A 72089-nucleotide genomic window follows, 5' to 3' on the forward strand; every position below is an offset into this window, starting at 1 on the left:
ATTATGGTATACATTTTTTTATAAAACTAATCAAATGTTAATATTAATAATAATAAGAAGAATTTTGAAGTCAGAATTATAAATTAAGTATTAGGGTAATAATTAATCTATATATATATATGTATGTATATATATATATATATATATATATATATATATATATATATATATATATATATATATATATATATATATATATATATATATATAGTGAAAGGTTCCCGTGCATTTGTTGCTTCCCGTGCGGATGTGCGGTGGATTAATGTGCGTGAGATTTGTACTCAATGTGCGTGAGTGTTGTGTTTAGTGTGCCTGAGATTTGTACTTAATGTGCGTGAATGTGTAAAATACAGCAGAAAATATTGATGTCAGCTTCTTCCCCATCCCAGTAGCCATTTGCCCCCTCCCTGATGATGATGATGCGGAGGCGAGCTATGGTGGTTAAAAATTATGGGAATAATACAACAGAAATTCACACTTAGCTGCTGTGCAAATTTTACTGTGCGTGCGTCATTTATATAAACATTCAACTGTACTGAAGGTAGCTGATAATCCAAAATCCATGGACAAATTGAAGGAAGAAGTAACAAGAAGCTTGGGCGTTAATGTGCGTGAGTTTCTATTCTGCTTCCTTCTGAGCTCGTAATTCTGAAATACGCACGCACATTAAGCACAAATCTCACGCACATTAAACACAATACTCAGACACATTAAGAATTACTCACGCATATTAACATGACGCACATTAAGTACAAATCTCAGGCACATTGAGTACAAATCTCACACACATTAAGTATAAACCTCACGCACATTAATCCACCACACATCCGCACGGGTAGTGAAAGGTCTTCCCGTGCGGATGTGCGGTGGATTAATGTGTGTGAGATTTGTACTCAATGTGCGTGAGTGTTGTGCTTATATGCCTGAGATTTGTACTTAATGTGCGTGAATGTGTAAAATGCAACAGAAAATATTGATGTCAGCTTCTTCCCCATCCCCAGTAGTCATTTGCCCCCTCCCTGATGATGATGATGCGGAAGCGAGCTATGGTGGTTAAAAATTATGTGAATAATACAACAGAAATCCACACTTAGCTGCTGTGCAAATTTTACTGTGCGTGCGTCATTTATATAAACATTCAACTACACTGAAGGTAGCTGATAATCCAGAATCCATGGCCAAATTGAAGGAAGAAGTAACAAGAAGCTTGGGCGTTAATGTGCGTGAGTTTCTGTTCTGCTTCCTTCTGAGCTCGTAATTCTGAAATACGCACGCACATTAAGCACAAATCTCATGCACATATATATATATATATATATATATATATATATATATATATATATATATATATATATATATATATATATATATATATATATATATATATATATATATATATATATATAAAGGAAGCCGTAGTTCAGCCAATCAGATTTCAGCAATTTACAATACACTGGAACGATGTCGTTTCCTCTTCTTTTTTTTCTTTTTTTTTTCTTTCAAATTGATAATTCAAATTTTGCTTCTCCCGCCTGATCTGATTGAAATGAGAGACGTGTGATTTTAGTCCTAGGTTTTAGGCTATTGGATATTATCTACTACCTACTACAGAGTTAGTAGTCTAATTTGTTTAGGTAGCGTGTAGAAAAACCTAAATAGGTATGGGAGTGTTTAAAAGTACAATTATTGAAATATTTTATACACTTCTCAGCTTACTTCTACGCTTATAAATACATTCACATTCTAAGCTTGGATATGCAAACACAAAGCTCTGCAAAATAGATTACAAGTAGGAATATCAGAATTTGAAGATTAAGGTACTGAGGTGAGTTTTCTGGAGTGCAGTGTGGTAATGTCTGGGCAGTTTATTTTTGGGATGCAGCTTCATCCTCAGCAGAGCACCAAGGCTATAAGATTGCGTTGTGTGCGATCTTATCTTGTGACTGAAATCAAAGATGAACAATTAATTAGAAGTCAGGAATGCCTATTTCATGACCAAGAGGTTTGTAAATTATAGCTTAGCATGCTCTGTAGTGTTATTTCTTACCCATTTTACCTGACTGATATCTCACCTTGATATTTTTGGGTGTGTTTTAAATATAGGGTGTCTCCATCCATGTCCACATACCTAAGGATATTGTTCCAAAGTATAAAAACATATTCAAGGAGGGTAAAGTGTATGCCATTAGAAGCTTTCTATGCATCACTAATTTCTTCAAATATAAAACAAGCAGTCACCGTTACCTGATCAAATTCAAACATGATGCTCTGGTGAAGGAGTACAAGCGTGTTAATTTCCCAAAAACAATGTTTCGCTTCAAAAGTTTTGAAGCCATACTTTCAAAACAAGGAATTGATGAGAAAGTGTTGATAGGTTAGTGTTAAAACTATTTGTTTCTAAATGCAGTCACTATTAAAAAAAAATGCAGTCAGTTTACAACAAGAAAAGAGATGTTAATCTTTATTTAACTAATATACTAATATGATGCTGTTTTGAAATACAGATGTGATTGGTCGTATTGTGGAGATATATTCACCACTGGAGAAGACAATAGCTGGGAAAAAGAGTAGGCTTATTGACTTTGTGCTTGAAGACTCTTGGTATGATTCTTTACTCTATTTTTAATCCCTAAGTTTGACTAATGTTGATTTTATAATTTTATCTTAACCATTTTCTGCTGTTTTTAAAATCTTTTGTAGTAAGAAGCAAATTAAGTGTACACTGTGGGACGAGCATGTGGATCAAGTAACTCCTTACTTCCACTCAGCTGCTAATGATCCAGTCATTGTTTTGATTCAATTGTGCCGACCTAAATTCATGGACAGTGAGTGCTATGTATTTATTTTGTTAATTTACATCTATGTTTCTACTCAGTTTTATCAATGTTTGTATTGACTAAAATCATTTTTGCAGATGGTGAAATACGTATCTGCAGCTCCTTTGGTGCTACTCAGCTTTTTTTCTCACACTCTTGCAAAGAGTTTCGTGAGTTAAGGAGCAGGTCAGATTCTTTAACCTCTTTTTACTGTTATTCTAAAGAAATATAAATTTTCTGTACTAACATACATTTTCCTGATTTCTGTTAGTAGCTATAACAGTGATCATACACCTTTACGGTGTATAGATTCTGAATCAAGGCTATCTGATACTTATCTTAGGCGTGTTGTGCGTGCTAATGATGTGTTGATTACTTCTATTCAAGATATATACTCCAAAAACCAAGTAATATATTCTGCAATGTCATTAGCTAAGTTACTTATTTACTAAGGTTCAAGACCATTTACGTTAGTTCACCTTTACCTTTTTTCGCTAAGTTACTTATTTACCTAATTATTACTTGCGGCTAGGGGAGTATTGGGTGGCAGGACGAATTGTGGATGTAGAGAGTTTAAGTGACTGGTATTACATCTCTTGCAAGAGTAATTCTTGCAGGAGAAAGGTTGCTGCTAATGGTGGTATGATGTACTGTGGTGGCTGTAAAAGTTCCTGGCATGAGGGAGTTGTGAGATATAGGGTGATTATACGTGTGGCTGATCAAAGTGGGGATGCTCCTATGCTTCTATGGGATCGTGAGTGTGCAGAGTTGGTAGGTGTTTCAGCTGGTGATTTAAAAGCTAAGTATCCAAAGGTAGGTATCAACACTTAGACAACATAGATGGGTATTGAGGATAGTAGTTTAAATATTCATGTGTTTTTCCTTTAAATCTTTGTAGGGGAATATGTGTATTCCACCTGAGCTAGGTTGTTTGCGGGACATGTCTATGTTGTTACGTGTTGCTATGAAGAAGGAGCAGATAGAGAGTTACTATTCTGCTTTCACAGTCCTAAGGATTTGCAGGGATGAAGCAGTGCTTACCCAGCACTGTTCAGGTCTTTCAGTTGCCAGTTTAGAACCAGAAAATTGTTCTGTTCATGAAAGTGGTTTTCAGGATGGGGATGCAGATGGTGATGTAGGTTCAGAGGTATTTCTGTAAATTATGTTTTGGTTAATTTTTAAAAAATGGTTTTATTTATTGTCCCTAATCATATTTCGTTTAGGAATTCTATGGTAGTGATGATGAAGACTGTGTTGTGGTGGAGGATGGGTCTCAAGGTTTATCTATGGACAAATTTGCTGGCTTGGATGAGATTGAAGATGGTTTAGGTGTTGGTGCTGATGATGTTCCTCTCAAGAGGTCTTTGTTTAAAGACTTTGAGAATGTTGGTACATCAAAGAAGGCTAAGGAAGTGGTGGTGAAGAATGAAAAGTAGTCAGTTCTACTGGACAAGTTTTTGCTGGTTTTGGTTTTTGGTTTTTGTTGGTTAGGGCTAAAAATGTGCATAGGCTGCAATTTACTGCTACCAAGTAGATCCATTCTACTTTCCTGATTTGCTCTTAGTTTTGTGAAAGCTGCATTAGCAGCATAGCCTAATGTACTTAGCTTTAGCAGTAGCAGTTAATGTTTCTTAGTAGTGTACTAAGCCTTCTAATGTGTAATATGCTACTTATGATTATAAAGTCATATTTGCAATTAATCTATTAATCTAGACAGAGCAAAACATTCTCATACATATTGGAGGTATACATAAAAGTTTACAAGTAGACAGTTTGGCACAGTACAAACCAGATTGATAAGAGCTGGAAAAAAAGGGAACTTAAACTCTATGTAATGTAATTACTATATATTCTAATGTGAAGAAAGTTAGAAAGGAATGTCATAGGTTTCTACATTTAAAAAAAAAATAAAAAAAATGGCATCAGATTCCTGTATCATCACTTGCCACTATTTTTAAGTGTTAGTATTTGGTCAAATATAGGAATACATGAATTATCAACTTATGATGCCCAGGTAAAATTTCCAGTTAACTTACACAAAACAAAACATTCACATACATATTGAATCTATATATAAAAGTTTACAAGTACACAGTTTTGGCCACCTCAAAAAAAGTTAAAAAAAACATGTAACATTTTAAAGACCAAATTGATATATATATGTTAAATACTAAAAGCAATTAAGGGAAATATTACCATTTGAGCAGAGTGTTGGCTGTGTGTGTTTGAATGTTCTGTGAGTATCCACAATTTGAAAGTCCAGTGCTATGGATTATTGACCAATCAAATGGCTACATCACTGTAAACAAATAATACAAAGCCCATATTAGTCATGCCAGTGAAAGTTAAGTAATTAAAGAAACCATAAACCAAATTCCTCTTGGCTATGAATTCTTGGAATTTTTAAAAAATGTGTTCAGATATATTTATTTATGAAGTGCTGCTTCATAGCATGTTTATTAAAAACAAAGTTTATTTCAATGTACATGAAAAAAAAAAAAAAAAAAAAAAAAAAAAAAAAAAGCAAAAAGTATTAAGAACATGGGCATAATTACTATTTTTTCGAATCAAACAGTTTTCCAGAAATTTTTAATTTCTTCATGTTTAAAAATTATGCATGTATACTAAATGGCTGAAATTTGAAGCTAGGTTTTCGCAGATATTAAATAAAGTATGAAAAAAAGTGGAAAGTTATTAGAAGTGCGTTTTATCATACGGATATTGTAGATCTATGGTAGATCGGTGCTGCTTCTTGCTTTGTGTGGTATGAATTTCGCCTTTGGTGTTTAGTACAGGAGAAGTCGACGGCTTGTAGATTAGTGTTTTTGGTTTTTGTAAATCTGTCTGAATTTTCAACTGAGTAGTTTAAAGGCTGAAATTTCGTGTTTATGGAAGCTAGTATTGTAGAAGATGAGAGTTGGGGAACGCAGATCGCGAAGCTTGGCCTATGTTGTACACCGTAAGTTTACATCTGAAACTAGAGTAATAGATGTTAAGTTTTTTGGCCATTTAATCACTGGGTTATCGTCGGCCATAACGATTTCATGGTGAAAAAGGAAAGCTTTGTTGATAATGGTGATGAGGAGTTAGATCTGGAACTGGAGTTTCTAGAATGAGAGTTTGTGATAGAGAGAAGGGAAGAAAGAAGCAGACAACGTCGAATGGTCTTCCAGATCTAAGCTATTAGTTTTTTTTTATTTTTAAATAATAATAATTGGTTGGGCTTTGTATTAATTTTTGGACTTCATTTTAATCTGAGAAATGAATTTAGCAATGACCCTTTCTTAGTATATTTAAATGATGTTAGTGTGCAATTACATTTTGATTTATTTTTAATGTGTACATGACAAAATTATGTTTAGTGTTGCTGTTAATGGAATATATTGTATTTGAAATTTTTTTTATTATATTGAAATGTATTTCTTATTTAATATTTGTAATAAATTGATGTGTGTTTTCTTGATTGAATTTGTATATATGATTTTGTGTGTTTTATTGAATTCTAAAATCAAATTTTTTAAAGCTTTCCGTCTAAAATTATTTATATTAATCATATGTATGTGTAATTAATAGTAAACAAACACACGTCAATTCATATTAATGTAATCATATGTGTATGTATGTATATATATATATATATATATATATATATATATATATATATATATATATATATATATATATATAGGCGGGTTCAGGTGCGGCAGTGTCTTACGGTGCGGTTATTTCTTACGGTGCGGCAACACCAATAGTTCACCAAATATGAACCATCAACGTTAGGAAATACACCACACAAAACAGAGTAAACAGAGCCCTGCATCACCAAACACACACCATTAGGCGTGAGTAAAAACACCATACACTGTTCGGAAATACACCATTGGGGGTGGTGAGTTATATGGTGTGTTTTTTTGAGTCTGTGGTGTATTTTGTGATGTTTTATTACATTTCAATGGGGTGTGTTTTTATTACACTGTTGGTGCATATTGTTAACACTGTTGGTGTATTCTGGAATTTGACCGCACCGTAAGACCCCGCCGCATATGAGCGCTCTTCTATATATATATATATATATATATATATATATATATATATATATATATATATATATATATATATATATATATATATATATATATATATATATATATATGATTACATTATAATATAAATACATATTAATATATTTATTTGTTTATATATTTCTTTATTTATTTTCATACCGTGCAACGCACGGGTGGAGTACTAGTTAAACATAATACTCAGGCACATTAAGTACAAAACTCACGCATATTAACATGACGCACATTAAGTACAAATCTCAGGCACATTGAGTACAAATCTCACGCACATTAAGTATAAGCCTCACGCACATTAATCCACCGCACATCCGCACGGGAAGCAACAAATGCACCTGATCCCTTCCATATATATATATATATATATATATATAAACAAAATCATCCCTTTTCAAAAAAAATCATCCTATTTCATTTTCCCGCCCAAACTTTTGTAGTAAAGCTTATTTGGTAAGTAAATGTCAAATGAAAATTAAATAAAATCTATTAATTGGTAATATTGCATAATTGGTGATATTATGTATGGTATTATATTCTATAATATAATTGATAATATTATTGTTCAAGTATAATAAAAATCCTATGTAATAATGTAATAATAATAAAATAAAATTAAAATTAAAATAATAATAATAATAACAACAGCAACAACAACAACAACAATAATAATCCAAATAAAACTATATATAAAATAAAATTTAAATTTAAAAAAAAAATAATAGGAAGAAGACAAAGGTGGCTCCCCTTTGTAAATGATGTGGGATTATTTTGATCCTACATTGAAAATGTTTGGAAAGAAGAGCTATTAAGCTCCTTTATATAAGTGGAGCATTTACAAACATATAATTGCTTGCCCATCCATGTGGGCAAGTATTGAGAAGTCCAAAGACTTTTTTTATTTTTTTCTATTTTAGTACTATTGACCTGACAAATTATGCTGTGGATCTGTGTCCACCTTGCAAGGTAGACACGGTTGAAAAATTGTTCATAATTATGAATATACAGTTCAAAAATTATGAACATATAGTTCTATAATTATGAACATATAGTTATGTAATTATGAATATAGAGATTCAATAATTGTGAATATGAAGTTAAAAAATTATGCATTTATCTTTATAATTATGAACATATAGTTCAGTAACTATGAACATAGAGTTCTGTAATTATGAATATAGAGTTCAACACTTATGAATATGAAGTTCAAAAATTATGAATATATAGCTTTATAATAATGAACATATAGTTCAATAATTATAAACATAGAACTGTGTCTACCTTGCAAGGTGGACACGGTTCCACATCATAACTATTCGATTGACCATGTTGCATGTAAACTTTCTCAACATATTGAAGCTCAACGTGTCAACAGGCTCTTATTTAAGAAACCTTATCTTAATGGCTTCTTATTTTAGTTTTTTTTTTTAAAAAAATTTAATTTATTAGGGGGTTTGAGAAAGAATAACCCAAAATGTATATGAGTTGTTTTAGTTTGTAGCAGTTTGGAGCAAATTGCTAAGTCATTAAATAATATTTTTGCTATTTTGATTAAATATAAAATGTTAAACAGACGAATTTCTTTAAATTTTGGTGAATTTGTGAAATAATCAAATTACAACAACAACAACAACAACAACAACAACAACAACAATAATAATAATAATAATAATAATAATAATAATAATAATAATAATAATAATAATAATAATAACAACAACAACAATCCAAACAAAACTATATACAAAATAAAATTAAAATTAACAAAAAAAAAAAGAAGACAAAGGCGAGCCACCGGCTCCCTTTGTAAATCATGTGGGATCATTTTAATCCCACATTGAAAATGTTTGAAAAGAGAGAGCTCCTCTATATAAGAGGAGCAATGATCCTCTTATAAACATAATTGTTTTCCCATCAATGTGGGCAAGTATTGAGAAGTCAAAAGGTTCTTATTTAAGAAGCTTTAACTTTGTCTTCTTATTTTAGTTTTTATTTATTTATTTGTTATTGGTTTATTATTAGTGGTAGTTGTGGAAGATTAACCCAAAATGTATGTGTTGTATTAGTTTTTAGCAGTTTGGAGCAAATTGTTGGGTTATTATGTAATATATTTTCGTATTTTGATTAAAGTTAAAATGTTAAAATGACGAATTTATTAAAATTTTGGCGAATTTATCAATAATCAAATGACAAATAATAATAATAATAATAATAATAATAATAATAATAATAATAATAATAATAATAATAATAATAATAATAATAATAATAATAATATTATTATTATTATTATTATTATTATTATTATTATTATTATTATTATTATTATTATTAATAATCCAAACAAAATGATATACAAAATAAAATTAAAATTAACAATAATAATATTAGTCACTGGCTCCCTTTGTAAATGATGTTGGATCATTGATGTTGGATCATTTTGATCTCACATTGAAAATGTTTGGAAAGAGGAGCTCTTGAGCTCCTCTATATAAGCTCCTCTTGCAAACATAATTGTTTGACCATCAATATGCAGTGGGAAGTATTGAGAAGTCCGAAGGCTCCTATTTTAATTTTGAGTACTATTGACACGACAAATTATGCTGTGAAACCGTGTTCACCTTGCATGGTAGACACTGTTCTAAAATTGTTCATAATTATGAATATATAGTTCTATAATTATGAACATAGTGTTGTGAACATAATTATGGACATATATTTATGTAATTATGAATATAGAGATTCAATAATTGTGAATATGAAGTTCAAAAATTATGAATATATAGTTTTATAATTATGAACATATAGTTCAGTAATTATAAACATACAGTTTGTAATTGTGAATATAGAGTTCAATAATTATGAATATGAAGTTCAAATATTATGAATATATAGCTTTATAATTATGAAGATATAGTTCAGTAATTATTAACATAAAATTGCAAGGTGGACACGGTTCCACAGCATAACTATTCGATTGACCCTGTTACATATAATATATAATTCATATAAACTGGCTTCTTATTTTAGTTTTTTTTTTATTTATTAGGGGGTTTGGAAAGATTAACCCAAAATGTATATGTATTGTTTTAGTTTTTAGCAGTTTAGAGCAAATTGCTAAGTTATTAAATAATATTTTTGGTGTTTTCATTAAATATAAAATGTTAAACATGCAAATTTCTTAAAATTTTGTCAAATTTGCCAAATAATCAAATTACACCACCACCACCACCACCACCACCAACAACAACAACAACAACAACAACAACAACAACAACAACAACAATAACAACAACAACAACAACAATAATAATAATAATAATAATAATAATAATAATAATATTAATATTAATAATAATCCAAACAAAACTATATACAAAATAAAATTGAAATTAACAAAAAAAAAAAAAAATTAAGACAAAGGTCAGCCACGGGCTCCCTTTGTAAATGATATGTGATTATTTTGATCCCACATTGAAAATGTTTGAAAAGATGAGCTCTTGAGCTCCTCTATATAAGAGGTACAAACATAATTGTTTGCCCATCAATGTTGCAAGTATTGAGAAGTCAAAAGGTTCTTATTTAAGAAAATTAGCTTTGTCTTCTTATTTTAATTTTTATTTATTTATTTATTTATTCATTATTTATTATTTATTATTTATTTATTATTAGTTGCGGTGGGGAAAGATTAACCCAAAATGTATGTGTTGTTTTAGTTTTCAATAGTTTAGAGGAAATTATTAAATAATATTTTTGGTGTTTTGATTAAAGATAAATTGTTAAAATGACGAATTTGTTAAAATTTTGGTGAATTTGTTAATCTCAATTTTTTTTAAAATCGTCAATAATAATAATAATAATAATAATAATAATAATAATAATAATAATAATAATAATAATAATAATAATAATAATAATAATAATAATAATAATAATAATAATAATAATAATAATAATAATAATAATCCAAACAAAACGATATACAAAATAAAATTAAAATTAGAAAAAAATAAGAAGAATGATGTGGGATCATTTTGATCTCACATTGAAAATGTTTGGAAAGAGGAGCTCTTGAAAATGTTTACAAACATAATTGCTTGCCCATTAATGTAGGCAAGTAGTGAGAAGTCCAAAGTTTTTTTTTGTTTTTGTTTTTTTGTTTTTTTGTTTTTTGTTTAGAAGTAAAGGAAAATTAAAAATGGAAAGGAAATATTTCAATAATAATATTTTACATCATCAAATAGTGAAGACATATTTTTAAAAAAATAGTAAATGTAAATTAAAAATGAAACGGAAATATTTCATTAATAATATTCTACATCATCAAATTAAAATGTAACGGAAATTAGGTAAAAATATCACTACATCTATATTCTAATTGACTGAAAATATAAAAAATAATTGACTGAAAATGAATCTAAATATTACTAATTGACTGAAAATATAAAAGGAAATGAATATTAATAATTGACCGCAAATAAAAAAATGATCCATAATTGACTAAAATAAAAAATAAAAATAAAAAAGTAAATGGTCAGATCATTGCATTTTAATTAAAAATGGAATGAAAATTAAAAATTGGAGGAAAATATTTCAATAATAATATTTTACATTATCAATAGTAAATGCATATTTTAAAGAATAGTAAAGGTAAATTAAAAATGGAACGGAAATATTTCAATAATAATATCTACATCATCAATTAAAAATGGAACGAAAATTAGGTAAAAATATCACTGCATTTGATATTCTAATTGACTAATTGACTGAAAATAAAAAAGAATAATTGGATGAAAATGAATCTGATATCACTAATTGACTGAAAATATAAAAGGATAAATAATTGAGTAATATTCTACCATTATATATTTTAACCCAAGTAACACGTCCTGATGGATTGAAGGTGTTAGCTCTAGACGAAGATGAACAAGATTGTGTTGTCACTACCAATGTCGTCTACAAAGAGGTTTCAATAATGCGTAAATATAATTGGAGATATTAAGTTTTTTTTTTTAAAATGAAAAATTTGCTATATATCTAGACAAAAAAATATCTTCCATACAAATGAATAAGGATACCAATTCATTTCTATAACTGAGTTGTTAGAGAACGAGCACATTTGCCTAATTTATAAAAATACTAAATAATGATAAATAAAATCTTCAAAGTTATAGCACCGTATGCGTACATCTAGACATGAGCCATTAATTTGAGCAATTATTTGCACAAATTCAAGTAATGATAACATCAAAATATATAAACAATATCTTTAATTGCACTATATAATATTAGATGTTCTAATTTAAATAATTATATATCGATTCTGTTATAAATATTTCATTATGGCCATTAATCTTGAGTCTCTTCATTTGCCTTCTACTTATTACATTGTTTATGATTAAGGATATGAAAGGTTGTATGGATTCCTATAAATTGATAGTGAAGGCTAATGAAATTATAAGGTTGTGCCCTACATTTGGTGTTCTTCTTCTTCTCCTTTCTCTTTTACTTCTCTACTCTATACATGCATACATATACACGCATATCTCCAAGCTATTGCCGTGCAATCATCACACGAGAATTGAGCTAGTTGATAGGCCAAATTACAACACGTTATCAGCACGAATCTCTATTGTAATCTCCGGTGAACGGTATGCCTGGATCTGTTACAATACATGTTTTTATATTAGGCTAGCATATTCATAGGATTCATATAATACATGGTTTATATTGCACATGTTCATATGATTCGTATATATGCTTGCTAATTCTTGAATATGGATTTATGATTTTATTTTGATTTTTTGAATCGGAAGAAAGCATGTGATATATATGTTTGTGTAAATAAAAGTGACTTTTCGTATGAAGATGCAATGTATGTATACATATTATTTTCATTTCGCATACTTTGTATGTTATATACCCTATGTTGTAGTGCATAATTATGTTTCTATGGTATGTTATTTGCATGTGATTAGCAATTCGTTTTTGTGCCTAATTAGGCAATGAATGAATGGTTTTTAATTAAGATTGTTAAAGTTTATTTTTTGTGGAAGTTTAAGAGTGAGTAAGACTTTAAAGCTTAATTGATGACTTGGGAGCATCAATTCGGTGTATTGGAGAGTGAAGCACCACTCGTTGCCTGTAGCACGAGTTGATGCTAAAAACACGAGTCGATGCTTGCTGCATCAATTCGATGTTTGCCGCACCGATTCTTGCCTTGTTGCTTGTAGCACGAGTCGATGCTTGCTGCATCAATTTGGTGTTTGCCTCATCGATTCGTGTTGCACCATTTCGGTTTTTGTGTATATTCGAAAGATCAATTTGTTTTCAGATTTTATCTTTTGACTTCATCTCGGAAAGTTCGTTTTGCATCTAGAAGATGTTAAATTCCTTATTTTGCTATGAACATGTGATATTATGAATGTATATGAGAACATATGATATATGTTTTGTAGATTACCCCTTCCATTGCCAAATGTGAATTTATTGAGCTCACCTATGAATGAAGCAATTATTTAGCTTGTGCTCTTGATATTGAAATATATTCGGAATCTAAAGAATTGAGCCAAGTTTTTTTTTGTTGCTAAGTCACAGAGCACCGATGTCCAGAAGGCACAAGCTCTCATTTTCATACGTCACCACTTGAACCACGACCTTAAAAAAAATGAGTATCTGATTGAAAAAGAACCCCTTGAATTAATGGAAGTCCCTGAAGGACTATTCCGACCAGAAGTCATCAAATGTTCTTCCTCTGACACATTTTGACTAGTTTAATCTCATGTTTAATTTTGAGATTATAATGTAAGTCAGTGATTAATTATAATTCAGCTATGCACAAAATAGTCTCGCAAGTGAAACTCTAACCAAGAAGTTTCAGAGAAATATTTAATTGAAAAGACATTGCAACTTTTCATGCGAGTAATTTGTACTCCAGCAGTAGTACAAGACAACAAATTATGAGAAGCATCCTAAGCTGATTTTAGCACTTCTTGTGGTTAAGAAACATAACTAGTTGTTGATGAAGAATCAAAATGCATGTCTGGTCGATTTTGCACAGGTGCCTGAAGCACATAATGTTACCTAATTGAGTAACTTTATAAGGGGTTGCAGTCGAGATTATAACTGGTATGGTATGAGTTTCGAGCTCAGAATAAGAAATAAAGTGATCAAGATATTCAAGGAAGACCAAACTTATCGAGGCAAAATCTTAGCCAGAAGCAGATTTGCTAACAATGTGGGTCTGAAGGGCATTGATCCCTACGTGCCGCACACCAAAGCATTTGGTCGTCGAAGAATGCGTCTCATCTTGATGATTCTAGCTAATTTGCCTGAAGCAAATACAGCGATAAATGTTGATAATGTAATGACGATGAGGTATTGATGAAGAAATGATTGGTGTCATGATAATATTTTGAACAATGTATGAAAATATATTCATGGCTGAAAAAGTTAGTCCATGCCAGAAGCATGAAGCATCCAAGAAGTTAGCTCATCCTTGAAGCATCCGAGAAGTTAGTTTATGCCTGAAGCACCCGAAAAGTAAATTCATGACCGCAATATTCGAAAAGTTAAGTTATTTTTGGACACAAATTATTATGAGGGCAATGTGATTTTACTTTGCTGATTTTACTACTCGGATTAACTATCTGAAATGTACTATTCGGGAAGTTTACTTCTCAGAGTTACATCTCTTAATTTGCATGCGTATTTAGTCAATTTTGTTCTCATACATGCAACATGACTTTAGTATGCAATTGACTGGTTGTTAATTCAAAATTGAATTATTATTTTTTCCATAAATCCTATATCAATCCCGAAAGGATTTCTATTATCCAAATTATGATAATCATCTTTTGACTAAATTTATGATGTCAACATGACAAAATCCTCTCCAAATATGGCTTAGTACAATTCTGTGTTGTTTATGGAGTGGTATACTCCTTTATAAAAATGATCTTTGACTTATTGTCATACATGATATGATTGATTTAGATATTATTTGTTTGAAAGCTAAAAGCGAATTATATCATATCAGTTTGCCCGAAGCAAACGAGAGAATGGATCATACATATCAATTTGCCTGAAGCAAACGAAGGACTAAATTATTTCATATTAGTTTGCCTGAAGCAAATGATAGAATGAATTATATCATGTGAATTTGCACGAAGCAATTCCCAAACCAGTGAGTGAACTAATGTAAAGTTGAGGATAAGGATTTTTGGGAGATCTTGAAGATATATTTTATTTGACAAGATTCACAGCTTCCCTATGATTGTTGTATACCCTTGTAATATCAATTGATATGTATGTTTTCATATCTGATTATATATTTTTTTTCTTGTTGGGGACATCAGTTTTATATGCTATTGTGGTTATCACAATCTGACCTACTGCATATCATAATTATTTCCCCTAGAACCTAGTACGTGGTATAAAACCAAACATTTCCCATCTGCGTTTTATTCACAATGTGCAGTCTTTTTCCTATATCACCACCATAGCGTACCTTTGTGGGCATGTATATGTTGATTATAAACCTCCGTGTGTTATTTAAATTCTTAGAGCCCATGATAAGGGATCAATATATAATTAGGTATGCTGACTGCACACTTTATGAAGATCATTTCATGGCATTAGGGGGAGATAAGATTTCAAATTTTATAGAATGCCGAGAAATTCTATGAATGATTGATCTTCAATATTTAAATCCACGTACTAGGTAGACTGAACTAGAAGTTTAGAAGAAGTAAACTGAACTAGAAGTTTAGTAGATAATTAATCTGCCAATATATATACTCATAAAAAGAGTGACTAGGTCCTACATATTTTTCCCCAACTTGGACCATATATATCTACCAATGCTCCTTGACGCCAGAAGCGTGGAGACATGTTGGTATAATCCGCGGAAAGCTAAATCTAGTAGAAAATTTCGTCACTCTTGGAATCGCTTAAAGAAGTATGTCCTGCAGATATTCGTCCAGAAGACATTCGTCCGGAAGGCGAAAAACCCCAGTAAAATTATAGGTGCACCCAAAATCATAATACTGGGGATGCGGAACGACCAGATAAAAATATCTTTGGGAAATGTCTAGAGTCTGGCTGAATTAGAAATTGCCATTATTTTATATATATGAGAGAAATTTATGAAAAATGTTATAGTTGTCGACAATAGAATTGCCTTTACAAATTGCTCTCGTTATATGAGAATCTGGATCCAGAGCTAGGCACCAGTTGTGCCTTGATATTTTTTATGTATAATGGAGCAATTAAGGCATGTACAGCTCAGCTCGCTAAAACTGTATTCTCTTTATAACACGTACACCATTTAATGTTAACCCTGTAGGTTACAAATGGGTGTTAAAAAAGAGAAATACAAATAATCTGGTGGTATGATATAAAGCGAGACTGGTAGCTTAAGGGTTTACGCAGAGACCCTGAATTGATTTTGATCAAATATTCTCTCCCACAACATATGGCATTACGTTCCGCAAATTAACATTATTGGCAGTGAATTATGAATTTAGATATGCAGTTGATGAGTGTCATGACCGCAAACTTACTGGTCATTAGACGCTAATATTTATTTGTAAATCCCTGATGGATTCAACACTTTTGAAATTAGGAAAGTGAAAATGGCAACGCGTATCATTAAACTACTAAAGTCTTTGTATGACTTGAATATTATTAACTGAGTGTTTTCCTCTCGAAGAAGGAATATGCAAATATGTACCATTATGTGTTCGTTAAAGAATTGCTAATGGAGTTATTTGTTTATTATCTCAGTCTGTAATGATGATTTAAATGTTATTGAAACACATAGAGAGCTTGGTGATATCAGCTCATGCCAAAGGACGGAGTTTTGAAATAAAAGACTTGGGAAACCCAAGTATTGTCTCGACCTTAAGATCGAGCTTCTCTTTGAAGAAGTTTTATACACCAGTCAGCCTACTTGAAAAATATCTTGAAGATGTTTTATATAGACAGGTATTATTTACTTATCACACAAACGAATGTCTAATAATCTCTTGAAGTAGATAAAGGACCATTTAGACTCGAAGATGATAATAAGGATATTGAGGGACTAGAAGTCCATTACTTCATTCCTATTGGAGCACTATTATTGAACTAGAAGTTCCATAATTGCATCAGGCCTGATATTGAATTTGCGATGAAATTGCTAGCAACATTTAGTGTTCCCCTACAATGAAAATTGGAATGGTATTTAACATATCCTCCAGCACCTTCGAGGTACAAAGATTTTGACATTTATGTGAGAAACCCATATGTGGTTTTGATGGGCTACTTGGGCATTGGCTCTTTTATTTGATCTCTATGATGCCAAGTCTAAAACTGGTTATGTTATATTTTTACCCCCAATGTCCCATATGAGGACAAATAAGATTGTGTTGCACAAGCAAGTAATAGTTTTGTTAAGGTGAACCTTACAAAACATGTTGCACCTAAATCCTTCTACACACATGAACTCTAGAAGAGTTGTAAAATTCTTATTGAGAATGTTTTCCCCATTGAACAATCTTGCAGATATGTTCACTAAGTCTCTGCCTACATCCATTTTTGAGTAATATGTTCATAAAATTGGGATGCGTGGGCTTAGAAGATTGTTATCTTCAGGGGGAGCAACAACGCCTAGCTGTGCTAGAATGGACAATCTAGAGGACTTTTGATATCCTGAATATTATGCTACGAAAGCATATGGTTGTACTCTTTTTCCCTTAGCTAAGTTTTTCCCACAGGGTTTTCTTAAGCTAAGGTTTTTAATGAGGCAACCGATGTTGGTGCACTTGAGTGGATAGTCCTGAAAACTCTTGAAATCTTGAAGATTATGCCCAGAAGGCTTATGTTTGTACTCTTTTCCTTGGCTAAGTTTTTTCCCACTGGGTTTTCTTAGGCTAAGGTTTTTAATGAGGCAACCGGTGCAACACATGGATCAACATACTTCGTGTACTCTTTTCCTCGTCTAGGTTTTTCCCACTGGGTTTTTCTAGCGAGGTTTTTAACGAGGCATGAGTGTGGTAAGATAATGGCCAAGGGGGAGTGTTATAAATATTTCATTATGGCCATTAATCTTGAGTCTCTTCATTTGCCTTCTACTTATTACATTGTTTATGATTAAGGATATGAAAGGTTGTATGGATTCCTATAAATTGATAGTGAAGGCTAATGAAATTATAAGGTTGTGCCCTACATTTGGTGTTCTTCTTCTTCTCCTTTCTCTTTTACTTCTCTACTCTATACATGCATACATATACACGCATATCTCCAAGCTATTGCCGTGCAATCATCACACGAGAATTGAGCTAGTTGATAGGCCAAATTACAACAATATATTTTTAATATATTACAACAAATTCATTCCGTGTATCGCACGGGTGCAAATACTAGTAGATAAATGTAACAAAATAATTTTTATAAGAATAATTTTCAAAAATTCTTTTGGCAACATACGAAAATATTTTAAGGGTGAACTAAATAATATTTTCTCAAAATTATATTTTTGCTTAAAATTACCGGGTATCACACTCCGGGCCATACGGATACTCCTCAACCGGTACCACCGAGTCTCTCGCACCACGACAAAACCTGTAGGCATGTCCGAGCATCCCACAGAAAAAACAGTAAGTATGCAGCCGCTCATACTTGAAAGAAACCCAACAGGTCGTTTTATCACGCTTCACAAATTTCATTCTGCGTTTCAGAGGTTTATCCACAGACAATGTAACCCTAATTCGATAAAACGTTTTCCATGGCGCATTCTGAAAACGGTCATCCCTCTTCACAAACACCCCCAGGTAATTTCCAATTTGTTCCTGAATCAACTCAGACGTATATCCGGTAGGCAAGTCATGAAATTGGATCCACATATCAACGGTATCCAGCTTAACATTCACGGGGAGAACCCCATCGGCAGGAGCGGAGGCAAAGGTATGCCAAGGGGGGCCTTGACCCCCCCCCCCCCCCCCCCCCAATTTTATTTTTTTTTAAATATTAAATATAATATTAAATTTTTTAAAAAAGAATATTATATAGAATATTAAAATTTTGTTGTTCTTTTCAAATATTTGGCCCCCCTCCCACTTAAATTAATCCTACAAGCTAAGTTATAAACTTCTCATCTTCTCAACATCTCCCGTTGTCTCTCATTTCAAATTATGTAGTCACTATATATATTGTGACTCACATTCAAATTATTAAACCTCATTTAACCTACCTACTAGTTTCTCTCTCTAGAACCATATATATATGCGATATATACGCTATAACAAGATAATTTGTCATTAAAATCTATGCATATTTTTCAAGTTAATTTCTGTTTCTGTTTTTGTTTTTGTTTTTGTTTTTGTTTTTGTTTCTAACTACATGTTTGGTTAATTTTTGTTTCATATTCTATTGTTTATTTTAAATAGTGATTTTGTTTTATTCTAAATAATGGATATGAAGGTGCATTTGTTTGCTTAATTATGCAGATTTGTGGTTACATGATAAATGTTGTATTTAATTTAACATGCATAATAATGTAAAAATTGTGTAGTATATGTATTTAAGGAAACAATTGTTATTATGTTATGTTGTGAAGATGGTAGTTTTCAAGAAATAATCAATAGTCTTTTTAAAACATTATGCATGAATGGTTTCATTTTTCAACTGTACAAAGCAATGTGCATTGAAAAACATATTACAAAATAATTTAATATAGATTCAATTATAAATTATTTATTGTAAACTTTATTAAATTTGTAATGTAATGATTATTTTGAAATATGTTAACTGGATATCAATGTTGATTTAGTATTTCAACCGTAGTTGGACCCCCGCACTATTCAATCATGGCTCCGCCCCTGCCCATCGAGCACTTCTTTGCAAACAAAAGTACTATTATCAAACGACCATGGCCCCTCATCAATGACTCTTTGCACATCCGTTATATGATGAAAACAAATAGAAACAACCCGGTTGTATCTCAGAAGCCTGAACTCCACTTACCGGTTGCCAAACGGATGCCATAACTTGACTCATAAACTCAAGCTTAACAAGCTTCCTCGTCAAGAAACGACCAACCACCCCCCACGACTCCTCCTCCACCGCGTCGTCCTACCCCCCGCCATTCTCCTCCTCCTGGGGCACGAACGCCGCCTCCACCTCCTCCAACACAAGGTCGGCCCATCTGGCCGTGATCCCTGCCACCGTCGCCGCACTAGTCGATGACGAAGCCATGCTCTCAGACGTACAGTAGCCTCGCAGCGTAGCCCTTCTCTGCTTGTTCGTGTAGTTGCTCGTGAACGCCGGTAAACTGCCGGAGAGAGACGTCAATTGAGCCGACCGAAACCCTAGAAAAAACCTAGGTAGAGAGAAAACTTACTCCGTACTAGTTAGTAAAATTTTATAAGACTTATTTTCATCTGATTCACACCAATAATTTATGTATTAAGAATGTTTTGTATTGAAAAATTAGACCGAAATTAAACAAATAAATTTATAATAGTATAAGTTAAAAGAGTTAATTCCATTTTCTGTCTTAGATTTATATGTGGCAATTCACATCTAGTCCTTTTTTTTATTAAAATATTCTCTTTTGGTCCTAGTATTATTGTGACATGACCAATTTTGGTTCTCTAACAACAAAATCGTTAAAATTTCATTAAATTGAAGGACATTTTGATCTTTTTAATACAAAGTGCGTTGACCCGTTATATGTTTTATGTTTTTTGAAATAATTCATAATTAAAGAGCGAAATACCCTTGTATTTAACAAAATTTCAACGTTTTTTTTATAAAGGACCAAAATTGGTCATGTCATAATAATACTAGGACCAAAAAATGATGTTCAGATAAAAAAAAAATGACTACAAGTGGATTGTTACCTATAAATTTAGGACAAAAAGTGAAATTAACTCTAAGTTAAAATTAGCTAATTGATTAAATAATTCAACATTCTAAACAAACTGTAACAAAAATAAACATGCGTTACTATAGTAGCAGAGTATATAGTAGTGGAGTTTACTCAATTCACACCTTCAAATATTAATTGTAAATAGGCATCTCTTGTCATCCAAACAAATTAACTAATTGATTAAATAATTCAACACCGCATTCAAACCATAGACAAAATGAAACATGACATGCATAATGTAGTGTAGAATATTATATAATAGTAAAATTTATCCAACTCATATCATCAAATAGTTACTACAAATTTCTCATATCAAAAAATTAACTAATTAATTAAATAATTCAATACTGCATTCAAACCGTAGCCAAAACGACACAAGTCATATATAACTGCGGTCAAGTATGCATGGCCCTCAAAGTCACACTCAATGTTAGAAACTTAGAATGCTCACCACCTTAGTCTTCGTCAACTACCACCTTGCCGCACGTTCAATTTGTGGTGGGTGTTTCGAGATTTCGGTTCGATTTTTCGGTTTCAGTTTCGATTTTAGTATTTTGATATTTAAAAAAATGATATCATTCGGTTTAACATTATAGTTTGGTTCGATTTTGGTTTGGTTTGAAAAAATTTGGTTTCGGTTCGATAATCCGTTCGGTTTAAGAACCCCAAATTTTAATACAAAGTATTTCTTAATTTTACAAACACACTACCAAACAATACTTATTCACATAGTCCAAATTCAAATTCTAAACATTATATAACAAAATAGTAATCCAAAGTTCAAATACACTACTAAGTACTAATTACCAAACATCAGTTTTTTTTTTTTTTTTTTTTTTTTGCACAACCAACTCTTCAGTTGTCTCACTTAGAATGTTTTATTGACAAGATGAAAAATCATCTATATGTATAGTTAATATTTGGAGAACAAGTGTCAAGTATTGTATAGTTAATTTTTGGACACAATCCATTATTGCTAGTGCACTGGAATATTATTTTCCAGTGAACTGGAAATATATTCCGGTACTAGAAAATAATTCCAGTGCACTAGAAATCAAAATTAGAATGATGTTAAAGCACATAAATTTTATAGAAGCATGAAACTAAGGAAAATACTGAATATTGTAAGAATAATCGAAGTTAGATATAATTATGAGGTAAAGAACAATTGCGGCAAACAACAAAAGTGCAAAGTAGAGAACAAGCCATAAAGAAATTAGACAAAAGTGCAAAGTAGAGAACAAGCCATAAAGAAATTAGATAAAAAATTTAAGAGAGATTCCAGTGAAAATAGGAACTGAATGGCAGAGCAAGCATAATGGACTTGGATATTACTTTTTTTTATTATTTTTAGGGAAAAGTGCATTTTTCGTCCCTAAGTTATAGGGTAATTGTAGGATTCGTCCCTAAGTGTTGTAAATACCCACTTTTCATCCCTAAGTTATAAGCTATGATGCAATTTTCGTCCTTTTTCTAACAGAGGTGTTAAGTGACTGTTTAATGTAAGGGTAATTCTGTCCAAACACATTTAGGCTCATTATTAATTTAATATTTCCCTAATTATACTCTTTCTCTAATTATACTCTTGTACTCTTGCGTAGACTGGGTCATTTCTTTTATCATTTTTTCATATTTTAAACATGCAAAATTTATGATGTTAAAAATTGTTTTTGAGATGCTCCGGCTTGTAAGTACACAAAAATTTTAAAACAACACTCAAGACTTTCTATAAATATAATATTGATTTCTTTCAATATATTGAAATGTTGGTAGTTTTCAACACAAAAGACTTTCAAAATTAAAGTGATTCACAAAAATCATTCCAGAACTTACCTATTAACTACTTAGCTTTTATTAAATATTGGTTGCATTACAAAAAATAAAAATAAAAAATTCAAGATCTAAGCAGCATTCAAAAAGCCTTCTAAACCTACATACTAATTGATGCTATAAAGCATCATCTTCATCAAGAAAGACCAAACAACATAAATGAACATCAATACTTTGTTAAGTGACATTCTATATAATAATAACAATAACAACAACATTTATTTAAATATAGAATGTCACTTAACATCAAATAAAAATTTTTGTCAATTACTTTGTTACCAAATTTGTTCATAATTAACTTATTTTCATTTTACTGGTTACCTGAATATTTCAAAACTTGAAAGATAAAGACAAAAATCAAGACGAATTAAATAATCAATATTAATTTTTATCAATTTCAAAACTAATCATTTAAACTAGCAAATGTACATCTTAAAAATGTAAATAAATAATTAAAACACACAATAAATCACTAATTAATTAATCAACATATATAACTAAAAAAAAATCAAAGCATATATCTCAAATTTGGAGATTTTTTTAGATTAAAATGTATACTTGATGCCATTCGTTATTAAAATCTTGATAAAAGAAGTAAGATAATAAAGAAAAATGATCACTTTAATTATTTGATTTATTTCTTTTTGTTTAATGAATTTGAACTTTAATATATATTTTGAGTTCATTTAATATAAACATAATATATATATATATATATATATATATATATATATATATATATATATATATATATATATATATATATATATATATATATATATAAATTAGAAGGGGGGTCAAAGTGTATTTTATCCCTACTATATCAATATATACATACATATTTACTAAAAAATTTAAGGTAAGGGTAGGGGTAGGGGTGAGGGTGGGGGGGGTCATGGCCCCCCTACCCCCTAATGTACCTCCGTCCCTGCCCATATATAATAGTTGTATGTATATATGTATATATAATACAAGTTTTAGTATTAGTATAAAGAAACAGATAAATGTTAACAAGAAGTGAGATAAATTAGTTGGCAGAGCTTGTGTTTAGTTATAGTGAAGGTCTAGAGTTTGAATCCTTTGTTAGCATTATCACAATTTTACAATTTTATTTTGGCTGGAACACAATCACATTGTTAATAACTTTTTTAATATTTAATAAAATACACACACACACACACACACACACATATATATATATATATATATATATATATATATATATATATATATATATATATATATATATATATATATATATAAAACATTCTTTTATATTAAAATGAGATGTGTAATTTATAATGTGTTCTTTATTCAAATTATTTTATCAAATTAATGATGTTTCATAGTTTGTTATGAATATTTTTAGTAAAATTTCTGTATTTTAGTTTTCTCGCATATCCAACAATATTTATAGTTATATTTCTTGGGTAATTTTTTATTTTTTTTTAAATTATCTCTCTTGTTTTAATATTTCTCTTCACTTGAAAAAATTGATGGATCCGTCCCTAGGTTTTCGCTCCCTCTTAACAAAATTTCTGACTCCGTCCCTGACTCCCTGTATATAGGTACCGCGATAGTTACTTCGACGACCAGATTACAGATCCGATTACAGGAGGAACCTATCGAGTTTGTGGTAAACAAACTGGCAGCAAACAAGATATTTTCAATGCGACAGCACAAAAACTACTAAATGAGCTTCTACTTGCAACGCCCAGAATTAATGGCTTTTACGCTGCAGCTAAGCTGCCGGAGGAACCTCCTGGTCCTGGTGGTGCTACCACCTATGCGGTGGCACAATGTGCTGAAACCGTGAGCGAAAGCAGCTGTCAAGATTGTTTGTCATTAGCTTACAATAACATAAAGGGTTGTTTACCTAATTCTGCGGATGGAAGAGCTGTGGATGCAGGATGTTTCTTGAGATATTCAGACACCCCTTTTTTTGCTGATAACCAGACAACTGACATAGCACCCTTCCTAGGAAGAGGTACGAACGTACTAGAATATGAAATGAAAGTTTTAATAATGTTGGAATTGAAGCATCATCTAACTGGTTGCATCTTCTCCAGGGAGTAGTTCAGGGAAGAAGAAACCTATTATTCTTGCGGCGGGTGTAGTTGGTAGTGTAGGAATCATTTTGGTATTAGCAGCCCTTTTCATATTGTATCGACAATCAGGAAAGCAAAATGCTTGGAGAAAAGGTGAATTGAAGCTCGTTTAGTGGCAGTCATCATATCCAATATTCATATTTAGGTATGTGTTAATTTATGGACTGTCATCTTTTATAGGTAATATTTTGGGGGCAAAGAGCTACATATATAAAGATTTGAAAGCAGCAACAAATGATTTCAGTGAAGAAAATATACTGGGAAAAGGAGGTTTTGGTGATGTATATAAGGTAAGTAACAATATTCACGAGGGCAGAATTGAAAGAATATATAAGCAAAGCCACCACTCTGATCTTCTATGACTAAACTGCAGGGCACCCTACAGAGCGGGGATGTGGTGGCAGTAAAGAAACTGACAACAATTTCTAGTAGAGCAAAGGCAAACTTCGAGACTGAAGTTAGTCTTATTACAAATGCGAATCATCCCAATCTCATTCGTCTATTGGGATATTCTGGCAATGCAAAGGTGCTCATACTGGTTTATGAATACATGCCAAACGCTAGCCTTGACAGATACATATATGGTACTCCCATCCTCAAACATTATATTGTATGTTATACAAATAAAACTTTTTAATTTCCATCACATTTTTCATGATTGAATTGGCAGGAGAGAAACGGGGAATGCTGAATTGGAAGCAAAGGGTTGATATAATATTGGGTACAGCTAGGGGTCTTGCCTATCTGCATGAACAATTTGATGTATGCATCATACACAGAGACATAAAATCTAGCAATATACTACTGGATGACGAATTCCAGCCCAAAATAGCTGATTTTGGTTTGGCAAGGCTTTTACCAGAAAATAAGAGTCATCTTACAACTAAATTTGCTGGGACTTTGTAAGCCTAACAACCTTATTTTGTTTTCCAGGTTAGTTTTCTTTTAATTTGCACTTAACTATTGCTCATTGCAACAGGGGATATACAGCGCCAGAATATGCAATTCATGGCCATTTATCAGAGAAAGTTGACATCTATAGTTTTGGCATTGTTATCTTGGAGATCATCAGTGGGCGACGGAGTAGTGACTTACAAGTTGAGCCTGTAACTGAGTATCTCCTAGAACAGGTAATTTCTTGTTAAAGAAGCAGCCAGTTTATCTTGATATATTATTCAACATTTGACTTCTATATATATGTATCATTTTATAATAAATACAGGCATGGAAATTGTACGAGAATGATGAACATCTAGGATTGGTGGACAATAATTTAGACCCAAATGAGTATGAAGCAGCGGAAGTGAAGAGAATGTTGGAAATAGCATTGGTGTGCACCCAATCACCCTCGAATATAAGGCCAAGCATGTCAGAACTGGTGGTCATGCTTTCAGTACAGCGGAAGTGAAGAGAATGTTGGAAATAGCATTGGTGTGCACCCAATCACCCTCGAATATAAGGCCAAGCATGTCAGAACTAGTGGTCATGCTTTCAAGTACTGATGCCTCAATCATTCAAAAACCTCAAAACAGGCCAACCACTATTACTGTTTCAATAAAAGGATACCTACAGTTACAAACACTTCAACACTTACTAATGCCACCATTTCATTTTCTCGTTTCTCAGGTCGCTAGTTATACCTATTTTGATCTTGCTAGCTTGCTTGTGAATTGTGATGTGTTTGTATTTATTTATTTATAAATTTTTTATCCATAAATAAATATAAATATGTACGTAGAACAAAATATAAGCATGTCTGTAAGTAAATGATTTTTTTACGTCACAAAAATAATTAAAAATTAAGACTTGTGAATACCTGATACCATGAGTTTCTCAAGATGCCTATTACATTCTCTGCAAAAGGAATAGTTCCCAATATTATTTTTGGAAATAAAAAAATCTAAACAAATAAATAAAATAAGTTTACAATACTTGTCATAATATTAAAGTGAGAAATTTTCAATTTTTGTCACATGACTATATGGGCTTTGTTAATTTTAGCACCTAACTTTCAAAAGTGTCAATTTAGTACCTAGAGTATGTAATTTTTGTAAATTTTGGTCACTCTGTCCAAATTTGACCGGAAAAATTTAGTCCAACATTTAGTCTATAATATGAGGGGCAAAATGGTCTTTTGATCCTTTCTCCTAATTGTTGTTGACCCGGTTCAACCTGAAAAAGAAGAAGAGTTGACGGAAGGCGCAGCGTCAACGCCGATCAAAAATCCTCTTCCCTTCGCTCGCTGTTCGCGAAGAAGAAGCGCGGCGACGAGGAAGGCAACGAGGAAAAGAGCGGCACGCCGCGCTCGACAACCTCAAATTCCACGCTCGACAAGAGCCGGAGCAATTCCGGCGGCGGCGGTGGCGAAGGTTCAAGCATTTTTCGAAACATAATCTCTTGCGGCACCATGGATACTAATGATTCAGCTGTTTTGGCGATGCAGCGGCGCCAGCCGCCATCCTCCGGCAGGCCGTTGTTGGATAATGACGCCAAAACGTCGGCGAAGAATGTAAACCGAAGAAGCTAAAGTCAAACCTGGTCAAATGTGTCTGAACCGGGTCAACAACAATTAGGAGTGTTGGTCCCAAAGGGGGTGAGGTAAAAGTCTAGAGGGGGGGGGGGTGTGAATAGACTTTTAAACATTTTCGCGAATACAACAATTGCTAAGGCAACAGAGATATCAAGACTCTTAACTAGATTGTTAGAGTCTTATACGCAGCGGAATAAATAAATACGAGTTGTGTGATTGTGTCAAGCATATCAACGTGATAAGCAGTAAGTAAATAAAGCAGTAAATGACACAAGGCAATTATAGTGGTTCGGAGGTGATGTAATCCCCCTACTCCACTTGCTCTTATCGTCCAAGAGCAATTCACTATATCCACCACTTTTTGGTTCCTAGATACAATGAATTTTTGTGATCTAGTGCTTTGATCACTAAGCCCACACTAATCACGCCCAGTGCTTCCAACATTGCTGCTTCGAATTTCACAGTTCCGTGCTACTTTCTAGGATTTCACAACTGCGTGCTACTTTCCCCCCGTCTTCCATGATCCGGTCGACGTATCCCGTGATCTGGTGCTTTGATCACCAAGCCCACATCAATCACGCCCAGTGCCTCCGACACTGCTGTTTCGGATTTCACAGCTCCGTGTGACAATCCAGGATTTCACAACTCCGTGCTACTTTTCCCCCGTCTTCGACGATCCCGTGATCTAGTGCTTTGATCACAAAGCCCGCACTAATCACGTCCAGTGTTCTCCAACACTGTTGATTCACTTGTTTGTAGAAAAACAAGTTTTCACTGACTTTCCAACTTTGAGACTTCTTGAATGGATCTTCAATATGCAGCAAATCTCTCAATGATGAAGAATTAAAACACTCTTGAATATTTTCTCTTTGAGCTCTTTGAGTGTTTTTCTCACTTAAATATATTCTCACTTTTGAGTATAGCACTTGCCCATATGTACTGCTTGTTGCTTGTGTTGGAAGTGCTTTCATCTGCTTCATTCTTCATCCTTTTATAGCTGGTTTTGAGAAGTTGTCCATTGGAAAAAGACAATCTCAAATTTTGAATTGTAGATCTCAAATTTGAATTCCAAATCTCAATTTTGAATTCTTGTAGCCTTTTGCAGAAGATCTGTAGCTTTCTCAGAAGATCATATTAAAAATAATATCTCTGATGTTTTGGCCGTTGCTTAGCTCTTGGTCCATGTGAAGAGACTTAAAATATTTCTGATGCAGATCTTGTCTTCACGTGAAGGCTTCTTAAAATAATTCTGGTGTAGATCAAGCCTTCTGGGACTTTCATCTTCTGTGTATTTTATTCTCTCTGTATGGCTACTGATGAAGTGTTTCGGTCAATGAGATCTCTTGATCTGGGTTTCATATTGATGGTGTGAATTCAATCCTTGATTGAAACTTCATCTCCAACTTTAGCTCTTACTATATATAGCTTGATGAGACTTCATCCCTAACTTCATCTCTTTGTAAACTGCATCTCTAACTTCATCTCCAATCTCAGCTCTTACTATATATAGCTTAATGAGATGAAAGCATCTCTAACTTCATCCTCTATTATTTAATTGATTTCGAAACTGCCTTTGAAACCTCTGCTCCAACTTAGTCTCGAAACCTCTCTTACTATATATAGCTTGATGAGACTTCATCTCTTTGTAAAGAGCATCTCTAACTTCATCTCCAATCTCTATCTTCTAACTTCATCCTCTATTATTTAATTGATTTCGAAACTGCCTTTGAAACCTCTGCTCCAACTTAGTCTCGAAACCTCTCTTACTATATATAGCTTGATGAGACTTCATCTCTAACTTCATCTCTTTGTAAAGAGCATCTCTAACTTCATCTCCAATCTCTATCTTCTAACTTCATCTCTTTGTAAACTGCATCTCTAACTTCATCTCCAATCTCGCATCTCTAACTTCATCTCCAATCTCTATCTTCTAACTTCATCTCTTTGTAAACTGCATCTTCTAACTTCATCTCTTTGTAAACTGCATCTATTTCGAAACTGCCTTTGAAACCTCTGCTCCAACTTAACTTAGTCTCGAAACCTCTCTTACTATATATTCGTTGATTTCGAAACTGCCTTTGAAACCTCTGCTCCAACTTAGTCTCGAAACCTCATTTCGAAACAATCTCTATTATTTAATTGCAGTTTCGCCTTTGTAAAAGGCCTTTGAAACCTCTGCTCCAACTTAACTTAGTCTCGAAACCTCTCTTACTATATATAGCTTGATGAGACTTCATCTCCAATCTCTATTATTTAATTGATTTCGTTGATTTCGAAACTTAGTCTCGAAACCTCATTTCGAAACAATCTCTATTATTTAATTGCAGTTTCGCCTTTGTAATCTGCCTCGAAACCTCATTTCGAAACAATCTCTATTATTTAATTGCAGTTTCGCCTTTGTAATCTGCCTTTGAAACCTCTGCTCCAACTTAACTTAGTCTTGAAACCTCTCTTACTATATATAGCTTGATGAGACTTCATCTCCAATCTCTATTATTTAATTGATTTCGAAACTGCGTTTGAAACCTCTGCTCCGGCTTCTTTATAAAATTACCAATCTCTATTATTTAATTGATTTCGAAACTGCCTTTGAAACCTCTGTTCCGGCTTCTTTACAAAATTATAGGGAGTGCGTTTTGAACATGAGACCTTGTGGCTTATACATCAAGCTTTCATCCATCTCGGCTGTACGAATTATTAATTATTATAGCATTCCTCTTGATGTACATCTTTCTTTCCATAGATGCTTGATCTTCAAGATATCTTCATGAATTTTGGTTTGCTTCTTGTTTCTTCGTATGAGATTCATCAGTATGACTTCTTCTTTGATTTGGGCGTGTTGGCTTATTTTAGTATACATATCATATGCATACATCTTCTTCTTCATATTTTTCTCTTTCTTCATAATTGTTAATTTTCCTTTCATGGTCTATGACACGCCTAGACTTAACAAATAAAATTGGGGATTCTAAAATACAAGGCATATCAAAAATAGCTTTGGAACTTCATCTCTTACTATTTATAGCTTGATGAGACTTCACGAAACTGCCTTTGAAACCTCTGCTCCAACTTAGTCTATTCCTTTTCAAACCTCAGCTCTCCTACTTTATCTATCTGCCGTTGAAACCTCAGCTCCTACTTCATCTCTTGGAACTAATTTAAGCTTTCATCCATCTCGGCTGTATGGATTATTGGTTATTATAGCATTCCTCTTGATGTACTTCTTTCTTTCCATAGATGCTTGATCTTCAAGATATCTTCATGAATTTTGGTTTGCTTCTTGTTTCTTCGTATGAGATTCATCAGTATGACTTCTTCTTTGATTTGAGCATGTGGGCTTATTTTAGTATACATATCATATGCATACATCTTCTTCTTCGTATTTTTCCCTTTCTTCATAATTGTTAATTTTCCTTTCATGGTCTATGACACGCCTAAACTTAACAAATAAAATTAGGGGATTCTAAAATACAATTTGGCATATCAAAAACTATTACAATATATTCCTAACAAGGAGAAAGGATCAAAAGACCATTTTGCCCCTCGGATTATAGACTAAATGTTGGATTAAATTTTTTCGGCCAAATTTGGCTGGAGTGACCAAAATTTACAAAAATTACATACTCAAGGTACTAAATTGACATTTTTAAAAGTTAAGTGCTGAAATTAACAAAACCCCTATAATCATATGATCAAAATTAAAATTTTCTCTATTAAATTAATCGTATTCAAACAGGAGAAGAGCTTGCGAATGGAAAATGTTGGGGAAAAGGAAGAGTAAATTTCAATTTTGGTCCTATGACTATTAAGGTCTTGTTAATTTCAATCCATGACTTTAAAAACTAACAATTTAGTATCTTAACTATGCAAATTTTAACAGATTTGGTCCATCCGGCCAAATCGTCGGTCAATTGTCGTCGGAATCTTTTAATTCATTTTTATTTGTTTAATTAAGGGGGGCAATACAATCATTCCTGGTGGAAAAAAAAAAAAAAAGCAGAAAATAGAGAACGCCGGAGAATTCCTCGTCGGCCATACAAAGCTTCTCTGCGTATGTTTTCCCCGTTCATCTTCCCCATCTCCGTTCGTCTTCCCCATAATATTGCTAATTTCATAATAATGAGTGAAGAGAAAGAAAAATCAATTGTTGTGAATAAATAGTTGCTTTGCCAAAGAATTTGTTTGTTGCTGCTAGAATTAATCCTCAGCTGTGTTGTATTTAATTTGCCACCCAAACAAAGATACTGCCTGAAACAATTTGTTGAAGCTATCGTCGAACGGGAAACCTGCCACCGTCGTGGAATTGAAGCTGACCAGAAATTTTGAAGCTGCCCAGAAACTTCACGCCAGAGAGGAACCGAGGCTGCCGTCTGGAAATCCTCCACTGCCACCGCCGAAAATTAATCTATGCAGATTGGAATTTGAACGGAATACACATCGTCGCCGATGAGAATTCTGATGCCGGCGAGGAATTCTGTGGATTCTGAAGGTAGCTTAACTCGGAGCACATCGGCGGATACGATGCCATCTCCGGTGTTCTCAACTTTCCCCCTTTTTTTTGAACTTGGAAGGACTGATTTGCCCTCAAATTAAACAAATTAAAATATTCCGACAACAATTGGCCGGCAATTTGGCCGGATGGACCAAATCTGTTAAAAATTGCATAGTTATGGTACTAAATTATTAGTTTTTAAAGTCGTGGATTAAAATTAACAGAACCCTAATAGTCATAGGACCAAAAGTGTAATTTTTTCGGAAAAGGAATACGCGTTAATAAACGAAGTTTGGAAAGGAAATGGTTCCTAGACCAGATGGTTCAAGAATGGGGGAAGCCAATTGTTATGCCATGGACCCGGGTCCAAAACGGTGTTGTTTTGCGCCGTTTGAATTAAAAGAAAAAAAAAAAAAATTTACTTCCTTCCTTGCTGTTTGTCTTCAGTATTCGTTCTTCCATATTCATAATTACAGAACTCTATATTCACAATTTTTGAACTCTATATTTACAAAAAAACAAAAACAAAAACAAAATATATATATATATATATATATATATATATATATATATATATATATATATATATATATATATATATATATATATATATACTTGCGTTCAAATGAGGGCAAGTATATTATAGAGGACTGTGAGGACAGATGTAGTGTGTGCCGTTAGCCTGTATGTTGTGTACAAGGCAGAATGTAGTCGTGTGCCACAGTTTGTATGTTGCGTGCATACATTTGTTAATTAATAGAGCCTGAGTTCGAAACCTGATGCTTACATGTATTCTTGTGTGCCATTATGTATTAAATTGTGTGCTTGATAGTAGTTTGTTGTGTGCCCATTATTTGTCCTCACAGTCCTCTATATATTGTTGTCCTCATTTGAACTCAACCATATATATATATATATATATATATATATATATATATATATATATATATATATATATATATATATATATATATCATTGACTGAGGAAACGGTGCCACTAACGGCACCGTTATTCCAGACGCGAGTTTTGGACCCTGGGTCTACAGCATAATTTGCCGGGGGAAGCATATATGGACTACAACTAATGGATACTCCGAATAGGGTATCCAGTCGGGACGATGAGTAGACCACCTGATTTTTGACATTTAAGATATGTTTGTAGTTTATACTTATGGAATGGTTTGCATTTGAGTTGGCTCCTCTCTCTATCAAAGTGTATGAGAAGGTTTTGAATTTGTATTGAGTACTATAGGGACATTGTCACCACAGACTCCACAGTACCTAATACAAACCTAGCTGGCAAATTATACCACGAATCAGGGTTTACCTTAATTTGTAGACCCTAATCTAAAAATAACTTTCAAATTTTATACTTGTAGTAAACTGTTTCTGTACTTGTAAACAAATTGAAGGTACATCACATAGTAACGACAGGCACACATAATAGCTACATACACAAACTGTTAGATGCAGTTAAAGAATATGTTAACTAAAGACATTTTTTTTTTCCCAAAGTTTTCACTGCAACATATATCCAAGAGAAAGTTGGCACTTACAGTTTTAGTGTTGTTGTCTTGGAGATTGTTAGTGGCCGAAGGAGCAATGACATAAAAACTGAACCTGTAAACTGAGTATCTCCTTGAACAGGTGATTTATTGCTTCACAACCTAGTGTTCGACAGCATTATATAGTTCCCTGCATTGTTCGGTTCTATCACAAAGAGTCGTATTGCCACCGCCTCTGCAAGAGAGACGTTTCCATGGATTTTACATGAATTTTGCACTGATCCCCAAACACTACCACTTGGTTTCATAGGCACCCTTTCACTACTTGCAAAGCCTCTTTGATTTTCCCGGCTCTACCTAATGCATCCACCAAACAAGCATAATGCTCTACAGAAGGCTCAATTCTAAACTCTGAACTCATTCTCTCGAACAATACTTGCCCAAGATCGGTAAGCCCTTTGTGGCTACAACCAGACAATAAAGCAATAAATGTCACCCCATCAGGCTTAACTCCACAGCCAGCCATCTCATCAAACAATATTCCTTTCAGGCATTTTCTCAAACACCTTCAGCACTTCTTCGAAGCGCCCACATTCCATGTACATAGTCAAAAGGCCATTGTATACAACTTGGTCAGGCTCCGTAGTAGATTTAATAATCTGGGCATGAACCGCTCTACCGACTGTCAAGTCCAACAAATCCGAACAAGCCTTCACCGCTACGGAAAATGCAAAATTCCCGGGTTCGTTGACATGGGACAGCATTTCAGAATAAAGAAACAGTGCTTCTTTGGAACACCCATTTTTGGAGTACCCAATAGCCATCGCCACTCACACAGAGTCGGGCAGGTCCTCGGCCTCAACACCATGCTCGAAAACACGACGAGCCTCGCCACACCGACCACAAACAGAGAAGAGGGTAATAAACTTGGATTTCAGTACAGGGTTGCTGAGAAAGTCACCGTTGGCGTGGTGGAGGAGAAGGTGGAGGTATAGCCTTTGGCCGTGTTCGAACGATTTTCTTGAAATGCAAGCGTGGAGGACGGCGGCATAGGAGTCCGGACTGAGGTGGGTGGAGGGAGATTTCAATGGTTGGGATTCGATCAGGTGAAGAGCTTTGTCTAATATGTCGCGTTTGGAGAGAGATTTGATTGTTGAGTTTAGAGGTTTCGTGTTAGCTTATGGAGTTTCTGGGGAGTTTGGCGGCCGTTATGGGGTGAATTCACCTGTAAGGAAGGCTTTTTGAATGGGATATAAAAGTAGGATGATTTTTTTTGGGATACAAACATACGAAAAGCTACATCCAGGAATGCATGTTTACTTTTTTAAACATGCATATGAGGAATGCATTATTAGCTTTTAATAAAATATATTCTCCGTAAGAATACGATACATTATACGAAGATAGTACGGGGATAATACGATAAATGTATACACATTAATAAATACAAATTTACGTATTAATAAATTGACAAAATCCTACTTATTTTATTATTCATCTCCCTTCCCCTTTTTACGTTCTACCATCTAGAGAGAAGACACAAACGAAGCAGTATAACAGCGCGGCATCAATCGGCGTCTGTTCGGGCGGTGGACGGCGGCGTTGTGTTAGGCGGACGGCAGCGTGCGGTGGTTTGTGGTGGTCGACGACGTGCGGTGGTTTGTGGTGGTTGACGGCGTGCGGTGTTTGAGGCAGAAACCGGCAACATTTACACTTCTTACTTCAAACTAACAGAAACCTATAGGTAAACTCTAAACTTGTTAAGTTTTTCTGATGTGTGTTTGGGCGAAGGTAAGCCTTGGCCATGTTATATGAATAATGGGGGTTTGGGTGGTGATGTTTTTCTTATATCTGCAGCAATTTGTTTACCGTGTGTAAGGTCCATATATAAAATTAAACATAGGTTCTGCATATCACGGCGAATTCACCCGTGAGAGGATGAGAGGCTCTGCATTTACAATTATGTCCATATCTAAAATTAAATTGTGACAACCCAAAATTTAATTTTGTAAATTCGATTTTAAGAAATTCCAAAATAGTCATTTTTCACTCAATAAAATTTTTTGAGGTAAAATTGGTGTTTGAATAAATTGTTTTGAGTTACATTTTAAATGAATTCAACACCGGAACTTATTTTAATTTTAAAATCCTAAATTTTCGGGTACTTCGCGTACCAAGTTTTTAAACTGAGAAAACTATCTCTAAGTGAAACCGGGAGATGACCGAGAAGCCTAAGTCAATGTTTGACTTGAAAACATTTTTGGGAAAATTATCTTTCAACCCCAAACTTTTTTCTAAATAACATTTCTAGCCATGGTCCATGATACATGGTGGACCACAAAGCATCCAAAATGTGTCTGATGCATTTCCTTGCCTTGTCCTATTTACACAATTGCCATCCACCAATCATAGGGTATCATCCTAGGGTTTTGAGCCTCTATATAATACTTACATATCATAACTTTGCCTCTTGATTCCATTCTTAGCTTCCCATTCATCTACAACAAGAGAAGAACTCAGTAAGCTATTTTCCTTCCTTCATTCATCAGCTTCCTTCCTTTTCTTCCTTAGCTTTGTCTCTGAGGACTTGTAGTAAATAGAGTTTGGTTTGTTTGAGTTGTTTAGGAGGTGAAGAAGGAGGTGTCTAGCTTGGGAAGAAGGTGGAATCCAAGCTAAAGGGGGAAAGCTCCAAAGGTATAACCCCATAGATTCCCAGCTTGTTTTTTGCTCTGTGAAACCTCTGTGATATAGTTAGAAATGAGTAGGAATGCTAGAATATTGTGTGTTTGAGCTATTGGATGCCTTGTTGATGTTGTGTGATGTGTTGTTGATGTTTTGGAGGTGGTTTATTGTCTGGTTTGGCCTTGCAGATGAAGAAAGAGCCACTAGTGCACCTCTCAGTGTGCACCAGTGGAAGTCACGGGCCTAGCCAACGGCCCACGAGAGGAGCCGTGGCTAGACGGACCTAGGCAAGGGTCGTGGCCCTAGGCCGTCGCCAGACGATTCCAAGCGGCAGGGCTCCCCTAGCCCCGCCGCTAGGTCCGTTGATGGTTACCTGTGTAGTGGTCGGACCCTTGTGGCTCAGCTATGTGTCGTTTCGGACCGGGTATCGCGGGCCCTTGTGGCTCGGTACCTTGGGGCCGTTATGACGCACGTTTGGGCTTTGAGTTCGTTCAATTTGGATTAGAAATGAGCATGTTATGATAGAAATTGTGATGGAATTGTTTACAGTAATATGCAAATGTGATGTATCAGACTTACTGCCTATGGGAGTTGCTTGTTATTATCTGCTTGATGATTATTGAGTATTAGGTAAAGAAGCATGATCATTATGTGATTAAGTGTTGTTAGAAAAGCATGACTAAAGTGTGTATTATGTTTCATAGAAATTGTAGTCTGGTTATAATGGTGGAAATGTACAGAGTATGTTGTTTTGCAATTCAAAGCATGATTATGTGTTCTTTGAGAGTTCACAGTGATATATAGAATTGGAGCATGTGTTCAGTAAATTACATCCCAAGCATTTCATGTTTAAAAAGAGCATAAATGGCCAACGTGAGCCTTGTATTATTTTCCAAAACTCATGAGCATGTGGAATATCATTTCCTTGTTGCATTGAGAACATGTTGAGAAGTGACTTGCATATAAGTGCATAAGTAGAAGAATTGCATGATATATATATATATATATATATATATATATATATATATATATATATATATATATATATATATATATATATATATATATATAAGTGAGGTTTTGGAGGACCCGTTGGGACTATGTCCTTTCGGATGATGATGACCGGACATTGAGATCTGATATTTTGTAACGCGGTGTATTCCCACGTTACGAGGTTGGAAACTGCCCACCAGGCTTGGAATCCTGGTCAGGGAGTGTGCACGCTGAAAGTTCGATACCTGATTCCACAGAGTTGAGTATAGAACCAAGAGAGTGGTTCAGTGGATGAGATTGAGCATAGGTCGACTAGAGGCCGTACCCGGATAGGTTCGTTCACACTACGGTGAAGTTCCTACCTCATCCATTTGTTAAGAAAGCGAGTCATTGGGACTCTAAGAAAGCGAGTTATTGCGACTCCAAGAAAGAAAGAGCAATCGAGTCCTTGTGGCTCTAAGAAACCTCCACAGAAAAGTATTCTATTTACAAACGAGAGTATATGTATATTTATTCTATAGCTTCTTATTGCATTGGAGAATGTTTGCACAAGATTGCATATTGAGGAGGGTTGCACTAGATTGCATACTGATATTTGATTACACAAGTTTGAATGATATGCTTACGATAGACTATATGTTGGATACTTGATTGCACTTAATTACATGTTGAGAATTTGATAGCATGAGATGGTTTGTTAAGCTTATGTGTTGACATGAGATTGTTATTGAGTTGTCATATAGGATTGAGGTTGCTATGTTAAGTATTCAATAGTACGAGCATGATGAAAGGTTTGATATCGTTGAAGTATGTCTATTTGATAATTTAGGTTGTAAGCATATAGAAAGCTTTGTGGTTTATATTAAGGTTTTGTCTAAGTGATTGAGATTGCTTAATTTGGAAATGTGAATCAAATGTTTTTCCAAAGTATATATTGTAGTAGTTTATAGGGTTGAGTGTGGTTATACTTAGTTTCGTGCTAACGGGTGTTTTCTACTTGTCTACTTGTTGTTTTGCAAAACCCCTTTCAGGTGGGCCCAGCGTTGGGAGTTGTTCGAGTTAGACTAGTGTAGTTGATCTAGTAGTCTAAACTTTGTTTATTTCATGATCTTTTGGATTATGGTTGTAGACTCTTGCCTTTTTGTTTGGTGATAGACATCGGGGTACTTTTCCCCCACGTCAACTCAATGTAGAAATTTTTGGATTGTTAGTTCCTTTAGCCTGTGCAGTCACCGTGTGTGTGACTGTGGCGGTGACATCCCTTTTGTCTAATGTTTAGTATTTAATGTGATGGATTAGTTATGATATTTAAGCTTTGTACTTAATTAAAAAGGATTAGAAAATTGGGGTGTTACATAAACAACAGACAAACTAACACACATTGGTTCCATAGTAGTATCACATTTATAATTTTGACCATCAGTAGCTTCTTCTTTCTCAGTACTGATAATACTGGTCAAGTCACTATTGTTTTCACTTGTGACTGCCTATCTTTCCCCAAAGTAATCTATTGGTGATAAAGCTCTACCCAATTTGATAACATTTATCTTTGTATTTTACGGCCTATGTAACCGGGAAACATTATGCATATCAAAAATATTGTTTAACTACTCAAAAAATCTTGTCTTATTAAGTTTCCTACGTATCTTAATAAAATTAAGTTCAAGCCCAAAATTTTATTTATTTATTATTTAATTTTAATATTTAAATATTTGATATAACTATTTTTTAAAAATAAATCATAATGACAAAATTTTAAAAAATAATTGTTGAATTTAGACTATTTTAAAAATAGAATTGAAATTTATATAAAATAAATAAATTTTGAATCAATGGTTCAAATCGGAACTGTCGGTTCACCATTTTCTGAAATTGGGAACTTTCAGTTCGGAACTAGAACCACGGTTACCTCTAAATCAGCTATAACCTATTGTTAATATACTATAGGAGGGTAAAAAGGGTCAAATTGCATCAGTTTTCAAATTCAATGGCTTATTTGGAGATTTTTAGAGTTCAATGGCTTAATTGCACTTTTAATAAAAGTTGAATGACTTATTTGACCTTTACCCATAATTTTTTTTTTTCATAAATAACATTTCACATATAAGTATTACAATATTTACAAATAATTACACTTTGTAAATATCATAATTTCTTTTGGTCCCGATACCGAAGGTGTAAGAGTCTAGAGGGGGGGGGGGGGGGGGGGTGAATAGACTCATACGCGAATTTTAAAACTTTACTTGAAAGAGTAGTGCATAGCAGAAAAATAGTGTATCATTTTTAAGTTTCTTTGCACACTTTAATGTTGAAAATGTTTTCTTAGGTTTGATAAGAATGCAATGTAAAGCAGTAAAGTAAATATGAATGAGAGAGGGATTTTTATAGTGGTTCGCCTATTAACGAAACCTACTCCAATCTTCTTCCACAACTCGTGAAAGTGTTTGCACTATCACTCCTAATACAAACTAAGTCAAGCTTGCTTCCTTGATCACTAAGCCGGACAGCAACTTGATAAAGTTTTTCAACTCCTCCGAGTTTACTCCGCCTCTATCAACTTTTATAGAGTTGAGTGGTTGGAAAAGGTTGATGGTTTCTCCAACTTGAAATCTTGACTTGATGAAGCTTGATTTTCGTATGAACTTGTGCAAGATTTCTTGATGTTGTGAAGACTTTGAGAGCTAGATTGTCTTTAAAAATAATCTTCACAAACACACACACTGGTCGTACATAGCTTGTAACTTTGACAGTTTTGAAAGCTTTGTTAGCAATAGAGTGATGACCAACACCTTCTTCAAGTGATGAAGAGGGGTACTTATAGGTGTGAGAAATTCATCCGTTGGAGGAAGATGCGATTTCAAACCTATTAACCAGTGTGTAATATCCGCTGGGTAAGGAGACTTTAATGCGACTTGTACCATATAGCCATTGGTAGCAAAAAGGTGACCTACCTTTTTGTCTTTTAGTACTGACAAAAGTACCAATCATTTAATGCTCATTGGGATTTAAAAATATCATTCATAGGAGACCATTTGTCTATGATGATTTTCCTAGCTCTAAGACTTGGACATTTTATGCTTCTGCAAACATATAAGAGTTGTCCAATCGAGTCAAACTTTGACTCATAGTCTCGGGTTCTGGTAACGAATGATTGTCCTTATCATTCGTTGTCTTCACAATTCAAATTATCTTTCTTTATCATTTGTCAATTACAGGAGAGATAGACCCTTCCAAATTTCGGTATAAACAAATCTCTTGGCCTTCTCTTGATCTTCACCTTGACTTGACTGTCTGAAAGCTGCTCTGATTCGTGTAGAGCACAACTGAGCACGAATTATATTGTGAGCAGAAACAACTCACAGAAAGTTTCGTTCTAATTGAAAGAAACTAAACAACGAGAGTAAAAGAGGGGTTTAAATTCCTAGTCAGTTTAGTATCATCAAAATCTAACTACACATGTTCCTAACAATTTCACGTATAAGTACTATAATATTTATCATTATTAACAATCATTTACTTAAATAGTAGCACAATTTCACATATAAATATTACAATATTTTTTTATAATTAATAATTTATTTATTTATTTTAAATTGATATCAATTTTTTTATAATAAATATTATAATTTCTATCATAACTAATAAACAACTATCCTAGATTCGACCTACTCACGAATTAAAGGACATGTTTGGTTAATGACGGATCCACCAAAATTTTGGCGGATCCGCCATTTCGGCATTTTGACCAAGGTCAAAACGCCGAAAAAGTTATTTGGTTAATGGCAGTTTGGAACAGCGGATTGCTCCAAACTGCCAAGTTTACAAACGCTGCTTAGCGTTTGCAAAAAATAATTTTTTCCCCAAAATACCCTTAACATAATTAAAAAAAAAAAAAAACTAATGAGCCTGCCCATCCGCTGGGCAGGCGGATGGGCATAGCTATTCTAAAAAGATGGAGCCTTGAGGCTCCTATATAGGAGCCTCAAGGCTTCATCCCCCACTTATCCCACCGATGTGAGATAAGTGGGGGAGCAAAATTTACAAAAGAGGAGTCGCACAGTTCCCCTTTATTATTATTATTTTTTAAAATTTTTTTATATTATTATTATGATTATTATTATTATGATTATTATTATTATAATATATATATATATATATATATATATATATATATATATATATTATTAAGTATTAAATATATGTATACTCTTTATGTCATTTTACATGTTAATCGTTAATCTAAACAGTTAATTTTATCAAATATCTTTTTATAAACTGCTAACATAATCCGCTAGTCAAATCTGCTAATACAATCCGCTATTTACTAACCGCTAGCACAATCTGCTAACGCTAACCACTAATCACTGTTTGCCAAATAAAGTCAAAATCCGTGAAATAATTTTATAAAAATGAGACTCTAATAAAAACTGAAAATTTATAAAAGTCAAAGGTAAAACTCCCTCTTAAAAAATTGTATTCTTATTATCTCTTACTAGATTATATTTTCATATTTTATCATTACGAAATAGCTGACTTCAATGTTCTAGGTGTCCAAATTAGATGGAAATGAAAACCTCATCGTTCCCACATCACCAATAAAAAATAATTTAATTAGTAATTAGTATTATTCAAATAAACTACAAGTTTCTCTTCTTTTAAGTTTATTGATGAACAAATAAAGTAATTATTAACTTGTATTGTAAGATATAAAATGTAGTACGAGGATAGTATTAAATTAAAGAGTTAATTATCGAAAGGTCTTTGAACATAGCAGAATTATTAATTTAATCTTTAATTTTTATTTTTTCTTTGACTAAGTTCCTCAAGTTTAAAAATTTTAATCAATTTGATTCTCCGTTTATTTTGTCGTTAGACATCCACTAATTCGGGACTAAATTGATAATTTTGTTATAGTCAAGGAACCATTTTAGTGATTAACTTTTCTGAGAAAATGGTGCATATGATTATTGAAATGGTCTCTTGACTTTAGCAAAATTACCAATTTCGTCCAAGTTAACGGATGTCTAACGGCAAAACAAACGAAGGACCAAATTGATTAAACGTTTTAAAATTAAGAGATTTAATTGGTCAAAAAATAGTCAAAAACAAAATCGATTATTTTGTTATAATTAATGGACTATTTTGGTAATTAAATCTAAATTAAACGACTCCATCCGTAGTACGTAGTAAATATTAATAATGAGTAGGGAACACGAAATCACCCCACTAGATCCTATCCATAAGCAATAAACCGGTCGTAATTGAAGACTCCGGTTCAACCGTCAACTATGAAGTATCTAGACATTTGGGAAGCAGTATTGTATTTTTGCAGATTTCCCTTTTACTCTTTTCGTTGTTACTGTGTTACCATAGTCGTATACCGGTGTAGCATTCATTTCACCGACGAACCTCACCGTTCCGACCGCCGCCGCCGATGAATTTGTGATTGGAGATGTAACTGTGAGTAGGAACTCGATTACTTATTTTTATTTTTTCATTTTCCTTTTCAAGTTTCAAATATTCATTCATTGTTGTTGGTTTCTTAGCTCCGAAACCCTAACGCTTTTCGGAGGCTGGTCGTACCGATGTTAATGTTAGGCTTTCGTGAGGGTTTGAACGAATTGAATGTTTGGTGTTGCATTGCAGGGTTTTGCTCGGGAAGAGAAAGGGATTGCAGGGGGTTAGGTTTTCATGAGCTGTAGATAATAAATATAGGGGTTTAACTAATTTCTGATATTTACAGCTGGGTTCTGATTGGTTTTTATTTCTCTAATTACTCGGGTTGGGGGATTGTAGGGTTGGTTACGGGATAATGTGTATGCTTTGTGTGATTCAGAAATGGTCTCGGAGGGTTGCTGCTATGTTGCCGTGGTTAGTGATTCCATTGATTGGTCTATGGGCACTATCACAGGCATTGCCGCCTGCTTTTAGATTTGAAATCACTTCTCCGAGACTGGCCTGTGTTTTTGTACTCTTGGTGACACTTTTCTGGTATGAGATTTTGATGCCTTGGTTGTCGGCTTGGCGGGCAAAGAGAAGTGCTATGCTTAGGGAGAAGAAGAGGGTTGAAGCGATTGAAATGCAGAAGTTGAGGAAAACAGCCACAAAGAGATGTAGAAATTGCTTCACTCCATACAGGGATCAGAATCCTGGTGGTGGGAAGTTTATGTGCTCATATTGTGGGCACATCTCTAAGAGACCAGTCTTGGACTTACCTGTTCCTCAAGGATTTGACCTTTCAAATTCTAGGATTTTGAATGACTTGGTAGGAAAAAGTGGGAAGATATTGAAAGGAAAGGTTCAGTCTGATAGTGGATGGATATACGGGCAGGATTGGCTAGAGAACAGAAATTGGGTTGGGGGTTCTTTCCAGGGGAGATCAAGTGACTGGGGCAAGAAAGGCACTGGGTTTTTTGTGGAAGATCATTATTTAGCAGAAAATTATTGTTCTCGTGTTTTGCTTTTTGTTGTCAAGGCATTTGCAGCTTTTTTCATGAGTATCATGTGGCTTTACAGAAAGATTTTTAGGATTGGTTCTTCCAGAGATGATACTTCTACAGATGCAGAACAGAGAGGAATGCTGGATAACAAAGGTGAGAATGGAGAAAATTTTCAAGAGCGTAAAGGGGAGAGAGCCCGAAGAAAAGCAGAGGAGAAGAGGCTGGCTAGATTAGAGAAAGAACTATTGGAGGAAGAAGAAAGAATCCAAAGAGAGGAAGTTGCTAGATTGGTGGAAGAACGCAGGAGATTGCGTGATGATAGGATGGAGGGTGAGAAAGAACGTGGGAAAGGGCCATCTGTTAAGGAACGGGGTAGTAAAAAATCTGGGAAAAAACGTCAAGAGAAGAAGAAAGAAAGAGGCCGAGGATCTAGCAAAAGCAATTCAGATGCTGAAGAATTGGAAAAAGGACCAAGTAAGGAATGTGAGCCAAACAGACGGAGTGAGACTGATCAACATGAACTACACAGAACACGACCTGAATTTGCTAAGGCACAGAACGCTGGCGCTGGACATAGTCTAAGGGGTACTAACACAAGCAACCATAATCATGGAAATGCTGGAAATCATTATTTGGACCGCATGAGGGGTTCCTTCTTTTCTTCTTCTAGAGCATTTACTGGAGGTGGCTTTCTTGGGAAGAGTACTAATACTTCTAGTATTCTAAAAGAACGTAAATCTAATATGTCTGTCAACCATACTGAAACATTTGCTCATAGGAGGGAATCGCCTCAACTAGATTACATGTCTGGCAAAGCAACTGTAAATGTAAATGATACGAACATCAATCGACATGTAAGAACATTTCTTGTTTATCTTTCTAGTTTACTTTGTTTGTTACATATCTTGCCACATTTTTTGTCTAGTTATGATCAAAAAATTTTTCACTAATTTTTTTTTTTTTTAATTTTATATTGTTTAAATGATTTATTTGCATTAGAAAACTTGGTCTCCTTGCCATGCCAGTGGAGTTACATGTGAAGTCTACAAATATTACAGTTTTGATCTGTGATTTAAACTGATGCCATGTTTCTTTTCCTTTTTTAGTTAACCTGAAATTTAAAGGGACAGTTTTCTCACCCTACTATCTAAATCTTAATCTCACAAAAGATTCCTATGATTCAATGGTGACTTATGTCTTCTTAGATGTGTTTTTGCCATGGACAATGGATTTGGATTTATGTGTTTTTTTGCTAACTTTCTTTGTTGCAGGTGTTTATTGAAGCTCAGCCATCTATAGCTCCTAAAAAATCATGGCAACAGTTATTTACTCGCTCATCTGCTGTTTCTCCACCTTCTAATTCAAATGTCATCAGTAGACCTGGTGGGAAGCCTGAAACTGAAGCTCAGAGTGCTCAGTGTACTAATAACACTCCTTCAGTGCAAGCATTTTACAATCCTTTTAATTTTGGTCTCCCATCACCTTTTACCTTATCTTCTTTCTCTTTTGGACCAAAAAATAGCAATGCATCTCTTCCATTATCATCAGAAGGCTTACTTCCTCAGAATGGAGAACCACGATCTCCATTACTGCCTGAGGAATCGGAGATTTTTGAAGATCCTTGTTATGTTCCAGATCCAGTATCTTTGCTTGGGCCAGTTTCTGAGTCCCTTGACAACTTCCAGCTGGACCGAGGCTATGTGGCAGATATGGAACCGGAAAAGATGCCTGCTACTAGGAATATGAACTCATCGTCTGAAGTGAGCAGGACATTACGAGTTTCAGAGGAAAGGCATGGTAGCTCTTTTCTTTCTCCAAATACTTCTGTGGTTCAGGATTTGCCCAATGTGCCGACGGATGCTTTAAGAATTGCAAATGATGCCGGAACATGGCAAATGTGGAATAGCTCTCCACTTGGTCAGGATGGTCTGGGTTTAATTGGTGGGATTTTGAATCCAAAAGTGAACAGAGAGGATCTTGTGCACTATGCACCTCAGAAGACTATGGCTTCACTCTTTAAAAAAGATGATCAAGTCCTTGGTACTCCATCTCTAACTGCTTTTACAGGAAGTCGCCAGAGTTTTAGCACATTTGGTACTTCTATGCCTGGAAGTAAGGATGAAAGGTTTTCCAGCTCTTTATTTGGGACGTTCTCTGGAGGTGAATCTTGGCATTCTCTTAAGCCTACTGAGGAAGTTCTGCAGAATGACATGATATATGGAAGCCACAGTGTTTGTCATACTAACCAACCAATAGAGTTGTATTCAGCTAATTCTTCAGCCAAGTAAGCACACCTGTGTCTTTTATACAAAATGAGTGAGTCATGATGTTTTGCTTGCATTTATGTTTTAGGTTACTATTTCTTACTGCGCTCCACATTAATCTTTTCTGATTCATATTAGTTGTTGCTTTCTGATGATCTCCACACAGAATAAGAATATTCACTCTTATTGAATAATAATTAGCATTGACTGAAATAGAAGCCACTGTATAGAGTATTAGAGTGACCTCTGGGCTTCAAAATGCAACCTACTCAGTAAACAAACTAAAAGCCTTTTAATTTGCCTATGTACAAGTATCTGCTATTTTCACACAGTGATCCTTGTGTGCAGCATTGCCTTTAGATTGTGGATGCTAATGTTGGAAAGAATTAGATATCTAATTGCCAACTTTTAAAACAGGAAATTTTGGAGTAATCTGCATCATTGGATATAATGACAGTTATTATCAATTTATCATTTAGGTTAACGTAGAAACATTGGAACAAATTCTCACTTTTTAGAACTATAAGGAGCTTGTTAGGCATGACTTGAAGGGAGTTGAAGGTGAGTTGGGTAAATATCTATAGCATGATTGGACTTTTGGCCTCTGCCAATTGAGCATTCCAGCTTGTGAATTGTCCCATTAATTGCCTATGTTTCTTCATATTACTAGATAGTACAAATGTAATCCTAGGGTAGAAGTTGTTGGGTCATGAATGAGATATAGCAAATATTTTGCAATCAAGGTCAATAATCAGTAATATGCAGTACTGAGTGTCTGAGTGAGTCTCTTTAACAGTATGTTCCAGTGCTTTGATATTCATACTGTTGAACTATATATATATATATATATATATATATATATATAGGAAGGGTTCATGTGCGGGTATAGCTTCTCGTGCGGTTGTGCGGTTAGATTTGAGTCGTTGATCAAATCTAGATCAACGGCTCAAATCAATGAAAATTAAAAAAAAAAAACGCGTGTCTAGAAGAAAGCCACACACCTTTAAGTGTTAGATCTTAAGCACAAACTCACGCACATTAAGTACAAAACCTACGCACATTAAGCACAACCTCATGCACATTAAGCACAAAACCCACACATTTAAGTATTAACTCACACACCTTAAGTTTCAACAACTACTGACATTAAGCACAAACTCACGCACATTAAGCACAAAACCTACGCACTTTAAGTATTAACTCACAGACTTTAAGTTTCAACAATTACTGACATTAATCACTAACCTCACACACATTAAGCACAAACCCTACGCAAATTAAGCACAAACTCCACTCACATTAAGAACAAATCTCACGCGCCTTAAACACAAAAGCCCACACTTTAAGTTTTATCAACTACTCACATTAAGCACAACCCCACGCACATTAAGCACAAAACTCACGCATCTTATGCACAAGACTCACGTATCTTATATACAAAACTCACGCACATTAATCACAGAACCGCTCACATTAATTTTGACCTAGATTCAAAAATTACAAAATTGCCACCGCGTTTTTTTTTTTTTTTTTTTTTTTTTTTTAAATTTTGGTAATCCTGGACGTTGATATAAGCGAGATGAATAGCCCAAATTAAACCGCACAACCGCACCTGAGCGCTCTAACCGCAACCAGAACCTAATTCTATATATATATATATATATATATATATATATATATATATATATATATATATATATATATATATATATATAGAATCACTTGTAATTTATAAATTCATATGCAGAGTCATTATAGGATTGGCCTATCAAAAGCCATATAAATGAACTTTCAAGCCATGTTTCTTTACTATGATCCCAAGAATTCTTATCATAGTGGGAAGTCACCCGAATCCCCCATTGTTCATTCCTGTTATGTGTCTGTTACTACCTTTAAATATTCATGAGATAAGATTGTCAGTTTCTCAAATCTGTACTTGTGAATGGCATCAAGGATTTGATGATGTTAAACCTGCCCATTACTGTTAAGTTGGTGAAAACTGAAAACACTCTAGTCAAAAAATCAAGCTCTGTGAGGTTTGGTCATTGTATCCAAAGATCAAAGTTAGTGCTCTATTTTATCTTCAATCTTTAATCTTTATTCTTTAATATTATAACACAAGAAATTAGTGCTTCAATCAACTACTTTTCTTAATGATATGAAGTTGACCTGAAACTCCACTGGACACTGGTTGAACTGGTCCAGGTTTCAAAACACTGGGTATTCATCACAGTGAGGCCCTTGCAGAAATCACTTAACACTTCTAGCAAAGCAGTAAAGTTTCCTAAATCCTAATCCCTTCAATTTCCCTTTATGTTTCTTTTCTTTAACCTGTCCACTCCCTTTCAAATTGAAGCCATAATGACTTTATTCCAACGTTGTGCATAGCAAAGAAGCTTAACACTGTTATGTCTAGCAATTAGAGAAGCATGCCGTGCTTATTGAATCTTGTTAGCCTCTGATACCATTGTGTTGGAGATGGCTAACATCGTAAGAGTTTTATAATGAAATATATGATGTAGAGAACCGGAACACATGAATATGGTGAAAGATATCACCTTGCCCTTTTCTTTGCGTAAGAGAATATCATCTGCTACATTCATTTGAGGTACCATGATTTATAGATTATGGTGCAAGTTTAATTTTATTTTAATACAGTTGTATAGAAGCCGATGAAAATATGGTTGCAAAGTCTTATGATTGTTTCTTTCATTGCTGCAGTAATTATGCTGGTGGTATATGTGCACATGCTTGTATAGTTATATCTAATGTGTTCTTGGTTATTCTCTCTTTCAGCGAGGGGTGGACTCTCCCAGCCTTGCATGGAAAAGGAGGCGGTGCTGGAAGCTCACCAGCAAGATCCTCGTTGTTAGAAGCTCACCGGCAAGATCCCTTGCTGGTGGCCTCTACTCCACCCCAAATGTACAGTCTCTTTGGTCATACTACTGAGAAAATCGAAAAGTAGATTAAAAAATGTGGAAAAATGGGATAGAGTATTAGGGAATTTAGGGCCAATGGCATGCCTCCTATCCTGTGGAGGACAGTTTAGAATACTGGCTTGACTGTACTCAATGTATCTTTTATTTGTTTGTAAGAGAGATTTACAATTTAAATAGAGTTATACGACACTTACCGCTTTCATTTTACTTTAGTATTTACCTTTAGAGTAAATTTCAATTTTTGTCCTGTGATTATCGGGTCTTGTTACCTGCCATTTAGGACTTTTAAAACTTTTAATTTAGGGAAAATGACACTTTTTTTCCTTGTGTTGTTTATTAATAGCATATTTTTCCCATGTGTTGTTTATGTAACCACTTTATCCCCTTCAATTGTTTTTGAAGTGACTATTTTCTCCCCTCTCCGTTAAGTAAGTGTTAAGACCCTTAAATATAAGGGTAAAAATGACATTTCACTTATTATTATTATTATTATTATTATTACCCAACGCCCTAATATACTGTTGTACTCCACGCCTAAAATGCACAGTTATATTGCAAACCAAATTCAATAATAATAATAATAATAATAATAATAATAATAATAATAATAATAAGTGAAATGTCATTTTTACCCTCATATTTAACATCCCTAACACTTATTTAACACACAGGGGAAAAATGTGCTATTAGTAAATTACATTGTAGTATCTGCTCATATACTTTCTCAACCTACTGAAACACAAAGAACCAATAACGTCTCTACTGAGACTCGAAATCACAACCTTCCAAATGGAAGTCCAACCCGGGTACTATTAGACCACATAGTCTTGGTCTTTAATTTAATATCTTAACTATTCAATTTTATTAATTTTGGTCACTCCGGTCAAATTGTCTGTCAAATATCACTAGAAAATTTTAATTAGTCAATTAATCTTAAATTTAAGGGACAGTTTCTTTTTTGTAAGTGTGGTCGAAAAAGGAGGTCACTGCCAGAGATGCTCATGGCATGGCGCCACTATTTCTTCAAGTCAACGTTGCCTGAGTTTAGATCAAACGGTCGACGTCTGTTGCTCATGTTGGACGTTGATCTACTCAAACAAACATCGAGGACGTTTGCTGTTTATTTTCTTCGTCGTTGTCGTCATTTCTTTGATGATCACCGGCGAGGATCAAGATAGGAGATAAAGGATCTACTCAAACCATTGCGACGTAGATAAGGATCTACTCGAACCATTGCGACGTAGATCTGCTCACTTCTGCTCAACATCGCCAGTCTGCTCACGGTGGAGGTCGTCACTATCATCTCACTTAGTTACCTCCGCTGCTGCTGTTTATTTTCTTTCTTGTTGTTACCGTTTCTCCTATGGTCGTCGACGAGGCTCAGGATAGGAGATGAAGGATCTACTCAAACCATTGTCGACATGGATGGTGTGGCTGGAACTGCGACGAAGGTCGCCGAGAATGGAGGGAGGATGTAGGTTGACGATGGAGTGCTGACGGAGATGTAGGAGGACGATGGTTAAAGCCGAAATTGCCCCTTAGATTAAAGAATAATTTGACTAATTAAAAATTTCTCGTGAGATTTGACCGGCAACTTGACTAGAGTGACCAAAATTGAATAGTTAAGGTACTAAATTAACAATTTTAAAAGTCGTGGATTCAATTAACAAGACCCCAATAGTCACAGAATAAAAATTGAAATTTACTTTTATTTATTGACTAGTTTTTTTACGCGCTTTGCGCGAATAGGATAATGTCCAATACTTATTTTTAAATAAGTATTTCAAAGTATATCAATGCAATATTATATAGAAGATGTTCATGCATAGGTAAATAAATGTTGAATTTGTTTATTTAAATCGGTAATTTAGAGTATATAAATGCAATATAATATATGAGAGATTGATTATATATAAATGTCACAAAAATAAATGTTTGCAACTTTGTAATAACGTTAATCTAAGTACTAAGTCTAAAAGCAATAGTCTAAATAAACATTATTTTTGGTTTAAAATTTTCTAATTCTCTTTTAGGTTGCATTGTTATTGTTTTCATCTTCAATACATGTCTTCTTCTTTTTTATTTTTTTATTTTTATTTTTATTGGTAGTGTGTCATGTGCAATTGGTTTATTGGTAGTATCATAGAGGGATTTATCATGCAATGAGATTATGGTGTATGAAGTTTTAGATTTGTCTTGTGTATATGACTGAGATCTTAGTTGTGCTATGAACTCTTTATCTTACAAGCGCATGTTGATATTTGGTAGTGGTAGTTTTCCCTACATGTTTCATGTGTTGTGAGACATCTAATTCTAAATTAATTAAATGCATATATATTATTTTTGGTTGGAGCTACTAATTTATTTTTTTAATTTAAGTAATAAGAACAATAAAGTGGGAAAATTATGATTTGGAACCGTGTCTGCCTTGCAAGGTGGACAAAGGTGGACACGGTTCCAAAACCGTTCATAATTATGAATATATAGTTTAAAAATTATGAACATATAGTTCTATAATTATGAACATAGAGTTGTGAACATAATTATGAATAGAGTAAATAACCAAAATGGTCCTTCGACTATAGCTAAATTCACAAATTGGTCCTCAACTTTCAATTTCACTCAATTAAGTCCTTAACTTTGCAATTTTGACACGATTTGGTCCTCCATCAAATTGACCGTTTGTTGACCGTGATCGACGATCTCCAGAAGAACCTTCAGCTCTCGTCGGAGCACGTGGAGGCCTCCAGGATGACGTTGCACCGGTTCGGAAACACGTCGTCTTCTTCGCTCTGGTACGAATTCAACTACATTGAATCCAAAGGGAGGATGAAGAAAGGTAACCGGGTTTGGTAGATTGCTTTCGACAGTGAATTCAAATGTAATAGTGCAGTCTGGAAATGCAACCGGAACCTTAAAAAACTGACGATGGACCATGAAATTACATATATATCCTCAAAAATCACAGTCAACAAACGGTCAAATAGACAGAGGACCAAATTGTGTTAAAATTACAAAGTTAAGGACTTAATTAGGTGAAATTGAAAGTTGAGGACCAATTTGTGAATTTAGCTATAGTCAAGGGACCATTTTGGGTATTTACTCTTATGAATATATAGAAATTCAAAAATTGTGAATGTGAAGTTAAAAAATTATGAATATATAACTTTATAATTATGAACATAGAGTTCTGTAATTGTGAATATAGAGTTCAATAATTATGAATATGAAGTTCAAAAATTATGAGTATATACTTTATAATTATGAACATATAGTTCAGTAATTATGAACATATAACTGTGTCCACATTGCAAGGTGGACACAGTTCCACAGCATAACGATTGAATAAAGTGGCGTACATACTTTTCGTCCACAATAATGAAATCATTGTTTTTTTTTTTTTTTTTTTTTTTTTTTTAAATTTCCATTCGTTGTTGAGACAAATTGTTTTGAGAGTTTGTCAATGCCAATTACTATCAATAGATGATGATAATAAATAATTCAAAATATAAGGTTACAATAGATATTATTATAATAATATAATAAAAATTAACTTACAAATTTCTTTAGAAGTTTTCATGCATTGATAAAAGTATAATTGAAATATTAAGTTTTGTTTTCAATAATCAAAAGAAGATTAATTAAACGAAACAAAAAAAAAAAAAACTGAACTTAAATTTATTATTTTTTTTAATGAAAGAAAATCAAATGATTATCAAAGTTCCTGATTTATAATCATTGAATGCTATGTATTTAGTCGGGCTAATTATTTGACCAAAGTTTATGTTAAATTTTATATTTTATTTTTAATACATTTTAACATATTCGTAGTATATGTTTAACAATTATGCTAACTCTAATTGGAATGAGGTTCGAACCTAAGACCTTTCTTATAAATTAATGAGTAAGTTAGGAATAATAAATAGTTAACGGAATATTCCGTTAATAAAGTTTATACTAACGGAATTTAAGGTTATTTAAGGAAAGAAAATAATATAATAAAGGGTAAATAAGAAAAATCATTAAAAATACTAAAATCAAAATACTATGAACTATTGGTGTTAAGAAACAAGTAGTACCGACATTTTTTTTATTCCAGTTAAGGGCCTAACATTATTGGCTCTTATTAGAATTGTAGATATGATAATAGTAGAAGAAGGCACACCCCATTTTCTTGAAGCAAAATATGTTGCAACAGGGGTAATCCCAGTTAATGCCGGATTATGCACAATGCCATATTGTACACTTGTAACAATAAGATCACAAGTTTCAATAATTATTCTCTTGGTTTGAGCCAGTCAAATATGGATAATCTAGACTAATTTACTTCAATATTTGCAACAATATGCAACTTAATGCCGAATTATGCACAATGTCATATTGTACTATGCCTACAATCTACAAACTTAATAATAGCAAATAAAGTTAGACCCTTAACGGAAACAAAAAAATAGAGTCGATAAAGTTAGGCCCTTAACGGGAACTAAAAAATGTTGTTGTAATTGTTTGTTGAGATGAATGGTTCATATTATTTTGATTTGGTTATATTATTTTGACTTTACCCTCTATTATATCATTTACTTTTCCTAAATACCTCTGCATACTGTTAACTATTTATTATTCTTAACTTATTCATTGATTTTCATAAGGAAAGTGTATATTAAAAAAATGTACCTAATTTACAGTATATATTTAATTGATGTGAAACTATGCTTATTATCATTGTCTTTTTGGGGAAAGAAGATGGTACTGTTTCTGAAGGTGCACAACTATGTCTATATCATTGCCTTTTTAGGGAAGGAAGACATGCACACTAACACAGATGAGAAACTATGCCTATTATTATTGTCTTTTTTGGAAAAAGAAGATGGTTATGTTTTTGACGGTGCACGACTATGCTTATTATCATTGTCTTTTTGGGGAAGGAAGACAAGTGCACTGAGCAAATGCACTAAAATTGCAGTGAAGCACATCAAGAGAGAAGTGACAACAAGAGGAAGCGTGGATCACGACAATTAATAGAGTTCTGTGTTTGCAAAAACTATCCTTGGGTACTATCCTATGAGGGTGCTACTTAGAACTGTCAATACGGGCTAGCGGGCAGGACCGGGCCAATGCTTGGCAGGCCAAAAAAGCCCGCTCCTTGGCGGGCCTGGGTTTTACTAGCCCGGACTGCCCTGCCTTAAGCCCGCGAGCTAGGCCCCCACCCCCGCTCCCGGCAAATTATATCATGCACCGCGGTGCATGATCATATGGACCATATTACTTCTTTCCCCTGTTCTAATAGCTGCAAAAGCTCTTTCAGAGAGATTAGACTTACTTCAAAAGTAAACTCCCATTTTAGAAGATATTAGATGAAGGAGAGAGATCTATTTTATGAGGTCGAGGAGAGGTTTTTACCTCCTTTGATATTGCCCCATCGCTACGCTAATATAGATAAAGCCACTTTTCTTGATTGATTTACCTTATACTGTAAGTCTAGTTAATGATAGCTCCACCGCTCTAAGTTCCCCGGCTTTCACCTATTCGACCATCCCTGAACTCATACATAGATCCAATGCATCCTTTTCCTCATAATCGATTCCCTTAGCCCTTACTCTCTACCAAACTAAGAAAAGTAAGATCAATAGTAGGGAGAACAAAGGAGGAAGGGAAGAAGGAACGGAAAGAGGAAGATCGGAATGAGCATAGAAGTAGCATCCTATTCCTACTATTGAATGAGAATAAAAAGAAGGAAGGATTGATGAAGGATAGTAAAGCCTATAACTTGAATGGATAAAGAAGTCGAGCTACTTGAATAAAATATCCGCTACTATTTGATGAATCATGCGCTGACCCTACTCTTTCATATTATATATTCAATCTTTTATCTTATAATGAAATGAATCATGCGCTTCAATTAGATGAGACATGTTCAAAGGCGCAATAAATGTAATCCTTAGCTCCACTCTCAATAGGAGTTCAGGGAGAAAGCCTGTACTTGGATATATTCTATTTGTATTTTTAGGCTTTTTAGCTTAATGTGTCAAATAAAATAGGTGCCCTACTTGAGAGACAGTCTTGTGCTCTCTAGTTAGCAGCACGTACCTGAGCCCTTAGGTTAGCCGCTGTAAAGGTCTATATTAGATAGCGGGAAAAGCAGAATGCATTTCTTAGAGTGACCTTTGCAAGGAGAAGAAATAGAATAAAGGACTGAGTAGGCATTGGATCACTCTCTATACGAAGCTGGAGTTCTACGCTCAAAGACAAGACAGACGAATCCTACAGAAGTATGTCGATTTTCATTCCTTGTCCACTCTTTTCCGACAAACTGCAATTAGGCAATCCTTTGTGGCGGATTCCAAGTAAGTGAAAATCTTCCGTTTAGAACTTGTAAATCCCCTTGGAGTCGTGCCACGGCCCTGTACACAAATGAGATCTATCGATTCTCGAGTCTAATTTCTGAGTGAAAAAAGTAAACCTTTCTTGGAAGAATCAAGTTTCTAGGTGAAAGGGCCGACCCTTGGACCTATTAAGTCCAAACAAAGAACAAGAAATTCTTTTATGGCATTTCTAAATAAGAATAAGTCATAGGAGAGTGACGGGGTGGTTCTTATTTATTCTTTTCCTAGAAAACGTCCAATTGAAATCCCTACAAAGGCACCGAGAGCTCTAATGATGAGTAGAAAAAGAAAGTTTACCATAACAAACAAAGATGTGCCTTGTGCCCTTTTTTTCGCCAGCCTAAAGAGGCTGCCGGGCTGTGCACTTCACTTCAGCCCGTCACATCAAGGTGACAGGATTCGAACCTATGGCCCTCTGTACCCAAAACAGATGCGCTGACCAGACTGCGCTACACCTCGTCTCACCACCCCGAAGCATATAGATCCACCCGATCGATGAACACTCAAACCGAACTCGCCCATCCTTTTGGGCACAGGGATGCGAGAACCAATCCACCGCTTTTTTTTTAATATGCCTCAAGCAAGCCACACCAACCCTGACGCCAAAAAGCCGTATAGTGCAGGAGCGCTCACATTTTTTGGCTTACTCTTTCACTTGAATTTGAAAATCCAGCTCGCTCCCGGCTACGTGTCCTTTGGACCCTTCGCCCGCTTAGAAGTGGATTCGAACCATTGACACAAGGATTTTCAGTCCTTTGCTCTAACCAGCTGAGCTACCTGAACCACTTTCCTAAAGTCTGTTTTCTTCATCGAATAGCGCCCTACCTTACCACTTGACTAGGAAAAGCCCTTTACTAAGAAAATTGAATATATAGGCTTTTTCGCGCTAGCGCCTCTATTATAAAGCGTTGCTTGTTCTTTCGAGCAGCTCTTTCGCCGCCTAATCCCCCACCCAAGAACCGAGAGCCATCCAGGGACTGGACGGCCGGAGGGAGCTTGCTTATAGAAAGAAGATAGGCCGGTAAAAGAAAAACAAGGCGCAACGGGCTCTCCGCTCCTAGTAACTAAGAAGTGCTATTCTGTCCTCCGGGGGACTGGACTCCACCAAGAGGTTCTTTCTCTCACGTAATTTCGCCCGCCCGTTGAATTTCCGTGCCGGAGGAAATGGGATTCGAACCCATGATACAATCTTCTTGTATGTCGATTTAGCAAACCAATGCCTTAAGCCACTCAGCCATACCTCCAAGTTTTTGATCGGAATGGAATTGGATGTGCCGGGTTTGGTTGCTTGCCCGAAGGGCTATCTGATCCGATCAACTACGTAAGCCGTAGCGCGCTAGCGCGCGTACTCTTCCTCTATGAGCGAGACTCTATCCAGATCTATGGATCTCCCCAGCATCAAAGCGAGACTCCATCAAAATCTGCCACTCCTTGGGCGAGGCCTTCTTTTCTATGAAGACCCCACCACTGAATGATTTACTTTAAAGTTCTCGCCTCCGACCCAACCAGGAGAGAACACAGGGTCAAGCCTATGAACTTCACAACAACAAAACAAGCAACGGATATTCACTTCAAACAGAAAACAAATAGATTCTAAAAAGCTTATTCTAAATAATAAATAAAAGGGCTACCATTTATATAAGCTACCGAACAAGCAACGGCTTCTAGTTTAGACTAGCGCTACAACGCTATGCTATTCATATAGTTCTTGTTGAAGCCGTTGTGCGTGAGTCTAAGTCTAAAGACTCAAGCGTCTTCCTTGGTTATTTAGAAAGAGTTTCTTTGTTTTTTCTAATCTATAGGTGTGGCCGCCTAAATGGAATTCATATCTCCTTCGTCTGGTCGAGAAGGGAGGGGAACTAGACTCTGCCTCTTCTATTACATTACATTACGGAGAAGTCCATTCTCGTCATGATCGATCCACGTCCTAGCGTAGTGCCCGGCTCGCTTAGCTTACAAAGCTAGCTTACTAAGGTAGTTTACTTGCTTATTTTTAGTTAGAAAGTAATAAGGCCTTTTTCCTTGATTGCACGAGCTAGCCAGCAAACCCCCCCTTACTCACCTCAACATCTATAAAAAAAGCCCTTTCTCCTTTTCATTTCATAATAATAAGGTAAGCATCCAGCTCTCGATCCAGAGCTACTGCTCAAGAATCAACTGAGCTCAGGAAGCCAGGTTAAGGCGTCGACTTATACAGGGAAGATTCAAAAAATTCCTGTCTTTATAAGTAAATCCCACTAAACTAGACTTGTACGCTTGCCATGAAAAGTAGAGGCAAGCGGAGTCAAAGGCCGAGCCTCAACCAGCAAAGGGGGACAGCCATGCCAATCCAAGCAGAGCAAAAGTGCGCCCACTCTACCTTTCTTTCTTTACCCTAGACTTCGTTCTTCAAGGAGACCCATGTGCATTTCCTCTGTTCTGTGCTCTTGAACCCTTGATTCCCTTGTGCCTTTAGTTGAAGTATAGGTCGTCGATTCAATCTATCTTGATGGGATTTTGGCTTCTGTTGAGTAGTATAGAAGGGATTTTTCTAGTAGGTAGCGAGAAGACTAGTAGTATCGACAAGAGGCGGAATCAATAGCTGAAACTTTTTTCGCAACCTTATTCCCCATGTTAAAATTCTCCCTTATGGAACTCTCGCGTAGACTTACCTGCGCGATAGATCTGTCGGGTGATTCCAGCCTGAAGAAAGAGGCTGCGGATGCCCTGCGAACAGCTATTTCAGCCAATCTCCAAACCCTTCTTGATAAAAAGGGTACAGAGATTCCGGCTAACTGTACCATGGACCAACTTTTGGACAAAGCTGTTGAGCAGCATACGGGGAGTCTCCGCGATTTAGCAGATACTCTCCACGACCTAATAATATTTCAGACCAATAGTGAGATCCTCGAGGCAGTTGTCAATCATATTTCTTCATTAGGTGGGGGTTAGGCGGCAGGATTAGTTCATACGGATGAGAGCATTTGTTGATCTGTACGATCGACCCCGGACGTACCCATTCGCCGCGTGGGGAACCGGGTAACCAAAGTCACGATTAGAATAAAGGAAGTTCGCCGGCTAACTCCCGGAGGTGCTGGTTCAAATCCAGTTCGTGACATGGTCATCGAGATGAGAATAAGAGCAGACGGTATTGGACCAAGGGCAAGCCCCCCTTTACACTATGGGATCAATCGGGCCTCTTTCAAGTGGGTCCTCCGTATCGCTCACCATCTGGCAACTATTGTAGGTCGTGAAACTCGGTTTTCTTGAGGGCCTCCCATTCTATTGATCAAGACGAACACGTATATCTCATTCTCTTCTTAGCAAAAGCAAGCAGCAACTACGGCAACTGGAATAGGGGAGGGGGGATATTTAGGATCCTAATCTTACCGCACTGTAAGAAGAGAAGAGCCCGCCCCGGCAAACTCCAGTAATAAGAGAATTCCCTTTTAGCCCAGTGAATAAAGGATAGTCTTGGGCTATGCCCCCCTTACTCAAATAGGGCCAGTAAGGAGTTCTAATTCCTTTCTCTAGTTTCCTCTCCTTCACTCACTCCCTAATGTTCCATTTTCATATGCTTAATAAAACATGTGATTTGAGAAGTCAAGCACCTGGTTTTTTTGATCCTGTTATTCCGGAGGTGAGCAACCTATTTCCCAACCTGGTTCTATCTCTCAGGCGTAAACTTCTTTCGTAAAGGACTGTTCAAGCAGGAAGAAGGTACAAAAAAAGAAAGAACCTTCAGAAACTTCGGGCGGAGAAGCTTACACTTGTTCACTAATTATGGTTGAAGAAAGGCAGGTAAACAACCGAAAACCTTTCCTTCGTCTTTCAAACAAATAAACGATTTCATCGCCTTCCCTTCCCCATCGTTCGTAACTGTAACAAAAAAGATAACTCAACACCAAGTTGGTATCCACTTCTTACGAAGTGCCTTCGTAAGAAGTGCTCGAGTTCGACTCTCGAGGCATATTTATATGTCGAAGATTCCAGTCCTGTCGAAGGCTAAGTCCCTGATATAGCTCAGTTGACTAGTTTCAGTCCAGTGCCAATTCAAAGGAGAAGGCCCACAAACCTAAGATCCCAAACTGAAGGTGGAACAGGTCCCAAAGCGAACAACAAAGCTGGATGGAAAGACAGATAGCAAAAGCATAAGACGAAGCAATAAGTATAGTTGGCTTAAGTCGACCAAAAGTCGTTGCTTGCCTATTTCAGTAGGAAATTTGAATAGCTTCGCCTTCTTTGAACCTGAGAAAGCAGCTTTGCTTTTGAATCTTAGACTTCAACCACTGGCACTGGCTCACCGCCTACGGCCACTTTACAGTAGCTTCCTAGGGACTCTCTTTCTTCCATAGAGAAGGAACTTATCCTTAGACTTTTGGAGCTTTGGCTTTGGTTTGGACCTGTACTAGTCCGAGAAGTGAGAGCACCAGGTTGGAAGATGCTGGTTCGAGAGGACCCGGAAGAATGCTAGTAAGAAGGAGGCTAGTTTGCTAGGTTGTAGATCTTCTCCCTTATTCTAGTAGAGAGGAATCCCCTCAATAAAAATAATATCTTTCTCTGCGCCGTCAAAAGCCTAATTGAGACAAATCAGCTCTTAGAGTTCTCCGGTCTTTGCTCTTGAAGATCCGCTCTTGAGAACCTCTATCTCTTTCTTCAAAGCCTCATTCGAAGCCAGTCAGTCAGTCTTAGAGTATATTACCCGCAAGTTCATCTTCTTTGATAGTATTAATATCCTATCCTGTCTATAATAGTTTATTAGACAGCCTCAGCAATCCAAGTTCCAGCTGGTTCTCAAACTTCAGAGGTAACCTTACTTGGTAGAGCTCAATCCCAAAATCAGCGGCAAGGTGGAAATTTCTATCAACGAAAAAATTAGTCTTGGCTAAGCCTTAGGCTAGTGAGTCCAAAGAGGCAGAGTCCAAGCAAGGCAATCTTAATTGGCATACTTCACTAAATCAGTCTAAGCCGGAAAGCTGGCAAAGTCTAGCTGCCTATTTCCTTAAGTCAAAAAGTCAAGCGGGTCGGCGTATAATTAGGGGTTGGAGGCTGTTTCGGGCTTGTATTCTTACTGAGCGAGAGTTGGACTCAGGGCTCTTTCTCGTCAAAGCAACTTTATTGATGAATATATATATTCAATCCATCCAGCCAATAGGTATACTGCACACCAACCTACTCTCGATGACAAAATGAAAGCATAAGCAAGAAGTTTTAGCAAAGGACTTGGGTAAATCATCATTTCCTTTCTGTGCTAGGAAGACTTTCATTCGCAGTCGTAAGGCCGACATGTCTTCATCCCGAAATAAGTTGATGCGGAATCTCGTCTCTTTGAAAGGTAACTTGAATTAGCAGTCGGACTGTGAACCATTTTCACTCGTTAGACCTCCCAATATAATTGATTTGAAGGACCGACGGAGCGCTAACTAGGAAGTCTTTACCGAGAGGCGTAGCAGAACACTAACCCAATCTCGAATAGAAAGAACGAAAAAAAACTACAAGCAACTACATCAACTCCTTACGGACCTTGACGTGAACTCTAGTCGCTCTCGCTCCGCTCATATATTCATTTGTATATGTCAATATATAAATGTATACAAGGCTGCTCCCCGTATTACCTGCCAGGGCAGGGATCCTCGCCCAATCCGAAGCATTGAAATAGCACAGTAAGCGGACCACCTAAAGGGAAATCCAGAGTTAGAAAAAATCTGTCCGAATGAATCTAAGACATCCAACTCAAAATATCGTAAGAGAAGAAAGCTGTTAGCAGAGGGTTCCGAAGTGAGGGATGGTTCCGGGTTTCCTGTAGTCTCCCTACCAGATATAAAATGGTAAGGGTAGTTTACTTCCAGATGGGCATGGTTAGACAACTTCTTATCGAGTCTTGTGAACCTGACTGGGGTTATGTCGAACGTTTGGCGACTGACCACGAGGCCAAGCTCGATGAGTGAGGAAATAAACCTCACAGAGAAATACATGGAAACTCAATTTATGGATTCGCGCTTGCTGTGAATACGTTCGGTGGTATGTTGATAAATCTGTCGATCCCAAAGTTCCCTTAATTGGTCTTCCTTGATCCTCCGGCGGTTTGTTTCAGACCGGATCGGAAAGACCAATTAAATCAATTTCATAAATAGGGTCTCCTCTTGTCATCCCGGAAAGAATCTCTGCTCTGCTTGTTCACTCCCGATACGCCTAAGCCGAATAGAGGGATATGATATGGTGTTTACCTAAGCGAAACGGCAGCGCAAGCTCACTCTTGAAGAGACTTACATACCACTAGTCGTTTTTCTTTGTGTATTGAACTTTGTTGATGCTCTCTTCTGTGGAAAGTAATGAAAATGCTTCGGTGGTTAGGCTCTTAATGTTTATTGTCATTTTTATGGTCCTCCCATTAACTACTCCTTGCTCCAGTAGCTCCCACACCAGACGCTACTACTCCTTCGGACCCTGTTGCTTAGTCCGTTCGTGTGGTACCTTTGACTCTTTCTGGTGCTGCGCTGCTTAAAACTAGGGTTTGTCAGGGTAAGGATTGCTTTCAAAGGTAATGGACGGTTAGGATGGCTGACGGGAAGCAAACCAGGGACCCTAGACCACCAGGAAGGGCTATTGACCGAAGGGGAAAGTTCTAAAATAAGTAAAAAAATATCTATTTTTAACCAGAAGATAGAGACAGAGAAGGTTACGAGTGCAATCGCTTATACGATTGGGGACAGAGGTCAGGGCGTGTACGGAAAGCCGAAGGCATATGAGAAGGGAGCTGACGGGGTATAACCACCAGGATCGGGAGGATAAGGCTAACAATTCCCCCAAGGCACGCCCATGAGAGAAGGCCTAGCCCTATCTTAACCTTCTTCTCCTAGTTGGCTCGAGTAAGGCAGGCAGAAAAGTTAACGAGTGAAGGAGATAGCAGCTGCCATTGAACGTGGCAATCCAGCTTACACTGAAACCAGATGCCATAAGGAGTGAAAGAGAGGAGGACACGTAGGCAATTGACGTATTACAAGGAAGCGAGGGACGAAAGTCGCTGTTAAATCAGTAAATGTCGAAACTGGTGGTAACGTATTCAAATACTTTCTTCCGTGAAAGAAAGTGATCCTCCCTCTAAAATAAGTAATTTAGTCTTTCTTCAGTCATTGATAGAGAGGAATGCCCTAGGGTCTCTCTTGCTTGGCGGAGGAATGGAACCTGTTGGAGAGGAAGAAGTGCAACTAGTCTTTATAAGTCACAAGTCTTTTCTCTCTCTCTTTTACACCTGGGGAACGAGTTGGCTAGCTTTGAAGAGAAGACAGAGGGAATAGGAGGTGGCATGGCAGGTCTACGAACCTGGGCTTTGGAAATCTCCATAGCCACTTCAAAGGAAGGCTAGCCTTATGCTTAACACACTCTCTCTTTATAGAGAATCAGATTTGCTAGTATATATATATAAGATTTGATGCCTAACGAGTGCCTTTTGTGCTTGCCTCTTTGTTTTGCGTATCAGTTCCTTCTCCAGCTTTCAGTGAAGTTGTTCCAAGCCTATAGAATAGGTCTGTCAACTTAACAAGACCTAAGATTAGCGGGATAAGTACCCTTTGATGCCATACTTCCTTCACTAATGCAGTCTATTTCGCTTCTTTATTACCTAATAAAGTCAGTTCTCTTCTTTTGCAACCAAAAATAACATATAAGTAAGCCTTCTTGCTACTAACCCGCACCTACTCATAAGCATCTTACCCGTGGGAACTGAACCCTCTAAAAGACCCATTCATTCACGACGACCTCCCACTCGAAGTGATCATCCCTTCCTTACGCGTGGCAATCCAGAGCTCGCTCACCGAGGATCAGAATGCAGTCTGACGGCTGTCCGAATTGGAAGCTCTCGAGACGCAGCTCGTATGACAGACAAGGGCTTTCGACAAAAAGGTTCAGGTCTTTTTTTAGTCTATTCCTTAGACTCCCATGCTTTACATTGGTCAATCATGCACCGCGCGTCAGACACTACAGTGTCTCTAAACCGACACTGTCAAAACGACGTCGTTTTATTTAATGAAAAGAAACAAAATCTTCGCAAAAAATAACTCTGTTCTTTAGTTTCATTTTGTTAGGGGTATAAACGAGCCGAGCTGAGCTCGAGCTTGGGTAGGCTCGAACTTGTTAAGGGAGGCTCTGCTCGAGCTCGATTGAGCTTGGGAACTAATGCTCGAGCTCGATTGCTCGAGTTGAAGCTCGAGCTCGATCTTGAGCTCAAGTTCGAGCTTGATTTTGAGCTCAAATTTGTGTGTTGAAATTTTGTTTTGCAAAAGAGAAAAAAGGAAATAGGAATTCTTAATTTCTAATGCCTGTTTCGGCCTTCGAGGCTGAGGCGTAGGCCGGAGTGCCGGATAGCTTCGTTGACGTCGGCAAGGGCTGAGGCAGATGCCGAGCAGCTTCGTCGTCGTTGGCAAGGGCTGAGGCGAAGGCCGTGCAGCTTCATCGTCGGCGGCAAGGGCTAAGGCGGAGGCCGGGCAGCTTCGTCGTCGGCAAGGGTGGAGGCGGAGATCGGAGAGGAGACTCTCGTCGTCGTCTGTCAGCAGTTGGCTGAGGGTTTCGTTCTTTCGTAGCGATGCGAAATGCGAAGACGAATTGAGTTTGACTATTTGAGGCCTTACTGCCAGCCTTAATTTTTTTTTTTAATAATAACAATAATATATATATATATATATATATATATATATATATATATATATATATATATAATATATATATATAATCCAAAACCCAAGTGCACTAGGCTACAAAGTTCTATCTATAATCCAAATATATAACAATATCTACTTATTACATTATCAAAAAAGGCTCTTCTATTCATTAAACAACCCACAACTCAACAAGAAGTTAACTTAGAAATCCCAAACCAATCCACTACACAAAGCAATCTAAAAGGGTTAACTTCATTGATATCTATTCAAGTCTATAACATAAGACAAAAAAGGTCATATCATAATAACATATTTTCAATCTCAAAAGATTACTAAACTAAGGTCAAACTAAAGAAGAAAACTATCAAGATAAAGCCTCTATCGTGCTCTCGTCATGCATCAAACCAAACCTGAAAATGGTTATAAGGAAAACGTAGAAAAGTAACCCGTTAGCATAAAATGCTAAGTATAACTCACTCAACCCTGTAAAATAATATAGGTTTGGAAAATAGTAGTTTTGGGCATATACACATATAGTCGCGCGTAGCATCGTGGAGGATCACACACGTATAGATATAGATAAGTCACATATTTACATATCTATAAGTATATGTATAACAAAGATATAACCCAACTCACACTCATGCTTAGACAATTAATAAATACTCGCTAACCACAACTTATGCAAAGATGCAGTTATAAGGGGATGAGTAAATAAGGGTAGGTATACTTGAAAAGCCATAAGAGTGGAAATAGATGCAGTACTGACTTTAAATCTCCAACGTGAGTAAAACTGAGAGATTAGATAATAATTTCACTTCAATGATAATCATGGGTAAAAGAGTTTTCAAGATAATATAACCTTTCAAGGTATAAGTAGAAATCATTTCATATAGATAATCTCACACTCAAGAAAATAACATTTCTTTTAATAATACTACGGGAGGTAACTAAATCGATCACATAGATCATAATTGTATCATCAATCATGAATCATATCTGTATAATCAATCTCATGAATCATCATCATAATGGTGGGGAGGTAGGACTTCACCATACGTGAACGAACCTATTCGGGCACGGTTACGCATAATTGGCCTAATCTCAAACTCACCCACAAAACATACATAATGGAATCAGGACCGTACCTTAAGTGTGCACACCCCCTAACTGGGATTCCAAGCCCAGCGAGTAGTATCTAGGCCCTAGCAGCCCATAATTTTTCGACCAAGCTACTTCACAATCCGGGATTTTTCGACCAAACCAACTTCTATTTACTTCCGAGGGAGCATTGCTCCAACGGGACCTCTAAAAAATATATATATTTCCTCACACATTTGAAAATATATGTAGCGTAACACTTTAAAACCGTTATTTCTAAAAAGGGTTCCATACTTGATCATAAATAAGATATAAATATATCATTTGAAAATAGGGAAAAGGATAGGTGATGGAAATATAAGTTGTATTTGATAAAAAGATGGGTAATCATGTACGTACGCAATGCCATAGCTATATACTTTTGAAAAGGGGAGAAATAATATATAAGGGTATGCTTTTAAAACAATGGATACTTATAAGCATTTTAATATAGATTTTGGAAATAGTTGAGTAATGATATAAGAATGGTCAAACATTTGAATGAATGCTCGTACACTTTAAATGTATGAAATATTCATAAATCATAATCATAGACTGTCATAAGACATCTTTAAGCCATAACATACCATCAATGGACTCATCAAATAATAACTTACACTCATTCAAGCATATAACACTTCTAATAATCAAACTTGATAAAAATAATAGATCATGCTTTGTTTTTTAAAATGGTTTGCAAACAATCAAGTTTAATATTTTTGGCTCGAACACGTCAAGTCCCGAGCCATACGAGTCACCCGGACTCGCGAAAATGAACCGAGGCCGGACCCCAAGGGCAAAAAGAGAATTTCACCCAGGCCCTATACCACATAGGACCAGGAAGGCAGGGCTTGCAGGCCCCGCCGCAGTCCCTGTGCGGTATTAGGTGTGACAAGCCAAACTTTAATTTTATAAATCCGGTTTTATGAAAATCCAAAATTGCCAATTTTTATTCCATAAAAATTTTTGCGATGAAATCGGTGTTGAAGAAATTATTTTGAGCCACTTTTAAATAAATTCGACACCAAGACTTGATCTAAATCCAACATCCTAAATTTTCGGGTACATTGCATACTAAGTTTTGAATTGAGAAATCTATCTGAGTGAAACCGAGAGAAATCTGAAGAGCCTAAATCAAGTATTTATCTAGAAATCATTTTGGGAAAAATTCATTTTCAACCCCAAACTATTCTAAATATCAATTCTAGCCTTGGTTCATGGAGCATGGTGGACCACAACACTATAAACACTTTGTCTGATACATCGTGAACTAATCAGCAACTTTCTCTTTTTCATCAACCAATCATATGAGAATTTCCTAGGGTTTTGCACCCTATTTAATCATCCCTTCTCCATCCATTTTCTGATTTCTTCCTTGCCCCTCCAAGTTATCTGTAGAAGAAAGAAAGCAAAGGCAGTAAGTCTCACCATCTCCATTCATTCATTTCACTCTCAGACTTTGCATTCTCCACCTTCCATCTCTGAGTTGTCTTAAACTTAGTATGTATCTATGTTTGCTTGAGGAAATAGGTGTTGAAAGAGGGTATCATCTGAGAAAGAAAGGAAAGGGAACCACACGAAGAGAAGAAGAACAAGCAAATGTATAACCCCATGGACTCCCAAGCTATTTATAAGATTGTGAAATCTATTTTGTGGTAGAAATGAGTAAAAATGCTAGATTATTGAAATGTTTGAGCTATTAAGTGGTCTATTGCTGATCTATGTTGTGTTGTTGAGGTTTTGGAAGTGTTAGAATGCCTAGAATAATTTTTGCAGGTGAAAGAGATCATCTGGTGCACAAGGCAGTGTGCACCAGACAGTCTCACGGGCCTAGCCAACGGCCCTAGACAGGAGCCGTTGGCCAGCCCCGTGAGTAGGCGGCCCTAGGGCACGACCCTAGGAGAGGGCCGTTGCCCTGAGCCGTGGAATTGACGGGCCAAGGGGCGGGAATCGTCAAGTCCCGCCAAGAGCCCCGTTGAGTAGAACCTTTGTAGTGGCCGAGCCCTTGTGGCTCAGCTACGTGTCATTTCAAACCAGGAGTCGCGGGCCCTTGTGGCTCGAAATCTCGGAGCCGTCCTGACACACGTTTTGGCTTTGATTTTGTTAAGTTTGGTGGAGATTAGAGCATTTTATGATAGATTTTGTGGAGATAAATGTTGCAGATTGTGGTTTGAGTTGTTACAGTGAAAGAAAATGTAGAAGTTTCAGACTTTGATTTATCCATATGATGAACATGTTATTATTTGATTCTTAATTAGAGAAGCATGAACATTATTTGTTAGAGTTTTGCTAGAAAAACATGCTTAAAGTGTATATTATGATTCATTGAGATTATTGTCAAGTTCCTAAATGTTGAAGTGTACAGAGCATGTCTATCTTGAATATGATTATACTGAGAATGAGTCTAAGCTGAGTATTTTGAGGTTCAAGTAAATTCTAATACTTTTGGGCAGCCAAATACATTATTTGTTATGCTGATTACATTTAATTAAAATTTTCAAATTCAAAATTTGTGTCTAGCAAAGTTATTTTGCACTACAGCTTTTAGATGTCTCTTAGCTTGCTTATAAATATTCACAAATTAGGTTCAGTCTTTGTGATTTTTTGGGTATATTTCTCTTTGCATGCCCATAGTATTTTTGTAGTTTGACAAGCGATGAGTATGGGTATATGGTCCTTTTTTTTTTTATTTTTTTTTTATTTTTTTTTTATTTTTTTTTTAAAATTTTTAATCTCAATACTAAGTCATTATAAACCAAAATTTAATATTAGGTACAATACATACTTTATTATAATAAGACATTATTAGAATATTGTATAATATTATGAGTATTTATTTATTTACATTATTTAAATTTGATAAATAATATAATTATTGAATATATGTTACTATCCGTGCATCGCACGGGTGCTATACTAGTGATAATAATAGAAGAAGGCACATCCCATTTTCTTGAAGCAAAATAAGTTGCAGCAGGGATAATCCCAATTAAGATGAAAAGAGATCCACACTTATAATAATAAGGTCACGAGTTTCAATCTTTGTCCTCTTGGTTTGAACCAGTCAACTATGGATAATCTAAAATGGTTTACTTCAATATTAGCAACAATATGCAACTTGATGCCAGATTATGCACAATGCCATATTGGCATATTGTACTATATCTACAATCTACAAACTTAATACTCCGTAATAGCTAATAAAATTAGGCCCCTAACGGGAACTAAAAAATATAGCTGATAAAGTTAGTCTCCTAACGGGAACTAAAAAATATAGCCGATAAAGTTAAGCCCTTAACGAGAACTAAAAAATATTGGTCTAATTGTTTGTTGAAATTAATAGTTCATATTATTTTACTTTATCCTCTATTATATCATTTACTTTTCCGAAATACCTTGCATTTCGTAAGTGTAAGCTTGAGTAATGGAATATTCCATTAACTATTTTTTTTTGAAAGCTACTGGCTCTATTCATATACTTTCTCAACCTACTGAAACACAAAGAACCAATAACGCCTCCACTGAGGCTCGAACCCCATCCCAATCAAAATTGACATAATTGTTAAACATATACTATGAATATATTAGAGTATATTAAAAAAATACAATATAAAATTTAACATGAACTTTGGTCAATTAATTAAAATCACGCAATGGTCATTGATGAAATTTAACACAGATGAGAAATGTAACCATGCCTAATATCATTGTCTTTTTGAGGAAGGAGACGGTTCTGGTTTTGAAAGAGTGATAAACATTATTTTTGTTGTTATTTTAAATAATCTTTTTATATTTAATTTGCAATAATTAATTAATTTTAATTTATTATTGTTATAATTAGTAGCTTTGATAGTTATTCAATAGATTGTTTTTAATAAATTGTCCATTATTTGAATTCTGTCAGTCCAATAATTCCTTATAATAATATTAATTTAGTAGTACATGATCACTAGGAGTTTAATAAATGTAGATTAGTTATATATGGTCTCTAATAAGGTTATTATTGTTATAAATATTTTATTAGTGGCCATTAATCTTGAGACTCTCCATTTTCCTTCTACTTAATATATTGTTTATGTTAAGCATATGAAGGGTTGTATGGATTAGTATAAATACATGTGAAGGCTTAATGAAATAAAGTACTCATGTTTGTGCTCTACATCTTGTGTCATTCTTCTCTTCTTACATCTCTACACTTTATAATCTTATATATATAATCTCCGGGCAATTACCGTGTAATCATCACGCAAGAACCAACGAGTTGATAGGCCGAATTACAACACGTTATCAGCACGAATCGCCAATATATTCCTCGGTGAACGGTATGCTCGGACATGTTATAATACATGTTTTTATACTAGGCAAGCATGTTCATATGTTTCATATAATACATGTTTTTATATGGCACATGTTGATTCTACACCTCTTGATATGATTATGAAATGCATGATTGATATGATATATATTGATTCTAAAATTTGAAATATGAATTGCACATATTGGTTTGTATATATATGATTGTGTAAATTCCTGAATATATATTTCTGATTTTATTTTTGATTCTTCAAATTGAAAGAAAAGCATGTGATATATATGTTTGTGTAAATAGAAGTGACTTTTCGTATGAAGATGCAATGTATGTATACATATTATTTTCATTTCGCATACTTTGTATGTTATATACCCTATGATGTAGTGCATTATTATGTTTTTATGATATGTCGTTTGCATGTGATTAGCAATTAGTTTTTGTGCCGATTAGGCAATGAATGAATGGTTTTTAATTAAGATTGTTAAAGTTTATTTTGTGGAAGCTTAAGAGTGAGTAAGACTTTAAAGCTTAATTGATGACTTGGGAGCATCAATTCGGTGTATTGGAGAATGAAACACCACTCGTTGCCTGTAGCGCGAGTTGATGCTATAAACACGAGTCGATGCTTGCTGCATCAATTCGGTGTTTTTGCACCGATTCGTGCCTTGTTGCTTGTAGCACGAGTTGATGGTATAAACACGAGCCGATGCTTGTTGCTTCAATTTGGTGTTTGCCTCACCAATTCGTGTTGCACCATTTCGGTTTTTGTGTATATTCGAAAGATCAATTTGTTTTCTGATTTTATCTTTTGACTTCATCTCGGAAAGTTCATTTTGCATCTAGAAGATGTTAGATTCCTTATTTTGCTATAAACATGTGATATTATGAATGTATATGAGAACATATGATATATGTTTTGTAGATTACGTATTCAATTGTCAAATGTGATTTTATTGAGCTCGCTCATGTCGATAGCAATTATTTCATTTGGGCTTTGGATATTGAAATATATATGGCATCTAAGAAATCGAGCCAAAATTTTGTTGCTAAGTCACAGAGAACCGATGCCCAGAATGCACAAGCTCTCATTTTCATACGTCACTACTTGAACTACGATCTTAAAAATGAGTATTTGATTGAAAAAGTCCCTATTGCGTTATGTAAGTCCCTGAAGGACCATTTTGACTAGTAGTCATCTATTGTCCTTCCTCGGACACAATTTGACTAGATTAATCTTAAGTTTTAAGATTATAAGTCAGTAACTGACTATAATTCAGCTCTGCACAAAATAGTCTCAAAAGTGAAACTCTAAACAAGAAGTTTTAGAGAAATATTTAATTGAAAAGACATTGTCAACTTTTCGTGTGAGTAATTTGTACTCCAGCAGTAGTACAAGACAACAAATTATGAGAAGCATCCTAAGGTGATTTTAGCACTTCTTGTGGCTAAGAAACATAACTAGTTGTTGATGAAGAATCAAAGTGCATGTTTGGTTGATTTTGCACAGGTGCCTGAAGCACATAATGTTACCTAGTTGAGTAACTTCATAAGGGGTTGTGGTCGAGATTATAACCAGTGTGGTATGAGTTTCGAGCTCAGAATAAGAAATAAAGTGATCAAGATATTCAAGGATGACCAAACTTATCGAGGCAAAATCTTAGCCAGAAGCAGATTTGCTAACAATGTGGGTCTGAAGGGCATTGATCCCTACGTGCCGCACACCAAAGCATTTGGTCATCGGAGAATGAACATCATCTTGATGATTCTAGCTAATTTGCCTGAAGCAAATATTGTGATAAATTGTGATAATGAAATGATAAGGTATTGATGAAGAAATGATTAGTGTCATGATAATGTTTAAGTAATTCATGAAAATATATTCATGGACAAAAAGGTTAGCTCATGCCTGAGGCATGACGTATCCGAGAAGTAAACTCATGCTTGAAGCATCCGAGAAATTAGTTTATGCCTGAAGTATTCGAAAAGATAATTCATGGCCGCAATAACTTATTGCGTAACCGAGGAGTATATACACTCCAAATGTGTTTTTGAGTGCAAAGTTATTTTTGGAGGCAAATTATTATGAGTGCAAAGTGACTTTACTTTGTTGATTTTTCTTGCTAATTTTACTACTCGAATTGACTATTCAAAAAGTTTACCTCTCTAAGCTTACATCTCTAAGCTTACCTCTGTAATCTTGCTTCTCGATTTACTTCTTGAAATTTTACTTTCTGGAACTTTATTTTCCAGAGGAAGTTTACTTCTCAGATTTAATTCTCTTAGTTTGCATGCTTATTTATATATGGAAATTTTTCTCATGCATGCAACATAACTCTCGTATGCAATTGACTGGCTGCTAATTCAAAATTGAATTATTATTTGTTCCATAAATCTTATATCAATCCCGGAAGGATTGCTATTATCAACAAATTATGATAATCATCTTTTGACTAAATTTAAGATGTCAACATGACAAATCCCTCTCCGACTATGGCTTAGTGCAATTCTGTGTTGTTTAAAGAGTGGTATACTCTTTTATAAGAATGATCTTTGACTTATGCCATACATGATATGATTGATTTAGATGTTATTGGTTTGGAAGATAGAATGGATCATATCATATCAATTTGCCTGAAGCAAACGAAGGACTAAATTATTTCATATTAGTTTGCCTGAAGCAAATGAGGGAATGAAATATATCATGTGAATTTGCACGAAGCAATTCCCAAACCAGTGAGTGAACTAATGTAAAGTTGAGGATAAGGATTTTTGGGAGATCTTGAAGATATATTTTATTTGACAAGCTTCACAGCTTCCCTATGATTGTTGTGTACCCTTGTAATATCAATTGATATGTATACTTCCATATCTGATTATATATTTTTTTCTTGTTGGGGACATCAGTTTTATATGCTATTGTGGTTATCACAATCTGACCTACTGCATATCATAATTATTTCCTCTAGAACCTAGTACGTGGTATAAAACCAAACATTTCCCATCTGCGTTTTATTCACAGTGTGCAGTCTTT

At 35.1% G+C, this 72089-nt stretch overlaps 2 protein-coding genes, 1 non-coding gene and 1 pseudogene across 3 annotated transcripts; 2 read left to right on the forward strand and 2 right to left on the reverse strand.

Moving 5' to 3' along the window:
- Positions 1–24200: 24200 nt before the first annotated feature.
- Positions 24201–26523, forward strand: LOC109179173 (putative receptor-like protein kinase At4g00960; the record flags this gene model as incomplete). The annotated part of the gene is made up of 8 exons (XM_019328736.1): positions 24201–24621; positions 24704–24835; positions 24923–25032; positions 25116–25326; positions 25413–25644; positions 25722–25872; positions 25965–26123; positions 26225–26523. Coding segments are annotated over 8 exons (1635 nt in total), but the record flags the coding sequence as incomplete, so codon positions are not given.
- A 6775-nt stretch (positions 26524–33298) lies between these two features.
- On the reverse strand, positions 33299–35767 carry LOC109179174 (annotated as a pseudogene).
- A 6467-nt stretch (positions 35768–42234) lies between these two features.
- LOC109179199 lies at positions 42235–48794 on the forward strand. Its single transcript, XM_019328759.1, has 4 exons — positions 42235–42404; positions 42591–44238; positions 44656–45668; positions 48445–48794. Exons 2-4 carry the CDS (start codon positions 42757–42759, stop codon positions 48611–48613), a joined length of 2664 nt encoding a protein of 887 aa, XP_019184304.1. The 5' UTR covers positions 42235–42404; positions 42591–42756; the 3' UTR covers positions 48614–48794.
- A 6885-nt stretch (positions 48795–55679) lies between these two features.
- TRNAF-GAA lies at positions 55680–55753 on the reverse strand. Its single transcript has one exon. It is a non-coding gene; the product is annotated as a tRNA-Phe (tRNA).
- Between the last annotated feature and the right edge of the window lie 16336 nt (positions 55754–72089).

Source organism: Ipomoea nil, unplaced genomic scaffold, assembly GCF_001879475.1.
Source record: "Ipomoea nil cultivar Tokyo-kokei standard unplaced genomic scaffold, Asagao_1.1 scaffold0878, whole genome shotgun sequence".
Taxonomy (NCBI): domain Eukaryota; kingdom Viridiplantae; phylum Streptophyta; class Magnoliopsida; order Solanales; family Convolvulaceae; genus Ipomoea; species Ipomoea nil.

Coding starts and splice junctions, on each gene's coding strand:
- LOC109179199 (XM_019328759.1), top strand. CDS start 42,757: ATGTGTATGCTTTGTGTGATTCAGAAATGGTCTCGGAGGGTTGCTGCT. Junction 44,239..44,655: donor ATACGAACATCAATCGACAT/GTAAGAACATTT, acceptor TCTTTGTTGCAG/GTGTTTATTGAAGCTCAGCC. Junction 45,669..48,444: donor TCAGCTAATTCTTCAGCCAA/GTAAGCACACCT, acceptor TCTCTCTTTCAG/CGAGGGGTGGACTCTCCCAG.